Below are 72,089 nucleotides of genomic sequence, written 5' to 3' on the forward strand. Positions count from 1 at the left end.
AATTTAGGAGCAGAGAAATATATTCCTTATTCAATTCAATTCAATTTTATTTATATATGAAACATGTCATCTCAAGGCACTTTACAAAGTCCATATCAATCATATTATACAGATTTGTCAAAAATGTATATAAGGGAACCAGTTGATTGCTTCAAAGTCTCGACAAGTAGCATTCACTCCTGAAGAAGCGTAGAGCTACAGGGAGAGTCGTCTGCATTGTCCATGGCTTTGCAGCAATCCCTCATACTGAGCAAGCATGAAGCGACAGTGGAAAGAAAAAACACCCATTAGCGGGAAGGAAAAACCTCCAGCAGAACCAGGCTCAGTATGATTGGGGTTACAGAAGACAGAACAGAGACACAACAAGACAGACAAAAAAAGCACAGAAGCACACATTGATCCAGTAATCTGTTCTACATTAGATGGTAGTAGCGGGTGATCTGTCTTCCCTGGATGATGTCATAGTTAACAGAACGCCAGACCAGGTGTACCTACTATGAAGAAAAAGAGAGAGAGCAAAAAGTTAAAAGCTAAAATGACAACAGTCATTTCAATGTAATGCAATACAAAACTGGAGAACAGTAGAAATCAATAGAGTGAGAAAAATTGGCCCTGATGTCTTCCAGCAGCCTAAGCCTATAGCAGCATAACTATAGAGATAGCTCAGGGTAACATGAGCCACTCTAACTATAAGCTTTGTCACAAAGGAAAGTTTTAAGATTAGTCTTAAAAGTAGACAGGGTGTCTGCCTCACGGACCAAAACTGGGAGTTGGTTCCACAGGAGAGGAGTCTGATAGCTAAAGGATCTGCCTCCCATTCTACTTTTAGAGACTCTAGGAACCACCAGCAGACCTGCAGTCTGAGAGTGAAGTGCTCTGTTAGGAACATACGGGGTAATCAGAGCTCTGATATATGATGGAGCTTGATTATTAAGGGCTTTATACGTTAGAAGGAGAATTTTAAATTATATTCTTGATTTAACAGGAAGCCAATGAAGGGAAGCTAAAATTGGAGAAATATGATCCCTCTGGTTGATTTTCATCAGAACTCTTGCTGCAGCATTTTGGATCAGCTGAAGGCTTTGAACTGCATTTTGTGATGTGCAACTCCTGGTGAATAAACTTCCCAGCATTGCTCCTGGTGGTAGATTGTGGCTGGCTGATTTAGATAATTTGACTAAAGGCACAAAACTGGCTCTGGGTGATCTCAGAGCCATTTTAGGACATTGTGAGCCCTCTCCTGCTGCAGATGATATTGGAAATGATGCTCAAAGGTTCCACATGCCAGATGAAACTAAATCTTGATATGCCTGATTGTGAATATGCTTGCTGGAAAAATCAGCTGGTATATAATTTTTAATGTGGCTCAAAATGGGGAGAGGGAGAGAAAACAAGGAAAAGAGGAATTACAGGAAGCAAAACAGAAAGTAAGTAAAATAAAAAGTAAACGTGATTGTATCAGCAGTTGGATTTTCAACACTGAAGGTGTCACCTAAGTTTTAATGCACTTTAAGGAGGAGGCTTGCCTCCTTCTCTCTGTTCTCTAAATAATTACAGGTCTGTTGGTTGTGAACGTGGAAGCAGATGGCAGTGTGGTGGTCAGCGTGGGCATGAGGAAGGGGCAGAGGGCCAAGAGGACAAGGCAGATATGGCGGACCTGTTAGAACACCCATCGACATCTCCTACAACTGTGGTTACCCTGAGCATTGGGCATGGGACTGTGTAGCTCATTTCACCCCACCAGCAGGTCAGACTGGCATGGTCCCACCAAATCCTAATGTGATCTCACCTCCACAAGGTCAGTACCCCCAGCACCGGATAACGCTCCCTATGAAAAATATTGACACACCCCTGAGGAGGATGACTGAGCAGCATGAGTACTGCAGACCCCGTGCTGTCAGGAGAATATATTGCATGAACATTCAGCACACACTGGAGCAACATATTCCATCAGCTTCTGAGTTGTGGACTAAGACTTTGTCACTGAGATGCTCCTCAGAGAAATAACAGCGTCTGCCATTGCAACACGTGGGGGAAGGATTGCTGACATCTATTGGGGACTGTGAACAGAGTCCGCAGCACCTGGTGTTCTCTCAGTGTTCCAGCCACAGAAGCCTTGAATGCAAAGGTCTAAGTTCCTGCTCCCTTCGCCTGATCTGTCACATGCCAATCTGTTCTATGACAGGAACCACACAGACTGGTAACAAGAATCTTTAAGGTAAAACACAGACACTTCAAGGAATATGAATGTGGCACCCGAGCGTATGGAGGTTGCTACTGCTGAACAACTATAATGGTATGTGATGTTAGATTAAATGTTTCCTCATATTTCTCTTTCTCTCCATGTTTTGAGCACCAGGCAAAATTAATCAGGGGCATGGTTAAGCGTTCCCCTCAGGCAACTGATTGGGCTCCTACCAGCGTGCAGGTTTGCTGTTTTGAAAATATACTAATACCTATTAAATTGTCTGTGATGTAACTGCTAAGTTTCTTTTTAAACATGAGTTTTGATTCGTATTATGGTCAGGAATGTACTGATCATCATTAAGCAGCAGAAGGTGTACTTTGCCATCACAATAATGAGCAGAAAGTCCACTGGGGTGGGATTATTTTAAAGTGCTCCAGTTACATTTAAGGTCAATCGTCTCTCTGGGTTAACTAGTGGTGTCATAAATCTTGGCAGTGGGGCTGATATCAGTGCAGCTTCCTTGTAGGGGCAGGTTTCTGACCCACTGCCCTAGTCTGGAATCTACTTATTCTTCCAGTGAATAAGAAAAGTGTTGTAGAGATTGCATTACAAATGATCTTAGAGCTAAAAATTCAGTTTTAAATAACAAAATATCTACAATTTCTGTGCTTAATCCATAAGTGGCCATTTCCAGTCTTGAGCCTTCACATCAGTGGTATTCATGTATTGATTTGACAAATCTGTTATGCCTTCTCCACTTAGCTGAAGAATGTCGAGATATTTTTTTTATTTTCACTTATAAAACTTGCCAGCTACAATGCACCAGACCACCAGGTATTTTTAATCAAGTTATACAAGATGTTTTACAGACATGTCCCCTGCCCAGAAACACCACCCTCATTCAGTATGTTAATGACCTGTGGTGGGCTTCTCCTACTGCTGAAATCTGCCTTCAGGCCACGGAGTTAGTTTTGAGACATCTTCATCAACATGGTTTTAAGGTCAGTATGGCTAAATTGTAAGTTGCCAGGAAACGTGTCTTTCCTGGGCTGTGTTATTTCCGCAGGAACACCCAGTATTTACTCTAGTCACAAACAGAGCATCCTAACAAAGCCAAACTGCAGCATGTGAAGAGACTTGACTGGCTGCAGTCGCACCTACATTCCGGGTATATTGATCGCACAGAACCTTTGAGGGACCTGGTGAAGATACGAGGTATTGAATAATGTTTTGATTTGGATTCAGGAAACGGAGGAAGTGTTTTTCCTACTTAAACAAAGTTTAGCATTTGCATCTGAATTGACTCTCCCTGACGACTTTTTACTGTTTTCTGTTGATGTTTCTGTAACAAAACTACCAGTAAATGGAGTTTTGTTTCAGGAAAAAGGGGGAAGAGAAGGGGGTTATTGTAAATATCAGTAATGTTAAATAACATAAAATGTCTGATTAACTATTACATATATCGGTGCATAGGTTTTCTGACAAGATGAAGATGGACAATGGAACCCACTTTAAGAATCGGGACCTGCATTGAGTGGTGTCCAGTTTAAGACTCAAATATAGGTTTGGTATGATGTTTCATCCCCAGTTACAGGGGAAGGTGAAAATGATTAATTAGAATCTGAAAAAACAATTGGCTAAGATCTGTGAACAGACTAAATTAACATGGGGTAAAGTTCTGATGTTTTGTTTCTTGCTGGGATGTCAAATTGGAGTGTTCAGTTAATTTCACTACAGGATACATTCTCTATGACTGGAAGGAGTTTTTCGAGGAGTTTTTTATTACATTTTGTTATGCCTTCACACCATGGTTAAATCCAAAGTGAACTTTGAACAATATGTGACATGGGGAAAGAATCAAAAAGGTATTTCACATTCACAGCCACCAAGGATCCGCCTTCACGGCAGGGTGCCTGCTGTGAACCCAGACCACTCCGACGCACAAAAGGTCAGAGCACTTCTGGCGGGTTTGCGAGCCACCCCTGCAAGCTACAGAGATCCAGTGTCTTCACATCTTTTGCTTGAGACAGCTGGAGGAGAGTGGGCCCGAAAAGACCCACAAGCCAGCACAGTGGAGAGATCCCTGATCGTGACTGCAACCGGGTCAGAGGACGCGGCAGAGCCTCGGGCTAGGTCTCCGATCTCGACCACGTTTCGGCTAGCTCATAGCCGCATGGCCGCATGTCTGCTGCTGCTACCCTTTTTGGCAGCGGGCTAAGAACCAACGTTTTGCTTTTTTCATTTTTTCTTCCTTGGATGGCCAATTTGGACCGAACTCAGACAAGGCACCAACAGTTTGGGCAGAGAGACCAAAGGGAAAGGTTACATGGTCATTTGGAAATGTTTGTGTAATGCGTCCACATGGTTGTTTTAAACACAAAGAGCTATGATAGAATTGTGATACCCTGTCATTGCCGATGTGATTTGAGTGTGTTTTTATGGTTATAACAAACATTATCTCCACAAGGGTTTCCTACATTGATGGGATATTAATGTTTATGTTATCCGGCCCACTCATTATGACTAAAATAAAGGCAGAAGTTTTTAAAGTTAGCGCCGAAAATCCACTAGCCAAAATGTTATTAGCTTCCGATTTCCAGTTAGTCAAGTACGGTTGTTACAAGCATTAAGCTTATTCGTTTAACTCCGCTATCGTTCAATAGTGCTATGAGCCTTTTTACCACATTAATATAGAATATTAATGTCGATTTAAAGGCGTTTTGTTTAACTTTAGGAGTAACCGATTTAAGCAACGGATTGCTGCAGCAACCCCGAGAGCCCGGAGGTATAATCACATTGATAAATCAAGCGCTCCTAAAGCAAACGATTTTACTGAGCAAATCATTCTTTAAAATGTCGTTTCCTCAAATAATGTTTTGTGTAACTCGGTATTTGCATTGTGAATGGGTTGAAACACCAAATGTTGTTCTGAATTAGTGAACTTAGACTTTATTGTCATTTTGTATGCAAAGAGTGCATACAGAACGAAATTTCATTTACATACAGTTTAAGAATTTCAGTGAATTGCAGTGGATTCCAAAATAAAGTAACTTTGCAGGATAATAAAGTAACTTAGCAGGAAAATAAAGTAACTTTTCGGGATAATAAAATAACTTTGCAGGATAAATGAAGTAACTTTGCAGGATATAGAGTAACTTTGCAGGATAGTAAAGTAACTTTGCATGATAAAATAGTGAAGCTAATTTAACCTCAATTCACATTCTTTAAGATGAACTTTGGTTCTTTAACTCAAACTAAATGTTATTTCATCAAATAATGTTTTGTTTACTCAGGATTTGCATTGTGAATGGGTTGAAATATATGCAAAATGTTGTTCTAAATTAGCTAAGCTAATTTAGCTCTATTCCATGTTCTTTAAATCAGATCTGCAGTGAACCAGGATTCACTGTATAATTGTGATAATGATCAACCACTTTTGTTTTGTCTTTTGTGTTCTTTTGCATGTAAATAGTTCCTTAGCTTAGCTTTCTTTTTATCTTCATTTTACTTAGTAGTTTAGTTAAGTTTCACTAGCCTGGTAGAGAGGATTTATTGATTGAAATACAGTGTTAATTCAGAAAAACAGCATTATATAGTGATGTTCTCTGGATGTTCATTTTATTTCTGTTATTTAATTTTTGAACTTGAAGAGAAGTTGTCACTCCTTTATTCTATGTGTGCAGAGTTTGCTGTTAAAAGATTGCTAGTGCTCAAATTCATCCCTTTCAACCATTGTCTTGATATCAGCTTAAGAGCTGATGTTCACCAGACAATACTTAACAGAAAGAGTTATTTATGAAACATTAAATAACTTTAAACAGTGTGTAATTGCACAACAATTTTTAATTCTATTTATTATTATTATTTGTACCTCAGTTTGATCTGTTTACTTTTGTTAAAAATGTGCTTTATAAATAAAATAGAAACTTTACAAGCGTTGAACTTTTCATTTATGGTGTTTCCGTGACAAGTCCGTGTTTTTTCCCCTCTGATCAGGGTAGGTGTGAAGCAGTTTGTGTGTTTTTGCACAACCTTAATGTGGTACTGAACAGCTTAAAAGCAGCAGAGCAGAATGAGGCGTCGCAGTTCGAGGCTGCTGCAGGATTTTATTCGTGTTGTATAACCAGACATTGATTATGAGCTCAAGGTTGCAACCTTCACTGGAATGGAACAGGGTTTGAAAATGTTTTTTTGCTTTTATGGCACAATCTGGTCTTATGGTTCCTAACTGTGTTTTACCAGAAGCCCTCGTTTTTTAAGATTTGATTGCATTAATAGAAATGAACATTTCTCAGGTGTCACATTTCACCCTAAGTGCCTACATTGATATCGGCCTGTTTAAGTACATTGTTTTCCTTTTCCTCATGTGTGTTTATATCGTTATCATATCTTGTAACGTGCTGCTGATCGTGGTGATCTGTGTGAACAGGAGCTTACATGAACCTATGTACATGTTTCTGTGCAGCCTGTTTGTGAATGAACTGTATGGCAGCACAGGTCTGTTGCCCTTCCTGCTGGTCCAGATCCTCTCTGATGTTCACACAGTTTCTGTTCCTCTCTGCTTCCTGCAGATCTTCTGCCTCTTCATGTATGGAAACGTGGAGTTTTACAACTTGGCTGCCATGTCTTATGACAGATATCTGGCCATCTGTCATCCTCTGCATTATAACACACAGATGCAGATGAACACAGTTATCAGGCTGGTTGTGTTATCATGGTTTCTTCCTCTGCTGAACATAATTGTGATGATTTCCCTGAATGCCTCCTCCAGGTTGTGTGGGAACATTATTGACAAAGTTTACTGCATCAATTACAATGTCACGAAGTTGGTGTGCAGCGGTGCAGCAGCCAGCAACATCTATGGACTGGTCTACACTTTCACTGTTGTCATCGGTCTTGCTGCATTGATCGTCTACACATACATAAGGATCCTTAAGGTGTGTTTTTCAGGATCCGAACAAACCCGGCATAAAGCCGTCAGCACCTGCACACCTCACCTGGCCTCCCTGCTGAACTTCTCCTTTGGCTGCTTTTTTGAAATACTGCAGAGCAGGTTTGACATGAGCAGTGTTCCCGGGGTTCTGCGTATCATTTTATCATTATACTTTGTCACCTGTCAGCCACTTTTTAACCCAGTTGTGTATGGACTGAAACTTAAAAAGATATATTTGATGTGTAAAATTCTCTGCTTTGGTCAGAAATAACCGCATATTTTAACGCTTTTATGAAAAATTCATCAGTAATGCTCATCTTACCGTGCATTTTACTTGCTTCTAAATAAACGTTTCAGCAACTTGTTCTTGAATTTTACAGATCACTGGGAGAAAGTCTTTACAAAATGCTGACATTCTACACATTATTGCGTTTTGTTTATTTGTTAAACTCTAGATCATAACATTTGAACGCATGACTAATTAAAACAGAATAAATGTAGTGTTTCTTTACTATGGTCTTCGGGGCCCAGTCATTCATGTTCAGGCTGCTTTTCTGCTCCAGCACACTAGATTAAAATAATTGAATTACCAAAGCAAACAAAGAAAAATGGATAAAAACCTCTTTGGACTTAAAGCAATATTAAAGTGTTGAAGTGCTTCTGATAGAGAATCCAAGGATGGAGATAAAGTTGAGGGTGATGGGAGGGAGGCCTTCCAACCTCAAATATTTGGAGCTCATTACCAAAGACAAATCATCCAAATACCAGAGGAAAAAGACAAAAAGCTGCTGGACAATACTAAGGGTTTAATGTAAAAAATACCAATAAAGATTTTACCATTACTTACTAACAAAACTATGTATCATTTTGCATCTTTTGAATAAAATGTAAAGCCAAATTGCTAAATAATAAAGTATTTATTTATTACAACAGGTCCTCCTTTGCTGAAAACGAGGAACTAAAAAGTAAGTCAAATTTTATTGAAATTAGTGTATTTGTCCTTAGTTAGACTAGGCAAATAGAATTATCTGCCAATGGAATGAGTAGTTTTACCCTTAAAATGAGATAATCAGAAATACTGCACTTGATATAAGATGATGGAGATGAGTTGTTCCTATTTTAAGTGCAACATCTAATCTCTAGACTGGATATTAATCACTGATATCTGCAACATAATTTTACTTATGTTGCAGATATCTTATCTTAAGTCAAACTTCTTAATAGTCACAGACTCACAGTGGCAATATGACTAGTTAAAACAATGTTATGGTTACAGATCTCTATAATGGTAATCCCGGATAATTAAACTTCTAGATTAAATATTAATATGGCATGCCATATGCTCAGCGGTACGACTACTGACGTCAGTTTCTCCAAATTATGTTACAAACACTTGTCAACCAATAGCGAAACGGATTCAGAATTCAATGCAAGACCATCTTTTAACCCTAGGCGGCACCAGACTGACGATATTAGACAAAAGCAGGATTTCAACAAATATGGTCTAATTTGTCAAAAAATAACAACCAGGGTATGCAGACAGTACTATAAGACAATCATCTTAACAGTTTATTTTCAAAAACAATTTGATTTGGGGGTGAACCCTTTAAACTTGCCTGCTCAAATCAAGGATGAAACACTTATTTCAAGAGAATTTTACTTACTTTTAGCTCTTTTGAGAGACACCTATCTCATCTCAGGAACAAACATTTTGGTTCAATTAAAACCTTTACAATCTAAATGCATAGCAGTACATAAAAATGTCATATGATTTATACAAAAGCCAGATTTAAAGAGGCCTGCTTTAAATCTTTTAAATAATTTCAACCTGATTTATCTCGTGAAAAAAGTGGTTATTTACAAAAACCTGACCCCAAACACCAATGCTGTGAAACCATGCTCCCTCCCTGCATAAATGGCTTTGCTCTATTAAAAGCAACAGTTGACACACAAGAAGTGACAAACAACAGGGACTAATGGCTTTCATCGGCACCACGATGAAACCCACCACATGATGCCAATATTTCAAATTGCGCTTTGAATTGCTTGTTTCCCAGAAATTTTTGTGGACATTGGAGGGCTTTGATATTTTCAAAGCAGTCAATCACAAGTAAGGATGAAGAGTTACAAGAATTTGCTGGAATTGACAAAACATTTTGCTTTTATGTCTACTCTACAAAAGAAAAAGAAAAAAAAACGGGTTAATCCTATATCACAAACAAGGAAACAGCCTGGAGAATATCAATTGATGCTGGATCCCATGGCTGATCCAGATGAATGGCTGTAGTGCCATGTGACTGTATGTAAACATTTTGAACTTTCTTGAATTGCATCGCAAGCCTGTGTGTGCACATCTACATGTACTAGCCAATGCCATCTTGTTTCTCCTCAATTTCTTTTCTTTGCATTTATTCAGGCTCCAGAGTGAGTACATTTTATAATCAGTCAAAAAACTTAACTTATATTACCATGGATCAATCCATCAATAGTTACATTTACATGGACACAGTACTTGGAATAATGGGCCAATAGGAATAAAATCAGAATCAGAATCAAGTTTAATCGCCAAGTAGGTTTGCACTTACAAGGAATTTGACTTAGTGTTGATGGTGTAGACAAAATAAAATAGATATATACAGTATATAGAGAAAGCTATACACGGTTGACTGTGCCTTAATATAACGCAGAAGGTCTGGAGATCAGATCAAAAATGCGGCATGTAAACAAGCAAATCGAAATATTGTTATCGGATTAAGCTTAGTCGGAATTAAATTGCATTTTGAATGAGAGGGTTAGTTTATGCTGATTCATAATCTGGTCAGTATGCTTCTAAACGCTTGTCAGGATCAAATTATTCCAAATGTGGAAAAGTGACATGAGTGCGCATGTGCAAACAACGTCACGTATAAACGTAACGGAAGCAAAGCTGTCGAAGCTCCCGATACAACCTTTCTATTTGAAACATTAAAAGAGCTCAGAATGATTATTTATTCAGTAATGATCTATACGCACAGCCTCAGAGGACTTTCAAGATGGCATACAGCTGTTATCAAATGTTTAAAATAGCAAACAAGTTCACTTTTTAACAATACACATACACCTTTAGAATGGATTCTACACAGTTTCTAAACAAGACCACTGAGCAGCGCCCGGATTACTGCAGATGCAGTCACAGTCTGTCTGCCCATCTCTTGCTCCATCCTACCATCACTCGTGAACAAGACACCAAGATACTTAAAATCCTTTGCTTCAGGTAGATACTGACCCCCACCCCAGAGGGGGCCATTCCACCTATTTCTGGTTGAGGACCATGGCCTCAGACTCAGTACCTGATCTTCACTGATTAAAACATGTGCAAACTAATTAGCATGTACAAAGCTGATATTCATACCAGGACCAAAACAAGTTGGGTGGTAGGGTTAGCTTTTAGCGTTAGAAAATCGCTTTGTGGGTTGTAAGTATTTACATTTGCATATCCCCCCCCCCCCCAGCAAGCGGAGGAGTGCCGAAACAGGCGGCCAGCGCGTTGCGCGGACCTGACGGCTCGCCCTCCCCAACACCGGGCGGAGGTCGCTTCAGGGACGCCCGCTTCCCTCCCTCCGCTGGCGGGGACGGAGAGGAGGGGAGGGCGCCCCCTCGTAGCTCTGCTTGAACAGCAGGATGCGCTCACGAAAACCTCACGACAGCCGACTGAATTTCAAACATGTTTGATTTTCACGATCGTCCGATTCCTGATCGGGAGGTAGTCGTGAGAAGCCAGTCCCCCCTCCTCCCCCCCTCTACGATCAAGCTGAAATTCGGCCCGATTCAAAAAATGCTCGCACGACTGAAGAATCGGCCCAAAAAGGGGAAAAACTCGTACAGTGTACGCCCGGCTTAACAGCTCCATCTTGGTTCCTGACCCAGCTCTCCTCTCTCACTCTAAATTACCATCATCCCCACACTTTGACACACACACAGATAATAAAGTTCCATTAATGCTTTACGACCATGTAAGCACACACTGAGACACTGAACTCTGATTAACCTTACATCGCTGCAAACACAGGCTGTAGACTGTACATGCCTTTCTTGAATAATAATTTTCTGATTAATAAAAACAGTCAAATTTATTGTTTTAAATAGTCCCTGTTTACAAACATCTTTATCTACAGGCCATGTTTGTCACAAATAAATCGCAATTATGGTTGACTTAGTGCGCATGACTTAGTGCGCATGACTTAGTGCGCATGACTTAGTGCACATGACTTAGTGCGCATGACTTAGTGCGCATGCGCAAAAGGCTGCATGCCGCAGTTACAATGCTCCATTTGCTTTTAACTTTTCTTACTTTTATCTTTTTTTGATTGCTCTTGTTTTCTCACGGTAACTCTGTGAAGCACTGCCCTATCCATCGGGGTCATTCTCATTGAGTTTCCACGGAGTTTTCATGCTTTTTTTTGGTGTGCTGTTTCTATCATGACGCGCTCACCAGGACATGCTTGCTTTGTTTAGACTGGAGCTGAGATCAGAGCGCTAATGCCGACCGGACCTGGAGATAAACCGACTGGAATTCCACCTGAAATCCAGAGGAAAACACGCTGTGGCTGCAAAGGGGGTTAAAGACGGCGAGGGGCTGGGGGGAGGATCAAGACGTGACGGGCTTATTGAAAGGAGAAGATTTAATTCAATTTGCATGTTATCTAAGCCATTACAAGGCCTTTGTTTGCCAATTGTATAAAGCTTGGTACTCCACATTACTCCAGACTTTTTGAATTGAGAAAGCTTCCTGGAGAGGAAGCGAAACGTCTTCAACTACGGAAAACAAGTCCAGTTGCTTTGTTTTTTACCTTTTTTTGGAATGCCCTCATCATCATGTCGGGAGACTTTAACCATGTCACCTTCAAGAAAGTTCTGCCGACCTTCAAACAGTATGTGAGCTGCCCTACCAGAGGTGAGAGGACCCTGGACCTGATGTATGCTAACATTAAAGATGCATACATCTCCACTTCTCTCCCCCCTCTGGGCAGGTCAGATCACAACCTGGTTCACCTCAAACCCTGTTATGTGCCACTAGTGAAGAGGAAGCCTACGACCACAAGGACAGTGAGGAGATGGTTGGATGAGGCTCATGAGGCACTGCAAGCCTGCTTTGAGGTGACTGACTGGTCCGCACTATGTGAGCCACACGGGGGAGACATCGATGAGCTAACAGAGTGCATCAAAGACTGCATCAACTTCTGTGTGGACTGCAATGTTCCAGCTCGGACTGTCACCTGTTACGCCAACAATAAACCATGGATCACCAAAGACATAAAGGCCATTCTGAATGAGAAGAAGAGGGCATTCAGAGATGGCAACCGTGAAGAGATGAGGAAAGTGCAGGGAGTACTCAAGTGTAAAATCAGGGAGCTTAAGATAAATACAGGAGGAAGCTGGAGAAGAAACTGCAGACAAACAACGTGAGGGATGTGTGGAGTGGGATGAGGGCCATCACAGGGTTCCAGAAGTCCACTGGCATGGGGTTGGAAAGCAGCGTGGACCAGCGTGGGCTTCCTATTAAATCAAGAATAGAATTTAAAATTCTCCTTCTAACGTATAAAGCCCTTAATAATCAAGCTCCATCATATATCAGAGCTCTGATTACCCCGTATGTTCCTAACAGAGTACTTCGCTCTCAGGCTGCAGGTCTGCTGGTGGTTCCTAGAGTCTCTAAAAGTAGAATGGGAGGCAGATCCTTTAGCTATCAGGCTCCTCTCCTGTGGAACCATCTCCCAGTTTTGGTCCGTGAGGCAGACACCCCGTCTACTTTTAAGACTAATCTTAAAACTTTCCTTTGTGACAAAGCTTCTAGTCAGAGTGGCTCATGTTACCCTGAGCCAGTGTTGTAGTACTCGAAAACGGTCTTGGTCTCGAGACCGGTCTTAAGACCATTTTTTGATAGTCTCGGTCTTGTCTCGGACTCGACCACATTTGGTCTCGGTCTTGTCTCGGTCTCGGACATTGAGGACTCGGTATTTTATTTCAAGACCGGTCAAGACCACAACTGTGAAAATAACGCTAAATCATCAGTATCAATTTCTTTAAGATCCTTCTTTTTATTGGATGCACTCCTGATTCAAATCCAAGCAATAACCCGTCTCATTGGTAAATGCATGTTGTTGTTTTTTTAACTGCTGTCGCCCCACCCCCTTTCACCTTGAGCGCGGACTGCAGCACTTCGATTGAAAGTTACAAGTGGTTGTCTGAGAAGGGGATAAGATGTCGGCCAAATCATCGGTTATAAAATTTGGCTATTTAAATCACAAACAATACATTTGTAAAGCAACATTGAGAAAAAAGCATACAGCGCAATGTAAGTTCTGCAGTGCTTCACTATCAGAGACGGTGGGGACTACGTCCAACTTTTATCGACACCTTGAAAGAAAGCACAAAGAAAGGTAAGCTGTGTGTAAAAGTGATATTAGGAAAGCTAGCAAGTTAACGTAAGCAATTTCCTCGGTATCAAAATTATTCTACCCGGCCATCACACAGTTCTTATTTCAATATTAGCTACACATATTAAGTTAGCTAAAGTTATATATGTATGCTTTATCTTTTAGGGTGAATGTTCTCCTTTCTTATCCGCTATTTGCCACCTAGCTTGATGCACAAGTTGTCACCTAGTAGTGTTTGTGAAAACATGTCGGACATTACTGATTTAATTTAAAGAAGTGTTGATTCGTGTTGTGCATGGACAACGCTGTTTCAATTACAGCTTTCCTGAACATGTCTCCGTATTTCTGTCGGCTTCATGAGTGGATTGCAGCACATAGGTGGAAGCAGAGCAAAAATAAAAGTCTGAATAGATAATCGTAATATATTTTGGTTCTTGTTCAATACTTCTCATGAAGGAGAAGACTGATGTGGAAGTCTCTACCTATGTTTAATAACCATAATAAGGTGACGTACGTAACCATGACAGAACAATGGTTCGTAATGGTTCTGTCAATAAGTCACCATGACAGAACGTAATGGTTCGTAATGGTTCTGTCAATAAGTAACCATGACAGAACATAATGGTTCGTAATGGTTCTGTCAATAAGTAACCATGACAGAACGTAATGGTTCGTAATGGTTACGTTCTGTAACGTAACCATGACAGAACATAATGGTTCTGTCAGCATGTGCTGGCTTGTGCTGGTGGGTAACCCCAATGTCTCCAAAGCCATCATATATAATTTATTAATGTGCCAAACCTGATATGCTTAACCTTAAATAAGTTGTATTTTCTTGCATTGGTCCTACAATTAACATTATTAAGGGAAGTAAGCAAATGCAGTTAACCTTGAGAGACTGAGTCGACTGGACATATAATAACATCCTGTTCCTAAGTTAGATTTTTTCTTTCTCATGAAAAACAATTATGAGACAGTGAATGAATTCATTCACTGTCTCATAATTATGAACTAAGGTCAATGTAAGTTACATTGACCTTAGGAGCTGGATATAGCTCCTGACATTGAAGATAAGACGTGGAGGTGATGCTCTGTTGTTTGGCTGTGGGAACTAGTCTATAGATATAAGCAGAGAGTGAAGAGACTAATATGCCTCACCTTATGAAAAATTATAAATTAGTTGCTTTGTATGGATATAGGCAAATTACTTTTAGAAACCACATTGTTATGTTGCCATTTACAATTTCAGGTCAATAAGTAACTTTTTACCAGTTCACTCTCTATGGTTCATACCATATCAGTCATTTAACTTACTTGTTTATCCATTTCAAAAATGTGATGGCCAAAATACCATTGATTTGCATTTTGTTTATCTACATGCGTTTCTAGTAACATTACATTACACATATTTGACATGTATTTGTAAAGTTCCTACTTATTTTTAAGGTTGTTTTCTTATGTAATTGATGTTCATATGATCAGATAAACTGATTTCTATGTCCTATTTATTAGGTTCCTGGAATACAAGGCAGGGCAACAGAGTGATGTCACACAGCCAACAATATCGTTATTTACACAGAAAGTGCAGCTCTACAGCCCACAATCGCCAAGGCAGCAAGCCATCAGTGAAGCCATTGTTCAAGATTTGATCATTGGATGTTGTCTGCCCCTCTCCCTCGTGGAAAATGGACACTTTAAACACTTTCTTGAAGTCCTGGACAGTAAATACACACCAATCTCTAGAAAAACAGTTTCTGAGAGACGAATTCCAGAATTGGTCAAAAAGTCAAGGAAACTGTCTTGGAGAAACTGAAGACCCAGTCGTCTGTGTCATTAACAACTGACCTTTGGTCTGATCGCAGGCTACGCTCCTTTCTTGGGGTGACTGCCCATGTGTGCTACAAATCTAAAGATTGCTATGCACTTGAATCCTACCTGCTGGACTGTAGGCGTTTTACAGGGAGGCATACTGGAGAGCACATTGCGTCTGCCTTTGAGGAGATCACTGAGGAATATGGTATTCGTGACAAAATTAGCTATATCATAACAGACAATGCACCCAATATGAAATGTGCTTTCAAAGTACACATGCCCCAGCAGCAATCTGATGACAGTGAGAGTGAAGAGGATAATTTAGATGACGAGCACTTGTGGGAGGACATTAATTCAGAGGAAGACATTGACTTACCATGGTCATCTGGTGAACGTCTTTCCTGCTTTGCACACTCTCTCCAGTTAGTTGTGCATGATGGTATGAAGGAGGTCAAGACCATTTCTCGCACCATAGCAAAAACGTCAAAGTTCGCAACCCTTTTACATAGCAGCTCACAATTTAAAGATAAGTTTGAGGCTGCATTTGGCACCAATAAAAGTGTTCCAGCTGCAAATACAACTCGTTGGAACAGTACATTTAAACAAGTACAGGCCCTTACAACTCTAGAACACAAATCACTCAGTGAAATGTGCAACAAAGACTATGAGGATGTCGTGTTCAGTGCGCGGGAGTGGAACCAGCTAAAGGAGCTATGTATAGTTCTTTCTCCATTTGCTGAAGCAACAGAGCTGACCCAAGGGGAAAGATCAGTGACTATTAGTATGGTGGTTCCAACTGTACTGGACTTGAACACACACCTCCTCAAGATGGAGGAGACCCGAATGCAGTGCCGGCCGTTGGTCAGAGCCCTCCAGCAGTCTCTGGTGAAAAGATTTTCTGGAATCTTTACAAAAACAAACATGGCCAAAGACAGTGGAAGAGAGGAACCTTTTAACCATGATGTGTACTTCTTTGCTGCCATGCTGGATCCACAGTTTGGCTTAAGCTGGGTGGATTTAGATGTTACCAACGGAGGTAATGCAGCATCGGTGAAGAAGTTCAGAGATGAACTTAAGAAGACACTGACAGGTTGGTATGCATTTTTCTTTGCTGAAAAAAAAGTCTTATTTGCAAAATTATAAATCTTAAAATGTCTTAAATTCGTAGCACATAAAGCCTTAAATCATAAAGTGGAATTTATAGTCTTCTTTTCATCAGTTTACTTTTGTCATAAACATTATTTTGTACACTCAAAGTTCTTGAAAACTAACACAGTCATTGTGTTTGTATTTTTCAGACACATTGATCTTTGGGGTGGAGAACATGGAGAGTACAGATGACAAGTGCTCAGAAGCCATGAATGTGGATCCAACCAGTCATTCGCCACCAGCCAAATGCCCTCGACTTCTGTCACGCTACAAGGCACATAAGAAGCACAGCTCCTCTGTCCAGAATTCAAGTATTGCAACACAATTAAACAGATACTTTAATGATATAAGAGACTGTGACAGTGACAATGCTCTTGCCTTCTGGGGAGAAAACCAGTCCAAATATCCTCAACTGCACAATTTGGCTTTGAAAGTGCTATCCGTCCCTGCCTCCTCTGCACCAGTGGAAAGGGTTTTTAGTCGAGGAGGCATTGTAATGAGACCCCATCGTGCACGTTTAGGTGCAAAAATGCTGCAGTCTCTAATCTTTCTGAAGTGCAATGAAACCTTACTTTAAACTAATTTTATGTATCACCTACTTTATTTCAACCACTGTTCAACTACATGGTTATCCTTGTTCTCGAGTTTTGCCATTGACGTTTTCTAAAGCTTTGGCGTATTATGAAACTGCTTCCAGTTGTATAATTTTATTTTTGAAACGCATGCAGTTGGGCCTCTAAATGTCAGATTTCTTTATTATGTATGTTATGTATAAGTTGCTACATCCATTCAACAGCAGAGTTAAAGATGCAGTATGTAACTTTGTTAAAACAAAAAAATATCTTTGTAAAAGTTATATAGTTTTTTTTATATATTTATGTCACTATGTTGTGTCAGTATGTTATGAGACCGACAAGCTGTGAAAATATTGAGCTCCTCTGCCTTTTCTCCATGTTCCCAGTGCTAACTGGAGAAATACACTGCTTGGTCAAAAACAAACCATCTGATCCAGCAAAAGGGTCTTAGAACTGATAAAAGTCAGTCATGTTTTTGTGCACGTATTTCAATGGGGTTTGTATTTCTGCAGATGGCAGTAGTCGCTCAGGGAGGAAGTGAAGGAGATCAATCTTTTTTTCAACAAATTATCTGTCTCATAACATATTGTCACAACTTAGTGATAGATATAGATTTATTTAAGAAAAGTTATATAATGTTTCTATAATCTGTATACGAGAGAGAAACGAGAGAAATGATTGGCATTTTTTCAGTTTTACATATTTGCACATGGTTTTGAAATAGCACATTTAAAAACAACATAAATGTATGTACTGTTCATGAAAGGCAGAGAAAATACTATTTTGATCGACTTTGATTGTTTGAAATTCTGTGATTACAACATAGAAGTACTAAATAAAGATGTTTATGTTTATTCCAGTTCTCTGTGTAAAATATCTAGGTGTTTTTACGTGAATGTGGGTCTTTTAGATCAATTTTAGTGATTTTGATCATGTTTCACATTTTATTGTCACATACTGGCGCTGGTCTTGGTCTTGACTCGGTCTCGACTTCCCTCGGTCTTGGTCTTGACTTGGTATCGGACCCTAAAAGTCTTGGTCTTGTCTCGGTCTCGATACACTCTGGTCTTGGTCTTGTCTTGGTCTCGGGTTAGGTGGTCTTGAACACAACACGGCCTGAGCTACCTCTATAGTTATGCTGCTATAGGCTTAGGCTGCTGGAGGACATCAGGGTCTATTCCTCTCTCTCTGCTGAGTTCTCCTACTGCTCTCCAATCTGCATTGTTTGTTGCAGCAAAGCCATCAACAATGCAGACGACTCTCCCTGTGGCTCTACGCTTCTCCAGGAGTGAATGCTGCTTGTCAAGACTTTGATACAATCAACTGGTTCCCTTATACAGGAATTGTTTTTGACCAATCTGAATAATCTGCTTGAATTTGATTTTGTAAAGTGCCTTGTGATGACATGTTTCATGAATTGGCGCTATATAAATAAAATTGAATTGAATTGAATCTTTTGGAAGTTTTGATCATACCTCCCGAACTAGTGATAGTAGCACAGGAGCTAGGATTTAACCCTGTAATCGATGGGTTGCCGGTTTGATCCCCTGCTTCAACCATCTCAGTTGTAGTGTCTTTAGCCAAGACATCGATGGCCCAGTAAAAAAAATGTCCAATTTTTATTTTTTTAAACTTTGCTTCTGTGGTAGATAAACAGTCATTGTTTCACAGTTACCAGACCATCTCATCCCATCAGGCCACACTAGATAGTTTTTTCATTCATTGCACCTTGCTGTTGACCTGACATCTTACATTGGCTCTGTATTACAGTGTGGTGGGTTGCTTGATGGGCTTAACAAGTTGTTACCATGATCTCAGCATCTAACCTTCATTCCCATGGGAGATTGTAATTCTTTTCAACATTGGTCCGTATCATGATGTTAAATATCTAAATGACCACTGCTGCTCAGGTTTACCAGTCAATTGGTATCTAGGATAATCCTAGAAGGTATCACGTAAGGTTCTGCATTCCCATGTTCTCACAGATTTTCAAACGGGCATCCATGACCCCAACAGTGTAGACCAGGTGTCAGCATATCAATCAACTTTGCAGAGGCCTAGGAACTAGCCATTAATTTGATGAAAGTATGTTGAAGCAGGGATGTGTCTGAAACCAGCTTCATACTGATTTCCATGTCTGTTCCATCATTCATCAAAAATGCCTTTTGCTCCATCATCCATCATAATTAAACCTGATCTTGACACCAGGGCTCTATCTGCTGGGACATCCAGTCCTGGGAAGACTGGCAGCTGTCTGAGCTGTTTTCCTACTAGGAATAATCTTCCTCTATGCCGAATGAGGGACTTTGGTCGGTTTGGACCTTATAATCATTTCCTGGTTGATAGGCAGCAAAAGTTGTTGCTCTAAAGGCTGGTTCACGCAGCAGAATAATTTGCCCAATTTTTGCCCTTATCTTCCCCTTCTGACATGCCCTGACCATCGGAATGGTTCTTAAGACAATCTTATTAATGCCATATGTGGTGTGTTAAGTTTGATCTGGTCTGCTCAGAAGGATGCCAGGACCACTCCGACCTTAAATCGGGGATATTGAACATGTTGGATTGTCTTTGCCTGATATCTTAGCATGTGAGGTGTTGGAGCACGCAGCCTGCTGAATGTGACGTGTAGCGAAGGGAAGGAACCATTCATGCTGACTCCTTTAACCATCACCTTTTCTTTGTCTAATATTTTTTCTCTGTTAAAATCCACAAACTATTAAAATTTTTTCTTCCTTGTTGTCCATGTTTATTTACTCCGAACACACATTTATGCAAGAAACCCCGTCTAACACCCGAATGATCTTGAGTGAAATGTGATCGACACCACACACTATACGAGCAAACCTGCTTTATCTACAATTTTTATCAGGCTTTGAAAATTGGCCGAAAATTTTAAAGTCTTGCCGTGGGAATCAGGCTTAAGGCGTTTTCATTAAGGTGCTCTGACTGATGATAAGTAAATTAGTCTAATCCGCAGCTACTTTTATCCTTTTTCTTTTTGCAACACAGCTGACAGTTTAGTTTTCAAAACCAGATTGTTGGTTTTTTGCAAGATAAATAATGGCAAAGGTTTGACCTCAAAATCACTTTCAGAATATTAAATTTGGACAATAACAAAGTGACAAAGTGTTTTCAATTTTATTTAAGTAAAATAAACTTTCATTTTTTTCTAATGTTGCTCACAAACTCAACACTTTCATAATAAAGTTAAATTTACCATGCTCAATTTGACAGATTACTTTTGACCAAAGAAAAGAGTTTTACATGTGATTTGGATTTTACTAAGTTTTAGTCCATACAGCAGCGGGTTCAGAAGTGGCTGACATGTAACAAAGTATAACGACAAAATAATACGAAGGACATTGGGAACTCTGCTCATGTCGAACCTGCTCTGTAAAACAGCAAAGAAAGAGCCAAAAGAGAAGTTCAGCAGGGAGACCAGGTGGGGTGTGCAGGTGCTGATGGCTTTCTGCCGGGTCTCCTTGGATCCAGAAAAACACACCTGTAGTATCTTCACATACGTGTAGAGGATGAGCGCAGCGAGGATGAAGAGCACAGAGAAAGTGTAGACCAGTCCATAGAGGTTACTGGCTGTTGCACTGCTGCAGGACAACACTGCAACATAGTAATTGTTGCAGAAAACTCTGTCAATGATGTTTCCACACAGCTTAGAGGAGACATTTAGTGAAATCATGACCATTACAACAGCTAGAGGAAGACACCATGATAATACAATCAACTTGACAACCATGTTAAAGGACATCTGTGTGTTGTAATGCAGAGGGTGACAGATGGCCAGATATCTGTCATAAGACATGACGGCCAAGTTGTAAAACTCCACATTTACATACATATAGATGCAGAAGATCTGCAGGAAGCAGAGAGGAACAGAAACCGTGTGAACATCAGAGAGGATCTGGACCAGCAGGAAGGGGAACAGCGATGTGCTGCCGTACAGTTCATTCACGAACAGGCTGCACAGAAACATGTACATAGGTTCATGTAAGCTCCTGTTCACACAGATCACCACGATCAGCAGGACATTAGAAGATATGATGACGATATAAACACACATGATGATCAGGAAAACTAAGTATTTCAAAACCCCGATATCAAAGTAGGCACTCAGAGTGAAATGTGTCACCTGAGAAACATTCATCACCTTCACCAGTTTCATTAAGATGAAGGACGTAGAGAACGGCTGCAAAACCTCTTGAAGGATCTCTATGAAAAACTATTTGGAACCATAAGAATTAAGTCTTCAAAAATGAGATCCGTTTTCATTTAATCATGTTTTAAAAGCAAATTTTTGTATTCATTACTGATGAGATGAGGTTTGTTCCAGCGCTCAGTGGACAAGATGTTCTGATTATCTGAACAGGCTCTTACAGAGAACCTGGTTCAGAGTAACCAGTTCACCCAACAAGCATGTATACCCCCTGGGAAAACTCCCACAGGCATGAGGAGGACATGCAAACTAAACATGGAAAGATTCAAACCTTGCTGGCCAGATGCATACTCAGCATAAACAAATTTTTCTTTCCAAAAGTATTCAAATATAAAACATCAAAACAACATCAAAACAGTGACTGAGATGAAAATATTAGATTAAATATTCCTCATTAGCAGTAAATTCATACTTTTTGTTGAAGTAGAACCAAAAGACAGCAAAATTATTTTTCATAAAAAAGTCAGTTGGACCATAAAAAAGAGGTGTGCTTTGATAAAATATTTGTTTTTGCAGTAATATCTACCTTCGGTGTTTAATCAGACCACAGAAAGACCCTCGGCTGTCCGCAGCAGCCATGAAACTGCGATGGCTGAAACTGCTCTACTCTCTTTGAACACTTTACTCCCACCAGACCACAAAGGTCTGTTGTAACTAAAATACACAAATTAGTAGACTAATTAGTAGACATCTCCTTGGACTACTAATGAAGAAACAGAATGGTAAACACAAACAGCATTCAACTCTGAAACTAGTTTTGAAACAAGAAGCCTGATTAAGGTACGATTGTTTATGCTCATGCAGTCATGAGCATAAACATCATAGGAATTCAGGTCAAAATGATACATACAGGATCATATCATCATGTTCAATGGGTGTTTGGGTTTTAAAAAGTTCCTGAATTGTTTGTGATTGTTTAGGGCTTTTAGTGGTTTTCATTATTGTTGTTTAAGTCCTGACATTTTAGTTAATTCTTTTGTGTTGTGGTCCAGCAGCCCCTGTGATTACTCTCCTTCCCTCAGCTCGCCTGCTCATTATGTTTCTTTCACAGCTGTTCAACAAACCCATGATTAGACTCACCTGGTCCCCGTTTCATGTGAGCTCTCCGGCTTCCATCATTCATTGCTGGTTTCTTCCGTTTCGCTCGCACCAGTTTCATGTCACGTTATCTTGAAGTGTATTTTATGTCATCAATTCCATTATTACAACTTTTCACTTCACCCCCCCCCCCCCTTGTATATTGTCTCAGAGTCCACAAATTAAAAAAAGGTTGAGGTCAGAATTTTGGAAAGCCAATCTGGTATCTTCATATTATCTTCTTTCTCACTTCAAGAACAATTTTTATTGAGTTGGATCATTACCACCCAACTGTGACCAAGGTTCAGACAGGTTCGTTTAAGGCAAAGATGAAAAGGGATTGCCTCTTTTCTCAGTACTTGATTTCTGTTGTGCGGTCCACCAGTACCACCAACAGTAAAACACATTCCAGCACTGTGGCCATACAAAAACCTCATGTTTCAGAACCAGTGCCTTGCACAGACGTCCAACAACAAAAGACTGTAATGAATTGCTGTGGTGAATCCAAAGTTAAGCCAAACACGGAGCTGATGCTAAAAAAAGGGTTTTTATTAAAAAAGATGACGGATCCTCCAGGGTGACAAAAAGGCTGGGACAGACTCAAAAAACAGGACAGATCATTCAGGGTAACAGACATATAACATAAACAGAGGCTGCAAAGCTCTTACCACGAGGTAACGGACAGGGACGAGACGAGATAATCCAGCAACTAAGCAAAAACGAAGGCGGGCTTAAATAGGCAACAGAACAGGAGAGCAGGGCGGGTCTAATTAACAAAAACAGGTGGAGATGATAAAGGGAGCATAAGATAAATAAACAAAAACCTAAGGTAAGGAACGAGACTAAACGGACACAGGGTGAAATAAAAACTAACAACAAAGGCCAGACAACAAAAATAGGCTAAGCATAAATCCAAAACAAGAAACAGAAATAATCCTAAACTGAAAAAATAACCAGAACCACAACAGAACATTACAAAGACCACTTGTGTTCAGACCATTCCTATCAATCACATCCCTTCAGGTAACACCATCATTGCCTGAAGTCCCCGGGAGCACCAGTGAATCCCCAGATGTCATCCATTCCTGGACATTATCCATACTCCAGGAGGGATGGGCAACCAGAACTGCTGAAGTCTCAAAGAGATGACCCTCTTGCTCTGTGGGAAAATTCCTAAATCAAGGTGTTCAGCTGAGGGCTTGTGAGTGTCCCCACCCTGGTCTAACACCTCTCACCCTGAGCAACTCTGGAGTAGGACAGTCCACCCCCTCTCCAGGAGCTGGGTTCCATACCCCAAGCTGTGTGTAAGGTGAGCCCAACTATTTCTGGGTGGTACCATTCAACCTCACACCACAGCTGACAGAGGGTGCCCCGGGCTACATAAGTCAGTTAAGGTTCGCCTTCTGTTGTAGTCTGTCCTATCATAAGGATCTGCAAATCACTCTTAAGTGTGACCTCTCACCCAAGGCCAATTTGCCATGGGAGATGCTACCAGGAGCGGATGTTCCAGACATTATAGCCTTCAGGATCACTGGGGTACTCAAACCCTCCACCACGTTAAGGTAGTGATTCAAAGGAGGAGACTGATACTGACTGTTTTAATTGTTAAACCTTTACTAGATTTACTAGATTTAGACTTTATTTTCCCATATGGTGAAATTTAGTGCACAGCAGTGGTCGGACACATTCAATGCATAATCCACACATCAACACAAATACCACACTCAACAACAAGGAATGAAACCATTAAATATTTTCAAATATTCAAAAAACTGCCATGGTTGGTCAAATTTGATTAAGATCTTTGATAACCCTTGGAACAAAAAAAATATTTGTATCGATTGCACCTTATGGATGGCAACCTGTTAGAGGAATTTGTTCTACGTCCTGAGTGAAGTAGAACAAATTCCTCTAAAAGAGGATGGCCTCTGCTGGCTATGATGGTTTTGGCCTTTTTTTTTTACAATCTGATCTAAATGTAATACAGGAGTCCTGTTGAATACCAATTATTTTGCTGGCATTTTAACAAGATTAAACACACTTCTTGTCTTTCAAGGACAGGTTGCCATACCAAGCAATAAAACCAAATGTTTAAATGCAATTAAAGATCTATAAAATAAAATCATTAACATTTTATTGACACCAGAAAGGTTCAACCTTCTTAGAAAATATAGTTATTACTGTTATTGCCTGTTTGGCACATTCCCCTCTCAGGAATATCTAAATGCACATATCTGTAAATGAAGCCTCAAATCATTGCACAAAAGTACCTTATTACCTCTATATATTTGTGACAACTAATCCATTGGACATGGTGTTATTGGAATATTATCCTAAAGTCACTTTGACCTGACGCCTCTCGGTCCTGCTGATTGCAAGGCCAAATGTTTGTGTAGCTACTGGGCATGATGATGATTGTCTAGGATAGACGGTCTTTGTTTTGTCTCACGGCAAGGCCACTGTCAAGTTTTAGGTAGAACCGGAAAGTGAGGAGGGAGAGACAGGGTAGACAGACAGGTTGCAGCTGGACCGTTGGGTGCGATTACTTTCATATATGTGATCTCTGCTCTGTTTCTCAATAAAGTGCTGGAACTTGACCACTTCACCGTGTCCTTATTCAAGGCTTGGAGGTCAGCTGGGCACTTCAGACCATCTCTCTGTTATGCTAATTCCTGCATACAGGCCCCTGCTGATCAGAGCTAAACCTGTAGCGAGGCAGGTGAGGGTGTGGACTGAGGGAGCCATACTTTTAGAGACTCTAGGAACCACCAGCAGACCTGCAGTCTGAGAGCGAAGTGCTCTGTTAGGAACATACGGGGTAATCAGAGCTCTGATATATGATGGAGCTTGATTATTAAGGGCTTTATACGTTAGAAAAAGAATTTTAAATTCTATTCTTGATTTAACAGGAAGCCAATTAAGGGAAGATAAAATTGGAGAAATATGATCCCGCTTGTTGATTTTCATCAGAACTGTTGCTGCAGCATTTTGGATCAGCTGAAGGCTTTGAACTGCATTTTGTGGACTTCCTGATAGTAAAGAATTACAATAGTCCAGCCTTGAAGTAACAAATGCATGGACTAGTTTTTCAGCATCACTCCTGGACAGAATGTTTTTAATTTTGGCGATATTCCAGAGGTGAAAAAAGGAAACTCTGGAAACCTGTTTACTATGGGATTTAAATGACATGTTATGGTCAAAAATAACACCAAGATTTTTTACTTTATTACTAGAGGCCAAGTTAATGCCACCCAGATTAAGTGATTGGTTAAGAAGTTTATTTTTTGAGGACTCTGGCCCAAAGATTACAACTTCGGTCTTGTCAGAATTTAGATGCAGGAAATTTAAAGTCATCCAGCTTTTGATGTCATCAAGACATGACTGCAGTCGAAGTAATTGATTGGATTCATCAGGATTTATGGATAAATATAGCTGAGTGTCATCAGCATAACAGTGGAAATTAATCCCATGCTGTCTGATAATTCTGCCAATCGGAAGCATATATATAGTAAATAGAATTGGTCCAAGGACTGAACCCTGTGGTACTCCACAGGTGACCCTAGAGTTTGAGGAAGATTTATTATTAACATGAACAAACTGAAATCTGTCAGACAGATAAGATTTAAACCAGCCTAATGTTTTTCCCTTAATCCCTACAGTATGCTCAACTCTTTGTAGGAGAATATTGTGATCAACTGTATCAAATGCAGCACTGAGATCTAACAGGACAAGTACATACACGATTCCATTATCTGAGGCCATGAGAATATCATTAGTGACCTTCACCAGAGCTGTTTCAGTGCTATGATGAGCTCTGAAGCCTGACTGAAACTTCTCAAGTAGGTCATTGCTTTGTAAATGTTCACAAAGTTTATTAGCAACTAATTTCTCAAGAATTTTAGATAAGAAAAGAACATTAGATATAGGTCTGTAGTTTACTAACTCATCTTGATCAAGAGATGGTTTCTTAAGTAAAGGTTTAATAACAGCTACTTTAAAAACCTGTGATACATATCCATTTACAAAGGATAGATTAATCATGTCCAAAATAGGGCCACTGATCAAAGGGAATACCTCCTTAAACAACTTGGTTGGGATTGGGTCTAACATGCAGGTTGAAGGTTTAGATGAAGCTAAAATTTTAGATAGCTCAGAAAGCTCTACTGCTTCTAAACAGTTCAAAGACTGTGCAGGTTCTAAACATTCCTCCAATGCTGCCTCACTTACTGAGGATGAGGTAATCATGTTTGGGAGGATGCCAATTATTTTATTTTTAATGGCATCAATTTTATTTATGAAGAATCCCATAAAATCATTACTGCTAAGAGCTAAGGGTATGGATGGATCAACAGAGCTGTGGCTCTGGGTAAGTTTGGCAACTGTACTAAAGAGAAATCTAGGATTATTTTTATTCTCTTCAATTAATGATGAAAAATATGCTGCTCTAACTCTGCGAAGGGTCTTGATATACAACAATAGACTGTCCCTCCAGATTAAGTAGGATTCATCTTGGTGTGTAGAGCGCCATTTTCTCTCCAATTTCCTAACATTGTGCTTCAAGGAACGCAGCTCTGAATTAAACCAGAGAGCCAGCTTCCTGTGAATAATCACCTTCTTTTTCAAGGGAGCTACATTGTCTAATGCAGAACGCAATGAGGAAGTCACATTGTTAGCAAAGGTATCGATTTGTGAATGGGAAGAAACAGCATTGCTGCCATCTATAGGGCATTTCTGCAATACTGAGGATATTAAAAAGGGGACAGACTCTTTAGGTTTTGATACCGCATTATCCGATAAAGATCTACTATAATGGAACCCTCTTTTGGTGGTGGAGAACTAAGTTAGATAAAACTCAAATGTTATTGAAAAATGATCAGACAGGACAGGGTTGTGAGAGAATACTGTTATTTCTTCACAATCAATGCCATATGTCAGAACAAGGTCTAAAGTATGGAGCCGAGAGTGCGTCGGTTTATGCACATTTTCCCTACCTCTGTGCCACGGGGTGACGTGGCACAGAGGTAGGGAGTTCGTCTTGCAATTGGCGGGTTGCCGGTTTGATCCCCCCCACTGTCTCTGTCGTTGTGTCCTTGGGCAAGACACTTCACCCGCATTGCCTGCTGGCGGTGGTCAGAGGGCCCGGTGGCGCCGGTGCATGGCAGCGCTTTGGAGGTCGTCAAGACTAGTTAAAGCGCTATACAAGTACACACCATTTACATTTTGAGCAAAACCAATTGAATCTAGGATAGTTTTAAAGGCAACACTAAGGTTATTACATTCAGTGTCAACATGGATGTTAAAATCACCCACTATAATAACCTTGTCAGTATTTAACACCAAATCAGATAAGAAATCTGACAACTCATCCAAAAAGTGTAAGGGCCTGGTGGACGATACAAAACAACAAACAGAAGAGGTTTTATTGCTTTGCAGTTTGGATGAGGGAAACTGAGGGTTAAATGTTCAAAAGAACTGTAATTATTAATTGGCCTGGGACTAATTAATAAATCAGACTGAAAGATGATTGCCACTCCTCCTCCTCTTCCCACAGATCTGGGAATGTGGAAATTTGAATAACTGGAGGGGGTTGACTCATTTATACTAATGTAGTCCTCTTGTAGCCAGGTTTCTGTGAGACAAAACAAATCAATCTGATTATCAGAAATCAGTTCATTAACTAACAAAGTCTTTGGAGGAAGAGACCTTTTATTTAATAGACCACATTTTATTGTTTTATTTTTAGGTTCAAGGTGAACCGTATTGATTTTTATTAGGTTTTTATGATTTGTTCCTTTTAGATCAGTTTTTGATCTGTTAAGTTTTGGCCGTGGGAAAGACACCGTCTCAATAGGATAATGGATGGGTAACAGTACAGAAGCTGCAGAGAGGTGTGTTAAACTACGGCTCTGCTTCCTGGTCTGGACCCTGGGTTGTCAGCATTTAGGAGAACTAATAAATCCGGCCAGATTCCTAGAAAGAAGAGCTGCACCATCCAAAGTGGGATGAATGCCGTCTCTCCTGATCAGACCAGGTTTTCCCCAGAAAGTTCGCCAGTTATCAATGTAGCCCACGTCGTTTTCTGGACACCACCTAGACAACCAGCGGTTGAATGACGACATGCGGCTAAACATGTCATCACTGGTCAGATCAGGCACTAAACAGCACTCCAGCAGTGAAAGCTGTTCCCCATCAGGAAGAGGAGGTCCTCCGCCTTGACACCGCCGACGTGTGGAAGAGTTAACCTGCGGAAGGCCCCAGGTCCTGACAACATACCTGGGCGGGTGCTCAAGGAGTGTGCAGGTCAGCTGGCTGGTGTCCTCACAGACATTTAACACCTCGCTGGACCAAGCCACAGTGCCAGCATGCTTTAAGTCTGCCTCCATCATTCCGGTGCCAAAGAAACCTCAAGTCACTTGCTTCAACGACTTCCAGCCTATTGCACTGATTCCCGTCATGATGAAGTGCTTTGAAAAGCTGGTAAAGGAACACATGGTCTCCAGTCTCCCCCCAACATTCGACCCGTTCCAGTTTGCCTACCGACGGAACCGCTCCACTGAGGACGCCATCTCCTCTGCTCTTCACCTGAGCCTGACCCACCTGGAGGAGAAGAACACGCACGTGCGGATGCTGTTCCTGGACTTCAGTTCGACATTTAACATCATCATCCCACAGCACCTGGTGGGAAAACTGGAACATCTGGGCTTCAGCACACCCCTTCGCAACTGGCTGCTAGACTTCCTCACCAACAGGCCTCAGTCGGTCCGGGTCGGACAGAACACCTCTGATGTCATCACCCTCAGCACGGGCTCCCCTCAGGGCTGAGGGTGGTGGGCCTGATCAGAGACGACAACGACCAGGACTACAGAGAGGAGGTGGAGCAGCTGATGAGCTGGTGCAGAGACAACAGCCTGATCCTGAACGTGGAGAAGACGAAAGCGCTTATCGTTGACTTCAGGAAGAACCGACCCCACCACACTCCACTGCTCATCAACAACTCAGCTGTGGAGGTGGTCAGCAGCACCAAGTTCCTGGGGTGCACATCATGGACAACCTCAGCTGGTCTGTGAACACCACGTCACTGGTGAAGAGGGCACAGAACCGCTTGTACTTCCTGCGGAGGATGAGGAGAGCCCGCCTGCCCCCGCCCATCCTCACGACCTTCTACAGAAGCACCATAGAGAGCATTCTGACCAGCTGTCTCTCTGTGTGGTGTGGAGGCTGCAGTGACTCCGACTGTAAGAACGTGAGGAGAGTGGTGAGGACAGCAGAAGGGATCATCGGGGCTCCTCTTCCCTCCATTAAAGACATTTCATCGCAGCGCTGTGTGTCTCGAGCACGTAACATCATCAGGGACCCCTCACACCCCCACCATGGACTGTTCTCCCTGCTGCCTTCTGGGAAGTGGTTCCGCAGCTTCCGCTGCAGGTCCACCAGGTTCTGCAAAAGCTTTTTCCCTGTTGCCATCAGACTGTTGAACTGCCAAAACTGCTGAAGCCACAAAAGGGACTCTGAACTGCTGAAGCAGTAAAATGCAAAATGGACTCTGTACCACATGTGCATATTGCACATTTGCACATATGCCATCAGACCGTTGAACAGCTGAAGTGAAAAATGGACACTGCAATTTACCGTGATTTTCTAAGCTGTATGAAATTTCGTTCTCTACGCACTCTGTGCATACAAAATGAAAAATAAACTTGTCTAAGTTATGGTTTGACTCTCCCACCATGGCTCATATCACTCTCGAAGGGTCTGACATCAAAGCCCTCGGACTCTGACGCAAACTTTTTATCTTTTTTTAATGTTTTTGTCTTTTGCACGCTATAATGTGAAAAAAACAACTATATAATTGTTCATTTCCTGTTGTTTGTTATTTACTCTTAGCCGGAGTGTCTTGTAAGAAATTTAATTACGGTAACACGTGGTAACAATAAAGAATCTTTGAATAAGATCGGCAGGACTTCCCTTGAACCCACAACGCAAGCGCACTCCGGCCACCTCGGTAGTCCCGGGTGATGTAGTCAGGATCCATGCAGAGTAATCGTCGGACCAGCCTTCATGAATACCAGGTCATTGATGCCAACTTTTCCACTGCAGAGGTATGCCTTGGTACATTTGCATTGCAGAGCCATCTGCACCAAGTGACAACACAAAATAGTTAAAATGTCCTCGTATGTTGTATGAGGCCACTTTTTCATATCACCAGTCATGAATAGTTTGAGAATGTGGCACTGACCTGCCACTTCAATTGCTCTGCAGCTTTTGGAAATGTTGCCACGGCAGTTTACCAATTCAGTCAAGCTGACATTAGTTGGCCCAGGGAAGCGCTGAAATGGAAGTCCTGCATAAAAACGGAAGTTTGACCCATAAATACTTTTGCGTATGAAGGAAAGAAAAAAAAGAAATAAAAGGAAACTGTGATTCCATCAAGTTCCAGCACTTTATTGATAACCAGAAAAGAGACAAAGTAATCACACCCCTGGTTAGGCCCCCCTACCCTTAATCTGCTCCCCAGCCCTGCTCTCCTTCTCACACTCTGCTTTATCGGCTGACCAGAACAGACGTAATACAAACACCTCAAGCCCAAACATTTAGTCTCACACAGCGAGTTACCGTGGTGAAATTTCTTTTCGGACACTCCGGCTAAGAGTACACATAACAGAAAACAGGCAATGAACAAAGGTTATTTTTTTTTCTGTTTGTGAACATGTTTAATATTATATGGGGTTGGATTGTATTAAAAGCTGAAGTAAAATCCACCAGTAAATAAAAAGGGTAACAGTGGCTTCCTCCACTCCTCTGTGTGTCCTGGGAGCTTTAAGGTAAATAACCTGGAACCGGGTCCAGTTTCCGGTTCCCAGGAAATGGGATACAGTTCCAAAAGCAGATTATTTCTGACTAATGAGAAGATTTCTGCATATGAGTCGGATCTTATTTAGTTTTAGTCCATATAGCAGCGGGTTCAGAAGGGGTTGACAGGTGATGAAGTATATGGATAAAATAATACGAAGGATGTTGGGAACTCTGCTCATGTCGAACCTGCTCTGTAAAACAGCAAAGAAAGAGCCAAAAGAGAAGTTCAGCAGGGAGACCAGGTGGGGTGTGCAGGTGCTGATGGCTTTCTGCCGGGTCTGCTTGGATCCAGAAAAACACACCTGCAGTATCTTCACATATGTGTAGAGGATCAATGCAGCGAGACTAAAGAGCACAGAGAAAGTGTAGACCAGTCCATAGAGGTTACTGGCTGTTGCATTGCTGCAGGACAACTTCACAACATAATAGTTGGCGCAGAAAACTCTGTCGATGATGTTCCCACACAGCTCAGAGTTGGCGTTAAAGGTTATCATTAAAACTATGACAATTACAGAGAGACCCCACAGTAATGCAGTCAGCCTGAAAACCATGTTAAAGGACATCTGTGTGTTGTAATGCAGAGGATGACAGATGGCCAGATATCTGTCATAAGACATGACGCCCAAGTTATAAAACTCCACGTTTACATACATGTAGAGGCAGAAGATCTGCAGGAAGCAGAGAGGAACAGAAACAGTGTGAACATCAGAGAGGATCTGGACCAGCAGGAAGGGGAACAACGATGTGCTGCCGTACAGTTCATTCACAAACAGGCTGCACAGAAACATGTACATAGGTTCATGTAAGCTCCTATTCACACAGATCACCACGATCAGCAGGACATTAGAAGATATGATGACGATATAAACACACATGAGGAAAAGGAAAACCAAGTACTTAAACAGGCCAATATCAAAGTAGGCACTTAGGGTGAAATGTGACACCTGAGAAATGTTCATTACCGTCAACACAAACAGATTTTATTAGATGAAGGATGGAAGCTGTCCCTGTAGGAGCAGATCAGCAGGAACCAGGAGAACTCTGACTGGGCACAATGGGAGAACTCCAGCACACTGCTACTGTGGCAATGCATAAGTTAAGATCCAGTTAAACAGCATAGACGTTAACCTTTAAGATAAACGACAGATACACATTTAGATACGCAGCCTGCTTCCAGAGAGACAGTTAGTTTATGAGCTCAACTCATGTCGGCACAAAGAAGAAAATATTCCAGCTATTAAACATGAATCATCAATGCGAGTCAGTTTTCTCTGGATAAAGGAACTGAGCTGCTGCTGTAAAAGAAGTAGAAAACAATTTCTGAGAAACATGGAGTTATAAAAACAGACAACCACAGAGAGCCTCACGTTATCTGGAGACTGAGCACAAAGTTACAGGAGCTTCACATGTGTCCAACAGCAAGAAAACTCTGGCTCCTGCTCCGCTTCTGCTTCTTTTAAACTCTTCATACGAAGGATGCTGCGCTCAGCTGATAAACACACACACGCCCACACACACATCCTTGTCTAATGTACGTAGTGAGGACCATGCCATGTCTTCCATAGACTTCCATTTATCTTCAAGCCTTTCAATGGCCTAACCCTAACTGACACTATAGTGTTAACCTAACTTTACCAGTAAAATCAGCAAAAAGTGTTTTCGCTCAGCTGCAAGTACAAGAACGCACACACTGAGCAGAGTAAAAAACGAGCACCAACAAGATGAATCAGACTTTAATCAAAAGTAAACTGTAAAAGGGCCTTTTTCCTGCAAGGGAGTTCTGCTCTAATTTTTAACAATATCCTTATTTACTTTGAGTATTTATCTGATACTTTTATCAACTACAGATGAATGAACAGAGAAATCTTTATTAGCAAAGAGTTGAAACAAGATATTCATAGACCCCTTTCTAAAAAACAAATGCCCTTTCTAGATTAGAAAGGGCCCCATTAAGATATTTGTTTAACAAGAATTTAGTGGATTCTTTTCAGTTGCAAGCAGGACTATCGCAGGTAGTGTCCGAGACCCTGTGCGTACTTGAAATGGGAGGCACTGCTCTTTGCGTAAAGATTGCACATTACCTTAATCTATCTCTAGATCAGCGGATCCCAAACTCTTCCCAGCCGGGTTGACGCACCGCCAATATTCAAAAAAAATTATTAATTTCAGTTGCAGTTACAACTCAACCATCAGAAAAAAGGTTATGGAAATAAAATTAGAACATATTTTGTATTAAATTGCAGTAACATTACACACAACATCCACAACAGGATCCTGAGGGTTTTCAGGTGCATAGGTGCCTCAGCGTGGAGCCAGAAACAGAAAGAGATGCTCACCTCCACAACCTGAAACCTTTCTGAAGCAGAGACCATCCAGGTGGATTCACAGACTCTGGTGATCCATGGACCGCGGAACGCATTTCAAATTGTTCGGGCCCATCAGGCAATACTCACAATACCACTACCCATCACATACGCACGCGCCCGCATACACATAAAACACCAGCATCCCCTTAATCACGCAACTGATTTGCGTTCACATGACACAAGACAAGCCAATCTGTTTTTAGACACCAGCATTTATTGCTTTCTCATAGGCTGTGGTCCCTGAGCATGATAAATGTGTCTGCCATGTTATAATTAAAATCGGCACCGAATTTTTATTTAACTTTTTTTCTGACGTTCCAGCACACATGCCCTGGATTTATTTCCACTTACAATCATTATATTAAAGGTAACACAATATTTACAGAATAAAAATACTTTAAAAAGGAAAGTCAATCTCACCCCTGCTCTAAATATTCCCGAAAAAGTGTCTCCGTCTGTCATTATGCTGGATGAAGTCCCTGGCTATCCTCAAAGCATCCACTGTGGTCAAAAGATCCCTGTGTGTGTGGGCGCACATCAAGCTATTTAGTCTTTTCTGGGTCATTGTTGATCTCACATAGGTCTTGATACGATGGAGGGACGACAAAACACCTCTCAGCACTTGCAGTGGACACAGCCTTAAAGCTAACTAAGCTAACGAAGCAAACGAAGTAGCGGTCATAAGCAGCGCAGAGGTGGCTTGCAACTGTGCGGGAAAACCTTTGTTTACATCACATGACACAATCAGCCAATACATTTTTAGATGGGATGATTTATCGCTTTCTCATTGGAGAATGATGCTGCTGCCATAGACTAATAGAATAGACATAGAATAATTTTGTTTTATTTATATATATTATTTTACATGTTTGATCATCAAAAGTAGGTCGTGGCCCTACCGGCCCTACCGGTTCCGCGGCCCGTGTGGTGAGCTACCTGTGCGTTCTTACTTTGTTTATTTCATATACCAGCTTCTAAATCTAAGTCTGACTCACAATTTTACGCAACAAAATAGAAACACAAAGTTTCATTTGATTTATGTCTGATGAAGAGCGACACAGAGAGAGAGACACTTTGGTAGAGCAGCACGGAGTAAGAATAACAGACCGCTCCATAAAGCTGTTATTAAAAAGTTATTTTCTGATTGTTTCACAGTGGTTCACCTTCAGCAGGTAAACACACCTCAGCTCCACCTCCGGTTTCCCTGTTCCTGTCTGAATACGCGCTAAAACTGCATCTTTAAAATTAACTGCACCTGTCAGAATCACAATGAAAATATTACAGATATGTGCGTAAACATAGTCAAGAAACCACGTCTAGCACAAATCCCCCCCCACCCCCAGCAGCAACTGAGGCTGCAGCGGTGTGGGCGTGTCATACGCATCAGTGCTTGTCACCGGTTCAATGACGGCATCATGAGCAGCGCTGTTTGTAGGCGCTGCGCGATCGATAGAGAGACCATCACTCGGTTTAATCTTGTAAATAAAACTTTCGCCCTGAATTCTATTTTTCCTCTGCTGATGTAAACGACGTAAAGTCAGGAGAGAGAGAGAGACGTTTTGGGATTTTTGCTCGTTTTCTTCTCCCGGATCCTTTGCAATTATCTCCTCTTTTGCCTCCGATTCCTCTCTCTCTTGGTTTCTCTCCTCCTTCATCACTAACTTTCACCTTGGATGTCTCACCAGCATGACAGATTCCCTGATTTCAGCCAATTGAGCATATTTGCCAGAATTAATGAAGTAGAGGACACAAGCCATGTGTGCATAAACAGCATAATGCAGATATTTCATCTTAAAATGAAGCGTAGAAGAAGATTTCTTCTAAATAAATGATTTTTTGTGTGAATACTGTAACGTTCCATTATGACACCCAAGCACCAGACCGAGGTTTTGCTGCTAACACTTTATTTTAGGATGAATAGAACAGTTTTCACAGAGTACCCGGAAAGTCCCCCGAACCACCACTCCTCCCCCCGGAAGCCACACATTTCTTCCGGTATAACCCCAAAGAAACCTAACTTAACGAAACAAGTGTGCAACAGCACTTAGCAATAAAGTCTAATACGGATCATTACGATACTGTAATGATTTTGGCACTGGAGCTGATCTGTTTCCCCTTTTTACTCACCTGCTCAGTCTCCACCTCTCTGCAATTTACCGTTACTGGCTCCACCTGGCTCCACCTGGCTCCACCTGGCTCCACCTGGCTCCAGCTGCATAAAAGCCCCGTCAGTCTCAGTCTCCAGTGCCAGAACGTCTCTAGCCTTTTGCCGAGCACCTTCCAGCCTGTTAGTTTATTCCTGCCTGTCTGTTGCCGACCTGACCAGTCTTCTGTTTTCCCGAGACTGCCGAAGCCCTCTCTGGTCCTGTCTGTCCGATACCTGTCTTTCTGGAAACCCTTCCCCCTGGACTGTCTCCCCGTGTGCCAAACCTGGACCGAACCTGAACCCGACCTTGGATATCCCTGCTGTTGGATCTTTGGCCCCAACGTTAACGAACCTGGACTGTCATTGGATTTCTGGATAACCCCATACGGACTCTGCCTGTCGGCCTCAACTGCCTGCGGACGCCTCTCATCTCCAGAACCACCTTCCCCGAACAATCCAGCCCGCAATCAGGTTAGTGATTCAGCTTTGCTGATTTCTCACATCTACCCCGCTGGTCACTAACCTGTTCCCTTGTCTCCAGGAGATTGCCGGCCGGTTAGATGCAAGCAGCGCGTCCCGAGAGCCACACTTCCCCTCTCCTTAAAATAAACAAACCTCTAAACGCCACTGACCTGTTTTCGGGTAGTTTTTGGGTCCGACTCCTGTTCATTACAGATACATTTTTATTTATTGATTAAATTTACAGTTTTTGATTTTAATCTTTACAAAGAAATGTTTATTTGCTGGTCTTGGGGGTGTGGGGAAAAAAACACTGTCAGACTGCCATTACATTTTTCATCTCGCGCAACCCCTAGTGGCCACTCCCTGCTCTAGATAGATTAATAGATAGAACATGGATGGAAGGGATATTAAGCTTTAAAAAAGTATTTCAGAATTGTTCTATCAGAAAAATCGCCACTAACTTTTAAAGATCAACACTTTTTTAAAGCTCATTAGAAACATGTTATTTAACTTTTGCGTAACGTTAAATATTGTTTAAGGGCTTCTAAACCTTGTGTGTCTTGCAGGTATTCTTGGCATTGAGTAAAAACGAGTTCATAGTTTGGCAGAAAAGTTTCAGCTGTGTTTCTTGTGCTTCTACAGTGTTGGTTCATATCACATTCTTCTCCATGTGAAACTGAAAAATAACTTTAGTAAACTTCACAAAAAGCTCTCACAAAATTCCCTTTCTCTGGCCTCATCTTCTTAGAAAACTGCTTTCCTGTCTTTGTAGCAGCAATTTCTTTACTTTAACATGGTTTTGTGTTTGGATCAAAATAATTATTTGTTTCATTTTACGGGTGTCCTGGCGCGCAGCTGCTCATAAGACGCTGCTGTGTTGCAGCCTAAAAATGGGTAACATGAATAAAAGCAGCTCAGGCCCGATGCTTCCATTCAGGCAAACACAGCAGGAATGAGGCAACCGACAGCTCCCCCTTCAGTCTTAAGCAGGCATGACGAATCAATCAAAAGCGTCATCTCTCAGAAACATTTAGTAGGTGGATCACAGATCAAAGAACCTTTTAATTAGGAAACCATATAAAAGGTGTTTTACCCCTTTTAAAGAAAGTATTAAAAAAAAGTTACCTCTCGGGTACCACAAAGAAGTGATCTGAAGTTCCTGAGCACAGGCACGTTTATCATCCTTGATATGTAGAGGAGATAGGTTAGGAGGTCGGTTATCAAGTTGGCTGTCTGGAGAAGATGTCAGCTGTAAGCCAATCTTAAAACCTTCTTTCATATTGTTGGTGAAATCCAGGAAATCCAGGAACGGGACATCTGGACTGAGGGGGGGGGTTTGCTGCAGTCTGAGACCACTAAGGTCTTCTGGCTCCAGCCTGCTCTGCATACCTAGAATACGAACTAAATATGGAGAAGCAGCATTTAGTTCCTCCGCTGATCTGGAGCAAACTTCCAGAAAACTCTAAATGTGCAGAAAGCCTGAGTTCTTTTAAATGAAGATTAAAACACATTTGTTTAGGATTGCCTTTGACTGTTCTAGTTAAACTGTTTTACTGAAACATCATTAGTTTTGACTTTACCACCATCCCAGGAGGATAAACGAGTGATCAAGACGCAGGATCAAGACGCAGGAATGGATGAAAACTGCCCGTCTTCATCCATTCATCTTATGGTCACTTTCCTCTCATAGATCTTTCTTTCACTATTCCCAGTTGTTCTTTCTCAAATTAAACCTGTCAGCCTGCAAATTGAGTTCTAGGTATGGATCTCAACCTAGTTTCATGATGGCTTCCTGCCTGCAGTTAAGCTCTCGAATTCACAAGATATCAGTCTCATTCCATATCAGTATTTCCGTTAGCTGCCCTTCTTGCGCGGTCAGCTCAGTCTCGCAGACGCATCATTGCCAGAGGCAAGGTTTATTTCTAGGCAGCTCGAGTTAACTAATTTTGTTTCTTCCCTTCTTGAACAGGATACTCTGGTTGAGAGCTGCCGTTCTGAACTTCTAGTCTGGTCTGCTTCTCGCCTGGATCGGAAATATATTTCTATAATGTGTTCTGTCGTAAATATGTTTAAAAATTTTACGGATGCTGCCATCCGTAGGTTTTGGGGGAGTTCTTTATAATTGTTGGTTCTCAGATTCCTGATCACTCCAACAAATGGGCCATGGTCATCATCATACCTCGCATATCATTCTGAGGATCCATTCATTTTAGCTGCTCAATGCCCTCTAAATTTTAAGTACAAAGTACAAATACTGATCGTGGTTCAAAACTCATTCATTTTATTTGCAGACCTGTGTTCTTCCTATCATGCATTCTCTTGCGTACCCTTTCATGCATTCTTTTCGTATTTTTAAGACATTCTGTCATGCATTTCTTGTGCGTCTGGTCGCGTCTGGTCTTGCGTCATGTCATTCGTCCTTTCATGCATTCTGTCATGCATCCTGTTATGCATCCCGTCATGTGTCCTGTCATCTGTCTTGCATCTCGTCATGATCACTCGTCTTGCTGCGTCTTGTCATGCGTCCCTTCATGCATTCGTCATGCATCCTGTAATGCATCTTGTCATGTGTCCTTCTCATCATGATCACTCGTTTATCTATGTGCATCATCCGCAAGAAAGCATCCGCAAGAATCATTCGTATCTGCAAGAATCATTCGCATTAGCAAGAAATCATCATAAACATTCCTAAGCACCTCACCATTCACATCATCATCATCATCATCATCATCATCATCATCATCATCATCCCACAGAACTTTGGTAAGTCTTCATGGCAACGGCCCTGTTTTGTTATCAATTCAAGCTCTCTGATTTCTGGGCATACATGGGTCCTTTCATGCTCAATGCCCTATCAGCTTTAAGGTAATTCAACTACAAATACTGGTGGTGGTTCAAAACTCATTCATATTATTTGCAGACCTGTGTTCGTCCTATCATGCATCCTGTCATGTGTCCTATCACCTGTCTTGCATCTCTTCATGATCACTCATTTATCTATGTGCATCATCCGCAAGAAAGCATCTGCAAGAAAGCATCCGCAGGAAAGCATCCGCAAAGTCATCTTCCGCAAGAAAGCATCTGCAAGACATATTCTGCATGAAATCATTCATTAAAGCATTCCTGATCACTTCACCTTTTACCCTATCATTCACCTAATCATTGTCTCCCATTCATCTCGCTGTACTCTGGGTAAGCCTTCACTGCAACGGCCTGCTCGCAGGCCTTCATAACCACGGCCTGACTCGGTAAGCTGTTTGCAAACCTTGTAGGCAGTTCAATTACTCATCCTGTTATCCTTCACTATTAGTCACCCTACCTTATGAGCATACAGATGCTCAGACCTCGGCAATTTTTGGGAGATCATTCCTATTCTCATACACCTGCTTATGCATATTGAAGTATAATTCAGCGTGAATGTTTCCTGCCGAGGTCTGAGCGCCAAAGTTTTAAAATATTTTATCAATCCTTTTCTCTAATTGTCTCTTCTTTCCGTGTGAGTTTTTCAGATTGAAATGGAGCTAAAGCGGAAATTCAGACTGAAGAAACTCATTGCTTACCTCCATCAATCAGGGACTCATTCGCCTCCGACGCAAGCCAATCAGCTTTGAACTGCTCCTCCTCGAAGCCAATCAGCGTCCTGGATCCGTCTTAAAAGAACTTTAATTCCAGCTCAGCTTCTACCCAGCAAGCAAGCAGTCCCTGTGCGATGTCTGATCTGGACTCTGATGACTGGATTCAACTCACCTCCATCCCCTTCTCCACCATCATAGCAGCTCCATCTGGCTTTCCTATGTGCTCCTACACCCTTGTTCGTATTAGAGTGTAATTCCTCCTGGACAGAATTTGCTGTCATATCTCAATCGGTCTGGCAGAAGACCGCCATGTTGAGCCTGGTTCTGCCAGAGGTTTCTTCCCAAAGGGGAGTTTTTTCTCTCCACAGTCGCTTCAAGCTTTCTCATCATGGACAGTCATGCAAACCTGTGTTTATCAAATTGGACATCTAGCTTAAACAAATCATCATATGGACTGAAGAAAACTTCTTCTATCTCCACTCCACCACCAGTTTCAGGCCTGGGGGATCATTTCTATTTTAATACACCTGCTTATGCATATTGAAGTATAATTCAGCGTGAATGTTTCCTGCCGAGTCCTGAGCGCCAAAGTCTTAAAATATTGTATCAATAAATTCTTCTAATTGTCTCTTCTTTCCGTGTGAGTTTTTCAGATTGAAACACGGTTATACATAGACTTAAAATGGTAAACAGTAAATTGTTGCATTGTAGTACTGAATTAGCAAAAATCACACATAGAAACTATAAGAAAAATGGAATAATGTAAATATTGAATAATAGAATAATGTAAATAAATTCAAAATACTTGTACTGATTACTAAACCAAAGTTAATAACTGTCTGTCAATAAATGCAGAATAAAATGAATAATAAACACATAAACATACTAACCATTTATTTATTTCCCCTGGCGGCCTTCCAATTTATATAAAGTCGAAAAACCCCTTGCTGCCGTTATTTATGTATTTGTTGTGCAATTATACACGATTCAAAATTATTTAATGTTTCATAAATAACTCTCTGTTAAGTATTGTCTGGTGATAATCAGCTCTTAAGCTGATATCAAGACAATGGTTGAAAGGGATGAATTCGAGCACTAGTGATCTTTTAACAGCAAACCCTGCACACACATAGAATAAAGGAGTGACAACTTCTCTTCAAGTTCAAGAATTTAATAACAGAAATAAAATGAACATCCAGAGAACATCACTATGTAATGTGGTTTATCTGAATTAACACAATATTTCGATTAACAAATCCTCTCTATTAGGCTAGTCAAACTTAACTAAACTACTAAGCAAAATTAAGATAAAAAGAAGCTAAGCTAAGGAACTATTTACATGCAGAACAAACAAAAGACAAAACAAAAGTGGTTGATCATCATCAGAATAATTCAGTGAATCCTTGTTCACTGCAGATCTGATTACAACAAGCATGGAATGGAGTAAAAACATGGCATATGTTTAAACCCATTCACCATGCAAATCCTGAGTTACACAAAACATTATTTGAGGGAATAATATTTTGAGGAATGATTTGCTCAGTAAAATGATTATCTTATGGCCGATCATATTAATGTGATTCTCCCTACAGGCACCTGGGGTTGCTGTACCGATCGGTCGCTAAATCAGTTAAAGTCTAAAGTTATGAAAATTGCCTTTAAACCGACATTAATATTCGATATTAATGCGGGAATAAGGCTCATAGCACCATCGAAGGATGGCAGAGCAGAACAGTTACGCTTTATGCTTTAAAACAAGCTCCTTTTGAATTACCGGAACAGAATGTTAACAGGAGCTAATTACATTTTGGCTAGCGGGCATTCGGCACTAACAAATAAAAGCTTTAGCTTTATTTTGGTCATAACGAGTGGGCTGGATAACGTAAACATTAATGTCCCATCAATGTATGAAACCCTTGTGGAGATAACCTTTGTTATAACCATAAAACACACTCGGCAATGACATGGTACCGAATGCTAGCAATGAGCTACTTCCGTTAGCCCCTTTGTTCAAAGACACCGTGTGCAAACGGTTTACAAACATTTCCCAAATGAACCATTTAACTTTCCCTTTTGGGTCTCTCTGCCAAACCTGTCTTTTGCCTCGTGTGAGTCCAGTCCACTTTGGTCATCCGAGGAAGGCAGTAAAAGGGGAACCGTTGCTCGTTCACCAGCGGCTGATGGCTTAACAGCAGCAACATGTGGAGTGGTCAGAGGCCTGGTCTCTGCCCAATCCCTGTCCTGAATGCAGTCCGATTTAAGCAGGTTTTCCTGAGCATTCAATATGGGTCCTTCTGCTGACTTTTCAACTCCATCTGGGTTTCACTTCCCTGTAAAGGCTAAGAAGAAATAAAACAAAGCTGTTTTTGGCAGGCAGGATTCTTCCTCCTGCTACTGATGATAAGGTTAAAACAGCAGACTTAACTCTGATTTGCCCGGACATGTTCTCTGGGCGACGAGAAGTTTCTCCCAGGTGTTAGTTCGGGTGTCGGTCAGGCCCGGCCAGGGCCCATGGTCCAAAGTAGCTCTTTCCTGTTCTGCTCCAGGGGAGGTGATTTGAGCAGCTTGGAGTCTGAAGTGAAGTCTGAAGAGAGGGAGGCTTTGTCTGTGGGATGAAAGTTTTATAGGAGCAGGGGACCCCTGCTGGGAGAAGGGCTGTCCCCGCTGACTCGCTCTCCTTTGTAGCTGTGTGGTCAGAAGTCAATCTGACCTCAATGATTTTCATGATCATGGTCATAATATAGCACAACATATTCATCCAGGGCAAAAACTACTACATGGACCCCAGTTCCCACAGACTGGAATACATTGGAAACCAGCCACTGGTAATCACAATGAAATCCAACACTTCCCATTCTGGAAAAATGAAAGAAAAGAAACCATGAATGATATAACAAGCAAAATTCAACAAAATTAAAATACATATACATATATGTAAATATACCTGCTCATATACTGGTTCGTAGTGTTAATGCTGATTGTTATGATGGGTTATACTATCCGGCCATCTGTCTTTATCCATCTATTATTAGTTAAAAAATTAACTTAAACTTAAAAAGTGTTAACCTGGTTAATCATGACAGTTCATTCACTTGATTAAATAACTAAATGGACATGTGGCAAATAAATCCTTCCCAGCCACAGGGCTTCTTTCCACCTTCTTTCCCACCATCCATGAACTCTTTGGTATATGCATGAGTCCATGGATATGTCCAGGCCGCCGTGCAGTCAGCCTTTTGGATCGCTGCGGACTGATGTCATCCATCTATAAATCGTCCCCAAAATCCACCTTTTTCAAGATAGGCACAGCACAACACACAAACAAAAAGATCATAATTGCTGTTATCACCAAAATTAATTATTCCTGCTTTAACAGCCAGAGCTCACCACTCACCTAAAATTTCTTCCAGACTTTTCTACGACCAGTTGTGTTTGTTTTGGGGTTTTTTTTGGGGGGGGGGGGGGACATCCCTGTTCTCATACACCTGCTTATGCATATTAAAGTAAAATTTAGCGCTAATGTTTCCTGCCGAGGTCTGAGCGCCAAAGTCTTAAAATAATTGTATCAATAACAATCTTCTAACTTTTTCTTTCCGTGTGAGTTTTACAGATTGAAATGATGAACACTGACTCCGTCAATGCAGTGGACTAGGGTCATGTGGTGATAAAAGATATAAATTTTGTCGTCAGCATACATTTGGTAGGACCTGCAGTAGTACTCTGTAATCTGAACTACAATAATCGCTTGAATGTTAAATAAAAGTGGCCTGAGAACAGTTACTTTACATTGACTTGTTTCAATTATTGAATTAACTCTTAATAAAATGTAATATTTTAAAGTTAAAAAAATGTAAAGACCTGATCTTTAAATATTTCAATTGTTTATTTTCAACATGTAATATAGACAACTTTTTTTGAATAATCCTATACTTAAGTCCTATTAGAATATACAAGAAAATGATACACCTGCAGTATAGTGTTTTCTTTTTACCTTGGAGCTCTCAGGATAAACTGGATACTTCTACGAAAGCAAATCATTTTTTATTAAAGAAAAGACTTCTGCATATGATTTGGATCTTGTTCAGCTTGAGTCCATACAACAGAGGGTTCAAAAGTGGCTGACAGACAACAAAGTATATGGATAAAATAATACGAAGGATGTTGGGAACTCTGCTCATGTCGAACCTGCTCTGTAAAACAGAAAAGAAAGAGCCAAAAGAGAAGTTCAGCAGGGAGACCAGGTGGGGTGTGCAGGTGCTGATGGCTTTCTGCCGGGTCTCCTTGGATCCAGAAAAACACACCTGCAGTATTTTCACATATGTGTAGAGGATGAGTGCAGCGAGGATGACAAGCACAGAGAAAGTGTAGACCAGTCCATAGATGTTGCTGGCTGTTACATTGCTGCAGGACAACTTCACAACATAATAGTTGGCGCAGACAACTCTGTCGATGATGTTCCCACACAACCTAGAGGATGCATTCAGGGAAATCACCACAATCATGTTCAGCAGAGGAAGAAACCATGATAACACAACCAGCCTGATAACTGTGTTCATCTGCATCTGTGTGTTGTAATGCAGAGGATGACAGATGGCCAGATATCTGTCATAAGACATGGCAGCCAAGTTATAAAACTCCACATTTCCATACATATAGAGGCAGAAGATCTGCAGGAAGCAGAGAGGAACAGAAACCGTGTGAACATCAGAGAGGATCTGGACCAGCAGGAAGGGGAACAAGCCTGAGCTGCCGTACAGTTCATTCACAAACAGGCTGCACAGAAACATGTACATAGGTTCATGTAAGCTCCTGTTCACACAGACCACCACGATCAGCAGGACATTAGAAGATATGATGACGATATAAACACACATGAGGAAAAGGAAAACCAAGTACTTAAACAGGCCAATATCAAAGTAGGCACTTAGGGTGAAATGTGACACCTGAGAAATGTTCATTACTGTCAACACAAACAGATTTTATTAGATGAAGGATGGAAGCTGTCCCTGTAGGAGCAGATCAGCAGGAACCAGGAGAACTCTGACTGGGCACAATGGGAGAACTCCAGCACACTGCTACTGTGGCCATGCATAAGTTAAGATCCAGTTAAACAGCATAGACGTTAACCTTAGGATAAACCACAGATACACATTTAGATACGCAGCCTGCTTCCAGAGAGACAGTTAGTTTATGAGCACAACTCATGTCGACACAAAGAGGAAAATATTCCAGCTATTAAACATGAATCATCAATGCGAGTCAGTTTTCTCTGGGTAAAAGAACTGAGCTGCTGCTGTAAAACAAGTAGAAAACGATTTCTGAGAAACATGGAGTTACAAAAACAGACAACCACAGAGAGCCTCACGTTATCTGGAGACTGAGCCCAAAGTTACAGGAGCTTCACATGTGTCCAACAGCAAGAAAACTCTGGCTCCTGCTCCGCTTCTGCTTCTTTTAAACTCTTCATACGAAGGATGCTGCGCTCAGCTGATAAACACACACACGCCCACACACACATCCTGGTCTAAGGTACGTAGTGAGGACCATGCCATGTCTTCCATTCATTTTAAAGCCTTTCAATGGCCTAACCCTAACTGACACCATAGTGTTAACCTAACTTTACCAGTAAAATCAGCAAAAAGTGTTTTCGCTCAGCTGCAAGTACAAGAACGCACACTCTGAGCAGAGTAAAAAACGAGCACCAACAAGATGAATCAGACTTTAGTCAAAAGTAAACTGTAAAAGGGCCTTTTTCCTGCAAGGAAGTTCTGTAATTTTTAACAATATCCTCATTTACTTTGAGTATTTATCTGATACTTTTATCAACTACAGATGAATGAACAGAGAAATCTTTATTAGCAAAGAGTTGAAACAAGATATTCACAGACCCCTTTCTAAAAAAACAAATGCCCTTTCTAGATTAGAAAGGGCCCCATTAAGATATTTGTTTAACAAGAATTTAGTGGATTCTTTTCAGTTGCAAGCAGGACTGTCGCAGGTAGTGTCCGAGACCCTGTGCGTACTTGAAATGGGAGGCACTGCTCTTTGCGTAAAGATTGCACATTACCTTAATCTATCTCTAGATCAGCGGATCCCAAACTCTTCCCAGCCGGGTTGACGCACCGCCAATCTTCAAAAAATTTTTATTAATTTCAGTTGCAGTTACAACTCAACCATCATAAAAAAGGTTATGGAAATAAAATTAGAACATATTTTGTATTAAATTGCAGTAACATTACACACAACATCCACAACAGGATCCTGAGGGTTTTCAGGTGCATAGGTGCCTCAGCGTGGAGCCAGAGACAGAAAGAGATGCTCAGATCGGCTAAACCTCCACAACCTGAAACCTTTCTGAAGCAGAGACCATCCAGGTGGATTCACAGACTCTGGTGATCCATGGACCGCGGAACGCATTTCAAATTGGTCGGGGGCATCAGGCAATACTCACAATACCACTACCCATCACATACGCACGCGCCCGCATACACATAAAACACCAGCATCCCCTTAATCACGCAACTGATTTGTGTCACATGACACAAGACAAGCCAATCCGTTTTTAGACACCAGCATTTATTGCTTTCTCATAGGCTGTGGTCCCTGAGCATGATAAATGTGTCTGCCATGTTATAATTAAAATCGGCACCAAGTTTTTATTTAACTTTTTTTCTGACGTTCCAGCACACACGCCCCGGATTTATTTCCACTTACAATCATTTTATTAAAGCTAACACAATATTTACAGAATAAAAATACTTTAAAAAGAAAAGTTAAACTCACCCCTGCTCTAAATATTCCCGAAAAAGTGTCTCCGTCTGCCATTATGCTGGATGAAGTCCTATCCTCAAAGCATCCACTGTGGTCAAAAGATCCCTGTGTGTGTGTGTGTGGGCGCACATCAAGCTATTTAGTCTTTTCTGGGTCATTGTTGATCTCACATAGGTCTTGATACGACGGAAGGACGACAAAACACCTCTCAGCACTTGCAGTGGACACAGCCTTAAAGCTAACTAAGCTAACGAAGCAAACGAAGTAGCGGTCATAAGCAGCGCAGATGTGGCTTGCAATTGTGTGGGAAAACCTTTGTTTACATCACATGACACAATCAGCCAATACATTTTTAGATGGGATGATTTATCGCTTTCTCATTGGAGAATGATGCTGCTGCCATAGACTACTGTGCATTTAAAATAATAGCTATTGAATAATTTTATTTTATTTATATATATTATTTTACATGTTTGATCATCAAAAGTAGGTAGGGCCGCGGCCCTACCGGCCCTACCCGTTCCGCGGTCCGTGTGGCACGGTTCCAGCAGCAAGCAAAGAACACTCAGGTAGACAGGCAAGGAGAAGGTGTTGCATGATGACGAACCGGCAGAGGAGTGACAACAGAGGGAGGCTTAAGTAGGGAGGCTAGCAGGTGAAATGAGTCTGGCTGATTAATGATTAACAGATGTGACTGACTGCAGAGGGAACTAAACTAACCAGGGTTGGCTGAGGGAGGCTAGGATTTTTTTAGTTTTTTGTTTGATGAAAAAAGAAGAAAAAAGAGGAAAAACGAAAGCAAACAAAAAGAGAAGAACAGGCATATGACAACGCCAGAGTGAAGAACAGGCGTACGACAACGCCAAAGAGAAAGACTGAGGTACGGAAACGCAAGGGCTCAACAGACGTACAGCAATGCCGGCGCACACTAGCTTACCGGAACACCAGGGGAACAACAGGCATACCAAAACGCTAAGGCTTCAACAAGCGTACGGAAACACTGGAGCACAACTAGCGTACCGAAATGGCAAGGAAATCGCTGGGGGGTGAGGGAAACGCCGGGGCGTAAGTAACATCTAAAACACCAGGGAACAGAGAATTACTAAAACACCAGGAACCAGAGGGCGTCCTAACATGCCAGGGGACAGAGGGCGTCCCAACACGCCAAGGGACAGAGGATGAGCATAACTAAAGATAACTAAAAAGAAAAACACTACAACAACATCTACACTAAAGAACACTACAATAACAGAGAAACTAGGGAAGCCAAAACAAAAACTAAGGAGAGCCAGCAGAACCAGACAAAACTCAGGATAAGTATAACAACAGAGGAATAGGGAAGCCAAAAACAGAAACTAAGGCGAGCTAGAACCATACAGATACTAAGGAGCGTAAAACAGCTCATAACTAGGGAGTGCAGGAACCTAAACGAGCGCTGGGGCCTAATGAGTGCCGGGACCTAACAAGCACAGGAACCCATAGAGTGCAGGAACCCACAGACCGCAGGAAGCCATAGAATACTGAGACTAGAGGACAAGACATAAATAGCAGAACCAAGCCAGGAACTAGGAAACAAAGACCGGAACTAGAAAACAAAGGCAGGAACTAAACAACTAAAGCAAAACTAGAAAACTAAAGCAAAACTAGAAAACTAAAGCAAAACTAGAAAACTAAAGCAAAACTAAAAAAACTAAAGCAAAACTAAAAAACTAAAGCAGGAGCGAAACTAAAGAACTATAAGAAATATAAGAACCATTAAATAATTCTGAAACTACGGGATGTTAAATAACTCAAAACTGCCAAAAGGGTGAAAAATGACTCAAAATAAAGACAGGAACTAGAGAACTAAGGCAGGGCTCCCCCCTGCTCACGTCCTTAACGATCTGATGTCCTCACCCCTCACCCTTCTGTTGCCACTACAGTGTCCTTCACTCCTGACATGCTGAGAAGACAGCTAACCAGACTCCACTCCGGCAAAGCGGCAGGCCCCGATGGTGTTTTACCCAGGGTGCTCAAAGCTTGTGCCGACGGGGCGTGCATGTGGCGCAGCGGGTAGCGCGACCCATATACAGAGGCCTTAGTCCTCGACGCGGTCGACCCGGGTTTGAATCCGACTCGTGGTCCTTTGCCGAATGTCTCTCCCCCTCTTCTACCCCCCTTCCTGTCAGCCTACTTTGGGAAAAAGCGAGCCACTAGAGCCGCAAAAAAATCCCCAAAAAAAAAAAAAAAAAAAAAAAAAAAGCTTGTGCCGACCAGCTGTGTGGAGTACTTAGCCTAGTCTTCAGTCTGAGCATGCACCTCCAGAGAGTCCCCGTGCTGTGGAAGTCATCCTGCATCGTTCCTGTGCCTAGCGGCCCTCAGGACTACAGACCGGTGGCACTGACGTCCCACATCATGAAGACCTTTGAGAGGCTAGTCCTGGAGCAGCTAAGGCCCATGGTCAGGCCCTTCACTGATCCACTATAGTTCGCCTACCAGCCCCGCCTGGGAGATGAGGACAGCATCATCTTCCTGCTGAACAGAGTCTACACTCATCTGGAAAAGCTGGCGAGCACTGTGACAATCATGTTCTTTGATTTCTCCAGTGCCGTCAACACCATCCGTCCGGCTCTACTGAGTGAGAAGATGCAGGTGGAAGCACCCATCGTGTCCTGGTTTGTTGATTACCTGACGGGTAGACCACAGTATGTACTCCTACAGAACTGTGTGTCTGACAGGGTGGTCAGCAACACTGGGGTCCCTCAGGGGACTGTCCTCTCCCCCTTCCTCTTCACCCTTTTCACCTCAGACTTAAACTATTGCACTGAGTCCTGCCACCTTCAGAAGTTTTCTGATGACTCAGCAATAGTTGGCTGCATTGAAAAGGGCGATGAGAGTGAATATAGGTCATTGGTGGGCAACTTTGTCACTTGGAGTGACCTGAACCATCTGCAGCTCAACATGACAAAGACTAAGGAGCTAATAGTGGATCTGAGGAGGACAAAAACACCTCTGACCCCTCTTTCCATCCAGGGGGTCCCTGTAGACACTGTGGAGGAGTATAAGTACCTGAGAGTGTACTTTAACAATAAGCTTGACTGGACCAGGAACACCGAGGCGGTCTACAAAAAGGGCCAAGCCGACTCTTCTTCCTGAGGAGGCTGAGGTCCTTTAACATCTGTGGGACGATGCTGAGGATGTTTTATGAGTCTGTTGTTGCCGGCACGCTCTTCTTCGCTGTCACATGCTGGGGCAGTGGGCTGAGGGTTGCCGACAACAACAGACTGAACAAAGTGATCAGGAGGGCCGGTGATGTTGTGGGGGAGGAGCTGGACACCCTGACGACCGTGGCAGAGAGGAGGATGCTGTCCAGACTTCAGTCCATCTTAGACAATCTCTCACACCCTCTCCATGACACACTGACCCAGCAGAGGAGCTCCTTCAGCAGAAGGCTCCTCTTACCCAGATGCACCACCGAGCGCCACAGGAAATCATTCCTGCCGGTGGCTATCAGTCTCTACAACGCCTCCCTCAGTTATTCAGACCCCCCCCCCCTCTGTAACTGAGATTTATTCATTCTTGCACAAGTCACTATCACTTTACTTGGATTTATATATATATATATATATATATATATATATATATATATATATATATATATATATATATATATATATATATATATATTAGGGCTGGGCAAGTTAACGCGTTAATTTCGCGTTAACTCATTACACTATTAACGGCGATATTTTCTTTAATGCGCATTAACGCATGTTGCTCACATGCTTTTATTTTGTGAAGGTCTGTTGCTGCGGTGTAGGGGTTTGAATCAGAACAGTAGGTGGCGATAATGTGCCAATAACCTCGCTGTCAGCCAAACCTCGGATTCAAAGAGGAAGAAAGGAAACAACACTTTTGTTCATATGGCAGCAGAACATTAAAATAAAAGTGCTCTTTACACTACTTTTGAATTCATTCTTGGAGTTTGTAAATACAATGCGATTAATCACGATTAATCAGGCAAATTGTGCAATTAATCGCGATTAAATATTTGAATCGTTGCCAAGCCCTAATATATATATATATATATATATATATATATATATATATATATGACTTATGTCATGGTATTTTTCTGGGATGTACACAGCACGCACACACAGAGCTAGTTCTTAAAAGTGAGTTTATTGAACAGTGTGGATGATGGATGATGATGGAACCCAGAGTCTTTCATCAGACGGAGATGTAGGGTGCAGAAGCTGGCCGGCAGGAGTAGTGCGGAGAGTCAGACCAGGAGGGAATACTGGAGCCGATGACTTGAGACCAGGACGAAGACAGGAGCTGAGAACTTGAGACCAGAGCGGTTTACCAGGAGTGGAGAACTTGAAACCAGGGCAGCTCACCAGGAGTGAAGGACTTGAAACCAGGACGGAACCAGGGGTTGAGAACTTGAGACCGAGACGGAAACCAGCAGCCGAGAACTTGAAACCACGACTGAGCACGGCAGCCAAAGAGAGAGACCACAGCGGAACTCCGGAAACAGCGAAACCAAACTGCGGGCTGAGTTGGAATGGAGTCTCTGGCAGTGACTTAGCTGGAACAGTGCTTCAGGCTGAGGCTGGGCTGGAATGAGGTTTCTGGCCGAGGGTGAGCTGAAACAGAGCTGAGGCAGAGTCTCTGGCAGTGACTGAACAAAAAATAAAGCTGAAGAAAAAGTCTTGTGGCTGACTGAACAAAAAACTGAACTGATACAGGATAGTGACTGAAACGGAGCAGGAGTTGAACACTACGGACCGGCAACGAGAACAGAATGAGGTGAGTACATATAGAGGTGACCACAGGTGGAAACGAATCAGTGATAATTGCAGCCTGGCAGGTGGAACCAATCAGGCAGCGCAGGGAAGAGAGAGAGGAAGGGAGGTTCAGCTTGCAGCCTACAAGCTGCATCCTGACAACTTATATATGTATATATCATATTACCTTGTGTGGAATGTTGTAAATATATATATAACAATGTGTGTATTCTGGAGCATGTAACAAAAGTAATTTCCCCCTGGGATCATTAAAGTAAGGCTGAGTCTGATTCTGTATTCTCCAGCTTTCTCTTGTATTTGTCCTTAGCCTCCTTGATTTTACGCTTGAGTACCCCCTCTCCTCAACTCTTCACGGTTGCCATCTCTGAATGCCCTCTTCTTCTCATTCAGAATGGCCTTTATGTCTTTGGTGATCCATGGTTTATGGATCACCAACAGGCTAGAGCTGGAACATTGCAGTCCACACAGAAGTTGATGCAGTCTTTGATGCACTCTGTGAGCCCATCGATGTCTCCCCCGTGGGGCTCACGGAGTGCGGGCCAGTCAGTCACCTCAAAGCAGGCCTGCAGTGCCTCATAAGCCTCCTCCGTCCACTTCCTTACAGTCCTTTTGGTCGTAGGCTTCCTCTTCACTAGAGGCACATAACAGGGTTTGAGGTGAACCAGGTTGTGATCTGACCTGCCCAGAGGGGGGAGAGAAGTGGAGATGTATGTGTAAATAAACTCCTTTATTTAGTCTGTAATCGCCTAAACTCCGACAAGACTTTGTTGTTCCATTTTCAATTCCAGCCATTTCTTTTACACCCCTTATACCAGGGGTGTCTAACTCCAGTCCTCGAGAGCCGGTGTCCTGAAACTTTTAGAGGTTTCCCTGGCCCCACACACCTGAATCAAATAGCACAATTAGCTCCTAAGTATGCAGTCAGGTTCTTCAGAGTCCTGCTAGTTAACTGATTATTTGACTCAGGCGTGTCCAGTGATTGGAATAACGGCGTTGAAATAAACAGTGTTACTAACGCTGTTACTTTTTTCAGTAACGAATAATCTAACTAATTACTTTGACTGTCAATATAACACCGTTATCAGTGCCGACACCCCGTTACTGCACGTTACTCAAGTCGCACAATTAACTTTTTTTTCCCACTTTATGATAGGACTCGTGCGCATGTTGCAGTGTTGTAGTCAAGTCACTATGCCTCGAGTCCGAGTCCAAGTTCGAGTCTCCAGTGTTCAAGCCCAAGTCATTAAAAAAAAATCCCAGTCGAGTCGAGTCACTATTGATCCAAGTTCGTTGTAGGAACATGCCGTGACGTGTGATGTATGACATGAAGCAGTAACATTCCATTGCACTAATAACTCTTTCGCTGTAGTTACCCTGGTTTTACTCGGTAAAACGACTGCTTTTTCCAAGTCTAAGACGTCTCCTAACCATGGTTTTAAAACATTGTTGTTATGGAACGTGCAACAGCGACTCGAGGTACGCTGATAGGCCGCATATGAAGGATGTTAAAGCCGCAAGCGGCGTCGATCGGCCCTCGCAGCCAAGCGCTCTCCGGCCTATTGGCCACCGCCGCGGCTCCGGGCCGCCCCGCGGGGTTCGCGCAAAGCTGGCCGCCCCCCACCGCAGTTGCTGTCACGCATTTTCCTCGCCCGTCCACCGGGCAATTCACACAAACGTGTTCGGCAGCGTTCCCCCATGACTCACAAAAAATCTGGTGCAGACCGGTCGATGTAGCGAGGAGATATAGCCGTTGGATAATGATAATGCATTTGGCCACCGGGCCGGACTAAATTGTTCGGCGGGCCGGAAAATTTATACCGATTCCTGGACGGTGACTACAAACAGAAAAAAAACGGCAGATGACACCATGAACGCCGAGCAGGAGAAAAACATCGACTTACCTTTCTATCAACTCGGCCCGTTTTCCAGTCTTTCTAAGCCCTCGACACTCAAGCCATCGTTTGAGCTGAACGCTGGTATGTTGTTCCACAGCTCTACCAGTAAACTGGGCGCCTGGACATCCTCTTGTGAAAGTTTAACAGCTGTAAAGTCGGTCATATCGTTGTATCTGTTGCATGTGTAACGGCTGGCTGCTACGTGCGCTCTCACACTGTTTGCCCAACCTTAGCGGCAAGGGGCGTTGCTCATGAGATGGTGACGTCACGTGCGCGGTACGACATTTAGATATTAAAATCATACACCAAATAATATTCTAATGACATATTAAATTTATAGCCTAATGATATAAAAAAAGTCGAGTCTTTTTCTCAATTTCCGAGTCAGAATTATCTAAATGTGGGAGTCCGAGTCCAAGTTCGAGTCATCAGTGCTCAAGTCCAAGTCAAGTCACGAGTCTCTAAATTTAGCTAATGACTAGGACTCGAGTTCGAGTCTTGTACTCGAGTACTACAACACTGGCATGTTGTCATGAGAGAAGGGAGGATGAGATAACCTCTCAGTAGTGATGGGTCCGGCAACACCGATGTGTCGATGCATGCGTCGAGCTCGTAGAGCAAAACCTGTGTTGATGCGCGTATCGCTATGGGAAAGTCATGTGACTGATACAGGAACTGTTTCCAACTGACTGATGCGCCAAACTGTTTCTGTTCCCTCTAACCTGCGCGCTTTTGCATTCGCGCACAGCATCTGGATTCAGTGCGCACAGCAAAGCTATGCTGCACAGTAAATAAAATCCAAGCTGAACTGTAAACAAAATAATAATAAACCAAGTTTTTTTAACCATTTTGCAACTCTGGTGTGATGGTGTACCACGGCTGGCTCAGTGAGCGCCAGGTGCTGTAGGTCTTTGTTCTGAGCGTCGTTTCAGAAAAAACGGCTGATCTACACTGAATAGAAAGCTGCTACTCTGAGTAGTTCTTCCTCCCTTTGTCATACTCAGCATGTCCGATTTCAGAACAGATGATATCAGTCAGGTAACTAAACACAGCACCCGATCAACCATTGAACGTGAGCATGAAAAAAGCCCAATCACTGGAACGCAAATAACGTGATGGCAACCATAGCAATGACAGGAAATAATGATACATCTAAAGGTTGCAGGACACCAGCTCTCGAGGACTGGAGTTGGACACCCCTGCCTCATACACTAAGCTTATTGACACTTTCATTCTCACTAATGCACAGAGCCCTATCCACTTAAGTGGTAAGGTATTCATTAACATATCATCACCACACATCCAATAACTATCTGCTACTGGATATGTTTGGTCTCCTAAAAATAAAAAAGTGTGGGAATGGTCATAGTTATGTTTTGACAATCCTCTTCCAGAAGCTGTGGGTTTTCAAACCATACACTGGTGTCACATTGGCATGTTTAAACCAGGGCAACACCCATGTCACATTATATTTTACAGTTACCCACATTAATTCCTTCATTTTCTTCAAAACCTCCATTTACAAAACATTCATACTCTGCATCATAATCTATTTCATAATTTGTTGGTGGAACATTATCAGTAGTGTTGATATTAAATTCTGCACACAATGATTCTAATTTGTGCCCTTTCTATTTTTCTAAATTTGTGGCAATGGGCCCTTTTTGGTAAACCTTCGCGGCACATCTCCTCTGTTACTCATCCTGCTGTTCTATGTTTCTCAGATTTCAATTCAAGTCTCTCTGCCTTCTGAGCATGCTGACACACTGGCCTTAACCTCAGCATTTTTGGGGGGTGGAAACATCCCTGTTCTCATACACCTGCTTATGCATATTAAAGTAAAATTTAGCGCTAATGTTTCCTGCCGAGGTCTAAGCGCCAAAGTCTTAAACTAATTGTATCAATAAAAATCTAACTTTTTCTTTCTGTGTGAGTTTTTCATATTGAAATTATGAACACACTGACTCAGTGAATGCAGTGGACTAGGGTCATGCGGTGATATAAATTTTGTCATCAGCATACATTTGGTAGGACCTGCAGTAGTACTCTGTAATCTGAACTAAAAGAATCACTTGAATGTTAAATAAAAGTGGCCTGAGAACAGTTACTTTACATTGACTTGTTTCAATTATTGATTTAACTCTTAATAAAATGTAATATTTTAAAGTTAAAAAATTTTTTAACACCTGATATTTAAATATTTTAATTGTTTATTTTCAACATGTAACATAGACAGCTTTTTTTGAATAATCCTATACTTAAGTCTTATTAGAATATACAAGAAAAATGATACACCTACAGTATAGTGTTGTTTTTTACCTTACAGCTCTCAGGATAAACTGGATACTTCTACAAAAGCAAATCATTTTTTATTAAAGAAAAGACTTCTGCATATGATTTGGATCTTGTTCAGCTTGAGTCCATACAACAGAGGGTTCAAAAGTGGCTGACATGTAACAAAGTATAACGATAAAATAATACGAAGGATGTTGGGAACTCTGCTCATGTCGAACCTGCTCTGTAAAACAGCAAAGAAAGAGCCAAAAGAGAAGTTCAGCAGGGAGACCAGGTGGGGTGTGCAGGTGCTGATGGCTTTCTGCCGGGTCTCCTTGGATCCAGAAAAACACACCTGCAGTATCTTCACATACGTGTAGAGGATGAGCGCAGCGAGGATGACAGGTACAGAGAAAGTGTAGACCAGTCCATAGATGTTGCTGGCTGTTGCACTGCTGCAGGACAACACTGCAACATAATAGCTGGCGCAGACAACTCTGTCGATGATGTTCCCGCACAACCTAGAGGATGCATTCAGGGAAATCACCACAATTATGCTCAGCAGAGCGAGAAACCATGATAACACAACCAGCCTGATAACTGTGTTCATCTGCATCCGTGTGTTGTAATGCAGAGGATGACAGATGGCCAGATATCTGTCATAAGACATGGCAGCCAAGTTGTAAAACTCCACATTTCCATACGTGAAGAGGCAGAAGATCTGCAGGAAGCAGAGAGGAACAGAAACAGTGTGAACATCAGAGAGGATCTGGACCAGCAGGAAGGGGAACAGCGATGTGCTGCCGTACAGTTCATTCACAAACAGGCTGCACAGAAACATGTACATAGGTTCATGTAAGCTCTTATTCACACAGATCACCACGATCAGCAGCACGTTAGAAGATATGATGACGATATAAACACACATGAGGAAAAGGAAAACCAAGTACTTAAACAGGCCAATATCAATGTAGGCACTTAGTAGGAAATATGACACCTGAGAAATGTTCATTACTGTCAACACAAACAGATTTTATTAGATGAAGGATGGAAGCTGTCCCTGTAGGAGCAGATCAGCAGGAACCAGGAGAACTCTTACTGGGCACAATGGGAGAACTCCAGCACACTGCTACTGTGGCAATGCATAAGTTAAGATCCAGTTAAACAGCATAGACGTTAACCTTAGGATAAACGACAGATACACATTTAGATACGCAGCCTGCTTCCAGAGAGACAGCTAGTTTATGAGCTCAACTTATGAGTCATCAATGCGAGTCAGTTTTCTCTGGATAAAGGAACTGAGCTGCTGCTGTAAAAGAAGTAGAAAACGATTTCTGAGAAACATGGAGTTATAAAAACAGACAACCACAGAGAGCCTCACGTTATCTGGAGACTGAGCACAAAGTTACAGGAGCTTCACATGTGTCCAACAGCAAGAAAACTCTGGCTCCTGCTCCGCTTCTGCTTCTTTTAAACTCTTCATACGAAGGATGCTGCGCTCAGCTGATAAACACACACACGCCCACACACACATCCTTGTCTAATGTACGTAGTGAGGACCATGCCATGTCTTCCATTCATTTTAAAGCCTTTTCATGGCCTAACCCTAACCGTCACCAGTGTTAACCTAACTTTACCAGTAAAATCAGCAAAAAGTGTTTTCGCTTAGCCGCAAGTACAAGAACGCACACACTGAGCAGAGTAAAAAACGAGCACCAACAAGATGAATCAGACTTTAGTCAAAAGTAAACTGTAAAAGGGCCTTTTTCCTGCAAGGGAGTTCTGCTGTATTTTTTAACAATATCCTCATTTACCTTGAGTATTTATCTGATACTTTTATCAACTACAAATGAATGAACAGAGAAATCTTTATTAGCAAAGAGTTGAAACAAGATATTCACAGTACCCTTTCTAAAACAACAAATGCCCTTTCTAGATTAGAAAGTGTCAGGATTTGTTCTGATGAACCCGAACACCACCACACACAGAGCTGCGTTTTAAGGAGCTTTATTGAAGGCTTTGAGTAATGGAGATGGAGATGGAGACCAGAGACTGTACCAGACAGGAGCAGACGAGTGATGGAGGAGATGGCTGAGGGTAGAGACACGGTGAAGCTGGAGCAGGCAGTTGGCTGAGCAAGGCGTCAGAGGTAGGGATCTCAAGCTAGAAGGCGTGAGACTCAGGCAGGCAACAAGGAGTGAATGCAGATGACCCAGCGACGAGGAGCAGACTGAAGAGGGCTTATATAGGAGAGCTGGCAGGTGTATTGAGTCCGGACTTGATTATTGCAGCAGGTGAAACTGATCCAGCATGGAGTGAAGCAGGGCAGAGTGGATGGTGGAAGGATCTGGAACTGTCCATGGTGCAGAAGGGAGACCTGCACCCTGACATTACCCCCCCCCCCCCAAGGCCAAATTCCAGGCGGCCTAAACAAAACACTAGTTCAAAAACAAGAACACCCATCCCGGGTGGGCGGAGGGAGGACAGGACGGGGGGTCAGACTCCAACAAAAGGTGCCGGGAGAACAGAAACCTCTTGAAGCGCGCTGGAACTCAGGAAACCTGACAGCGCTGGAACTCAGGAAACTTGACAGCGCTGGGAGCGTAGAAATTGGGAGCGTAGAACTCGGGGACTTGAGAGCGTGGAACTCGGGGACTTGAGAGCACCAGAGGACACAGGCGGTGGCACCGGCGGGCTCAGGCGATGACTTGAGAGCGGCGGCTTGGGAGCGACGCCTCTTGAGCGGCGGCTTGGGAGCGACGCCTCTTGAGTGGCAGCTTGGGAGCGACGCCTCTTGAGCGGCAGCTTGGGAGCGGTGGCTTGGGAGCGACGGAGGGCGTCCTGGGCGCGGCAGGCGGTGGAGCAGCAGAGTCCTCGGCAGGCGGCGGAGCAGCAGAGTCCTCGGCAGGCTCCGTGGAGGACGGCTTGGGCGCGGCAGGCGGCGGAGCAGGGTCAGCCGGCGGCAGGGCAGTAGAGTCTTAGGCGGCGGGCGTCGCGGTGGGCGACCCCGGCGAGGCTGACGGCGGAGCAGCAGGGTCACCGGTGGCGGTTGTCGCGGAGGGCGACCCCGTCGTGGCTGGAGCAGCCGGCAGCGAGGCAGCAGGATCTCAGGCGGCCGGCAGTGGAGTCTCGCCTTGGTTCTCCTGGCGTCGAGCTCCACTGAAGGAGCTTTTACTGGAGGCGGGTCCCCCTGGACTGCCTCTCTGGACTGGAGAGCAGAGACTGGAGGCGGGTCCGCCCGGACCGCCTCTTTGGACTAGAGAGCAGAGACTGGAGGTGGGTCCCCCTGGACCGCCTCTCTGGACTGGAGAGCAGAGACTGGAGGTGGGTCCCCCTGGACCGCCTCTCTGGACTGGAGAGCAGAGACTGGAGGTGGGTCCCCCTGGACCGCCTCTCTGGACTGGAGAGCTGGCACTGGAGGCGGGTCCCCCTGGACCGCCTCGCTGGACACTGGAGCTGACACTGGAGGCGGGTCCCCCTGGACCGCCTCGCTGGACACTGGAGGCGGGTCCCCTTGGACCCCCTCGCAGGACTCGGGAACATAGACTGGAGGCGGGTCCCCCTGGACCGCCTCGGTGGACTCGGGAACGTAGACTGGAGGCGGGTCCCCCTGGACCGCCTCGGAGGACTCTGGAGGTTTGACCGGAGGAGGGTCTCCCTGGACCGCCTCGCTGGACTCGGGAACGTAGACTGGAGGCGGGTCCCCCTGGACCGCCTCGCTGGACTCGGGAACGTAGACTGGAGGCGGGTCCCCCTGGACCCCCTTGCTGGACTCGGGAACGTAGGCTGGAGGCGGGTCCCCCTGGACCCCCTCGCTGGACTGCAGGGCTTCGGCTGGAGGCGGGTCCCCCTGGACCCCCTCGCTGGACTGCAGGGGTTTGGCTGGAGTCGGCTCAGCAGGACCTTCAGAGGCTGGCGGCGGCTCAGCAGGACCCTCAGTCGCAGGCGGAGCAGAGACCATTGTGACGGCCGGCAGTATAGGTACACACCCACGCAGGCTTTGGCCGTAGTGTGGGCCGCAGGAACCCTTGAGACAGCCAGCTGCACAGGTTGAGGGCTTCTTTAGGCCGGCGGGTCTTTTCTCTTGTCGGCCGGCGGGTCTTTTCTCTCGTCGGCCGGCGGGTCTTTTCTCTTGTCTGAAGGAGCTTTTACTGGAGGCGGGTCCCCCTGGACCGCCTCTCTGGACTGGAGAGCAGAGACTGGAGGCGGGTCCCCCTGGACCGCCTCTCTGGACTGGAGAGCTGGCACTGGAGGCGGGTCCCCCTGGACCGCCTCGCTGGACACTGGAGGCGGGTCCCCTTGGACCCCCTCGCAGGACTCGGGAACATAGACAGGAGGCGGGTCCCCCTGGACCGCATCGGTGGACTCGGGAACGTAGACTGGAGGCGGGTCCCCCTGGACCGCCTCGGATGACTCTGGAGGTTTGACCGGAGGAGGGTCTCCCTGGACCGCCTCGCTGGACTCGGGAACGTAGACTGGAGGCGGGTCCCCCTGGACCGCCTCGCTGGACTCGGGAACGTAGACTGGAGGCGGGTCCCCCTGGACCCCCTTGCACGTCGGCCGGCGGGTCCTTTCTCTCGTTCGCCGGCGGGACGTCCCGCCGACTTCTGTTTTCCATCATCTTTGACTCCTGGCGCAATGAACTTGCAAATCCCCCGCTTCCTCGCCAAGCGACGCAGACGCCGTCTCAACTCTGCCTAAGCTCTGGTCCCGCTCCGCTTCGTAGCGCGCTTGGGTCTTTCTCCAGCTGATTCATGGTGCTGGCTCTCAGTCGAGGGCTCCGCGTCACCGTGGGACCTTCTCTGGTTTCGATCGGCTTTGCGAGGCCCACCTTCCCGTATTGTCCCTGCCGCAACTTTCAGCCGGATCTCCTCTCTTCCCCACTCCGAGCAGCTCAGGGTAACATGTATCCACTCATGTTTTCATTCATATTGCACGTGTTTCGCTCATCACGCTTCTGAATGTCCGTCTATTTAGGCAGAACGTATCCCATCCATTCTAATGTTTGTTTTCATTTTTCTTCTTCTTCTGGTTTTGGCAGTTGGCAACAGGCTTGTAGTAGCATTACTGCCACCTACTGGTTGGAGTATGGTTCGTGATGGACTCCATCTTCTCTTATTTCATAATTATATCATTCTAATTTAACTCATTGTTCATATTTTCTACAGTAATTACTTGCTCATAGTATGCTTTGATTTTAAGTGTAAATTAAGTTTTGTAGGCTTAAATCTTAACCTTGTTATCACTCTCCTCTTTTCTATTTAATTTTCTCATTCTGTGTTCTCTTACTACCTTTGATATGGTAACGTTCTTCACGTCTCCCCTTTATTATCAACCTGCAGGCTCTATTAGCAAATGTCTCAGCATTTTCAAACCTCTGATTTGTCATTCAAAGACTAACTATTGGCAATCCTTCCGCAAGCACCTTCAATGTCACTTATGTTCTGTTTAACCGGACAGTGGGGTTGAGTTGATACTTACCCCCTTTTTTTTTCTGAAGTGCATTTTAAATCCAGCAATTAATACCAATTGTTATTAAAACTGCTGCAACTCTGGTGCAATTCGGCGTCCGTTTGGACCTGTCTGTACTGGATTCAGACTTTTGTCACTCTTGTCATTTCAGTGGTCATTTTTAATGTTTTGCCAATCAATTACTTCAGGTGTTGTGAAATTATACATGTTAAAGTTATTTAATGTTCTTGTTTGTAGGTATTGTCTGAACGTCAGCTGGGAGCTGACGTCGGGTTGGCTGTTGGGGAATGATTTGAGTATTGGTGATCTTTTAACAGCCATTTGCTCATGTTTTAGGGATTGACAATTTTCTTTTTCAGGTTCAAGAATTTATTTTAAGATGAACATCTGGAGAGCATCATGGTGGGTGCTGTTGTCTGGTGATAGTATTTCAATTACGGAGCTTGTCTGCAGGCTGGTGAGGATAATTAAGCTAATAAGCATTGAAGATCATCAGTTTTGTCAGAATTTAGTGCAGAATCTGAGTTAAAGTATTAAATTAATTTCAAACACCATGGAATGAGCTAAATAACCTTAATCGATTCATGACAGCATTTAGTATGCGTTCGGCATTCTACGCATTCATGAGTTAAGCAAATATTATTTGATAAATTATGTCTTAAGAAGTGTTGCCTGTCATCATCCATTCATCTTATGGTCACTTTCCTCTCATAGATCTTTCTTTCACTATTCCCAGTTGTCCTTTCTCAAATTAAACCTGTCAGCCTGCAAATTAAGTTCTAGGTATGGATCTCAACCTAGTTTCATGATGGCTTCCTGCCTGCAGTTAAGCTCTCGAATTCACAAGATATCAGTCTCATTCCATATCAGTATTTCCGTTAGCTGCCCTCCTTGCTCGGTCAGCTCAGTCTCAAAGATGCATCATTGCCAGAGACACACTTTATTTCCAGGCAGCTCGAGTTAACAAATTTTGTTTCTTTCCTTCTTGAACAGGATACTCTGGTTGAGAGCTGCTGCTCTGAACTTCTAGTCTGGTCTGCTTCTTGCCTGGATCGGAAATATATTTCTATAATGTGTTCTGTCGTAGATATGTTTAAAAGTTTTACGGATGCTGCCATCCGTAGGTTTTGGGGGAGTTCTTTATAATTGTTGGTTCTCAGATTCCTGATCACTCCAACGAATGGGCCATGGTCATCATCATACCTCACATATCGGTCTGAGAATCCATTCATTTTAGCTGCTCAATGCCCTCTAAATTTTAAGTAATTCAACTACAAATACTGGTGGTAGTTCAAAACTCATTCATATTATTTGCAGACCTGTGTTCTTCCTATCATGAATCTGTTGCATACCATTTCATGCATTCTTTTCGTATTTGTAATACATTCTGTCATGCATTTCTTGTGCGTCTGGTCGTGTCTGGTCTTGCGTCATGTCATTCGTCTTTTCATGCATTCTGTCATGCATCCTGTTATGCATCCCGTTGCATCTTATCATGTGTCCCGTAACCTGTCTTGCATCTCGTCATGATCACTCATTGTCACGTCTGGTCCTGCGTCTTGTCACGTGTTCTCTCATGCATGCCGTCATGCATTCTGTTATGCATACCGTTGCTTCCTGTCATGTGTTCTCTCACCTGTCTTGCATCTTGTCATGATTACTCGTCTTGTTGCATCTGGTCCTGCGCCTTGTCACGCGTCCCTTCATGCATTCGTCATGCATTCTCTCATGCATCTTGTCATGTGTCCTGTCACCTGTCTTGCATCTCGTCATGATCACTCGGTGTCGCGTCTGGTCCTGCGTCTTGTCATGCGTCCCTTCATGCATTCGTCATGCATTCTCTCATGCATTCTGTCATGCATCTTGTCATGTGTCCTGTCACCTGTCTTGCATCTCGTCATGATCACTCGTCTTGTCGCGTCTGGTCCTGCGTCTTGTCATGCGTCCCTTCATGCATTCGTCATGCATTCTCTCATGCATTCTGTCATGCATCTTGTCATGTGTCCTGTCACCTGTCTTGCATCTCATCATGATCATTCGTTTATCTATGTGCATCATCATCATCATCTTCCTATTCATCTCACAGAACTTTGGTAAGTCTTCGTGGCAACGGCCCTGTTTTGTTATCAATTCAAGTTCTCTGCTTTCTGGGCATACATGGGTCTTTTCATACTCAATGCCCTATCAGCTTTAAGGTAATTCAACTACAAATACTGGTGGTGGTTCAAAAGTCATTCATATTATTTGCAGACCTGTGTTCTTCCTATCATGCACCCTGTCACGTACCTTTCATGCATACCAACAGGCATCCTGTTATGCATTCCGTTGCATCCTGTCATGTGTCCTATCACCTGTCTTGCATCTCTTCGTGATCAATTCAATTAAATTTTATTTATATAGCGCCAAATCATAAAACATGTCATCTCAAGGCACTTTACAAGTCAAGTTCAATCATATTATACAGATTGGGTCAGATTATACAGATTGGTCAAAAATGTCCTATATAAGGAAGAAATCTATTTATCTATGTGCATCATCCGCAAGAAAGCATCCGCAAAGTCATCTTCCACAAGAAATCATTCATTAAAGCATCCCTGATGACTTCACCTTTTACCCTATCATTCACCTAATCATCATCTCTCATTCATCTCGCTGTACTCTGGGTAAGCCTTCACTGCAACGGCCTGCTCGCAGGCTTTCATAACCACGGCCTGACTTGGTAAGCTGTTTGCAAACCTTCTAGGCAGTTCAATTACTCATCCTCTTATCCTTCGCTATTAGTGACCTTGCCTTATGAGCATACAGATGCTCAGACCTCGGCCATTTTTGGGGGATCATTCCTATTCTCATACACCTGCTTATGCATATTGAAGTATAATTCAGCGTGAATGTTTCCTGCCGAGGTCTGAGCACCAAAGTCTTAAAATATTGTATCAATAAATTCTTCTAATTGTCTCTTCTTTCCGTGTGAGTTTTTCAGATTGGAATACTGGTATACATAGACATAAAATGGTAAACAGTAAATTGTTGCATTGTAGTACTGAATTAGCAAAAATCACACATAGAAACTATAAGAAAAATGGAATAATGTAAATATGGAATAATAGAATAATGTAAATAAATTCAAAATACTTGTACTGATTAACAAACTAAAGTTAATAACTGTCTGTCAATAAATGCAGAATAAAATGAATAATAAAAACATAAACATACTAAACATTTATTTATTTCCCCTGGCGGCCTTCCAATTTATATAAAGTGGAAAAACCCCTTGCTGGCGTTATTTATGTATTTGTTGTGCAATTATACACGATTCAAAATTATTTAATGTTTCATAAATAACTCTCTGTTAAGTATTGTCTGGTGATAATCAGCTCTTAAGCTGATATCAAGACAATGGTTGAAAGGGATGAATTCGAGCACTAGTGATCTTTTAACAGCAAACCCTGCACACACATAGAATAAAGGAGTGACAACTTTTTTCAAGTTCAAGAATTTAATAACAGAAATAAAATGAACATCCAGAGAACATAGCTATGTAATGTGGTTTATCTGAATTAACACAATATTTCGATTAACAAATCCTCTCTACTAGGCTAGTCAAACTTAACTAAACTACTAAGCAAAATTAAGATAAAAAGAAGCTAAGCTAAGGAACTATTTACATGCAGAACAAACCAAAGACAAAACAAAAGTGGTTGATCATCGTCAGAATAATTCAGTGAATCCTTGTTCACTGCAGATCTGATTACAACAAGCATGGAATGGAGTAAAAAACATGGCATATGTTTAAACCCATTCACCATGCAAATCCTGAGTTACACAAAACATTATTTGAGGGAATAATATTTTGAGGAATGATTTGCTCAGTAAAATGATTATCTTATGGCCGATCGTGTTAATGTGATTCTCCCTACAGGCGCCTTGGGTTGCTGTACCGATCGGTCGCTAAATCAGTTGAAGTCTAAAGTTATTAAAATTGCCTTTAAACCGACATTAATATTCAATATTAATGCGGGAATAAGGCTCATAGCACCATCAAAGGTTGGTCGAGCAGAACAGTTAAGCTTTATGCTTTAAAACAAGCTCCTTTTGAATTACCGGAACAGAATGTTAACAAGAGCTAATTACATTTTGGCAAGCGGGCATTCGGCACTAACAAATAAAAGCTTTAGCCTTATTTTGGTCATAACGAGTGGGCTGGATAACGTAAACATTAATGTCCCATCAATGTATGAAACCCTTGTGGAGATAACCTTTGTTATAACCATAAAAACACACTTGACAATGACATGGTACCAAATGCTAGCAATGAGCTACTTCCGTTAGCTCCTTTGTTCAAAGACACTGTGTGCAAACGGTTTACAAACATTTCCCAAATTAACCATTTAACTTTCCCTTTTGGGTCTCTCTGCCAAACCTGTCTTTTGCCTCGTGTGAGTCCAGTCCACTTTGGTCATCCGAGGAAGGCAGTAAAAGGGGAACCGTTGCTCGTTCACCAGCGGCTGATGGCTTAACAGCAGCAACATGTGGAGGGGTCAGAGGCCTGGTCTCTGCCCAATCCCTGTCCTGAATGCAGTCCGATTTAAGCAGGTTTTCCTGAGCATTCAATATGGGTCCTTCTGCCGACTTTTCAACTCCGTCTGGGTTTCACTTCCCTGTAAAGGCTAAGAAGAAATAAAACAAAGCTGTTTTTGGCGGGCAGGATTCTTCCTCCTGCTACTGATGATGAGGTTAAAACAGCAGACTTAACTCTGATTTGCCCGGACATGTTCTCTGGGCGAAGAGAAGTTTCTCCCAGGTGTTAGTCCGGGTGTCGGTCAGGCCCGGCCAGGGCCCATGGTCCAAAGTAGCTCTTTCCTGGTCTGCTCCAGGGGAGGTGGTCTGAGCAGCTTGGAGTTTGAAGTGAAGTCTGAAGAGAGGGAGGCTTTGTCTGTGGGAGGAAAGTTTTATAGCAGCAGGGGACCCCTGCTGGGAGAAGGGCCGTCCCCGCTGACTCGCTCTCCTTTGTGGCTGTGTGGTCAGAAGACAATCTGACCTCAATTATTTTCATGATCATGGCCATAATATAGCACAACATATTCATCCAGGGCAAAAAATCCAGTTCCCACAGACTGGAATACATTGGAAACCAGCCTCTGGTAATCACAATGAAATCCAACACTTCCCATTCTGGAAAAATGAAAGAAAAGAAACCATGAATGATATAACAAGCAAAATTCAACAAAATTAAAATACATATACATATATGTAAATATACCTGCTCATAATACTGGTTCGTAGTGTTAATGCTGAATGTTATGATGGGTTATACTATCCGGCCATCTGTCTTTATCCATCTATTATTAGTTAAAAAATTAACTTAAACTTAAAAAGTGTTAATCTGGTTAATCATGACAGTTCATTCACTTGATTAAATAACCAAATGGACATGTGGCAAATAAATCCTTCCCAGCCACAGGGCTTCTTTCCACCTTCTTTCCCACCATCCATGAACTCTTTGGTATATGCATGAGTCCATGGATGTGTCCAGGCCGCCGGGCAGTCAGCCTTTCGGATTGCTGCGGACTGATGTCATCCATCTATAAATCGTCCCCAAAATCCACCTTTTTCAAGATAGGCACAGCACAACACACAAACAAAAAGATCATAATTGCTGTCATCACCAAAATTAGTCCTGCTTTAACAGCCAGAGCTCACCACTCACCTAAAATTTCTTCCAGACTTTTCTACGACCAGTTGTGTGTGTTACTTCATCTTTAATGAGTTTACCCATTACTGCCCTGAATGTACCTTTTGGAGCTGTATTCATAGGAATGTATGTCCAGCACTGATCACCAAACACATGACAAACTCTCCCCTTGCTTGCTAAAATCCAATCTAAAGCTTGTCTGTTTTGCATTACTGTTCTACTTGTTTCATGAACCCTGGAAAATTTTACAACTGTAAAATGAATCACCCTGTGTTGGTTATAGTAAACATCATTTATCAAAGTTTTTGTTAACTGTAATCAAGGGTTAAATAGACTCAAAACCTGCTTTAATTTCATGTTGTGCCTTAAATTCATCAGGAATTTCTCTTGGCTGACCTATAAGATTTAAATAAACTCCTTCATTTAGTAGCCTCGTGAGACCATCCTGATCTCGCGAGCTTTCAAGGTTTCACTCGCAGATCAGTCTGGCTACTCTCCGTTAAAGAAAATTTGGAGCCGTTCACCAAACGAACGTCCAATCAGCGTTGGCTTTGAGGTGGGTTGAGGTGTGACGCAACGAGAAGATCGACAGTTCAGTCTAAAGAACATGGCGGCTTCAGCCGATGAAACTAGCGTTAGCGTGGCTATCGAGCAAGTTTTATCGGAATTACAGAGTATTTCTTTGCTGCGCTAACGAGCCTTTACCTGCAGCAGCAAGAGTAGCTTGGCTTGTGGTTGTGTTTTCATCGTCGCTCTGTTACGAGCGACGACGAATCATGTTGACGAGTACGTCATATGCTTCGTTGATCTGATTGGTTTATTTGGCTTGTCTATCACCAACATAGGCCAATCAGCTAACCAGTATTTTCGCCCCTTCCCAAAATTACTTCAACGGAAGGTTTCCAGATGGATATGCGAAGCAAATCTATCTGGCGGCGTCAGGTTATTCATTTAGTGCGTAATCGCCTAAACTCCGACGGGCCTTGGTGTTCCAGTTTCAATTCCAGCCAATTCTTTTACACTCTCATACACTAAGGTTATTGGCACTTTCATTCTCACTAATGCACTAATAACGATCTGCTGCTGGATATGTTTAGTCTCCTAAAAAGAAAAGTGTGGGAATGGTCATAGTTATGTTTTGACAATCCTCTTCCAGAAGCTGTGGGTTTTCAAACCATACAGGCTTTGTACCAAACACTGGTGTCACATTGGCATGTTTAAACCAGGGCAACACCCATGTTACATTACATTTTACAGTTACCCACATTAATTCCTTCATTTTCTTCAAAACCTCCATTTACAAAACATTCATACTCTGCATCATAATCTATTTCATAATTTGTTGGTGGAACATTATCAGTAGTGGTGATATTAAATTCTGCACACAATGATTCTAATTTGTGCCCTTTCTATTTTTCTAAATTCGCGGCAATGGTCCCTTTTTGGTAAGACTTCGTGGCACATCTCCTCTGTTACTCATCCTGCTGTTCTATGTTTCTCAGATTTCAATTCAAGTCTCTCTGTCTTCTGAGCATGCTGACACATTGGCCTCAACCTCGGCAATTTTTTTTTTGGGGGGGGACATCCCTGTTCTCATACACCTGCTTATGCATATTAAAGTAAAATTTAGTGCTAATGTTACCTGCTGAGGTCTGAGCGCCAAAGTCTTAAAATAGTTGTATCAATAAATATCTTCTAACTTTTTCTTTCCGTGTGAGTTTTACAGATTGAAATTATGAACACTGACTCAGTCAATGCAGTGGACTAGGGTCATGCGGTGATAAAAGATATACATTTTTTTGTCAGCATACATTTGGTAGGACCTGCAGTAGAACTCTGTAATCTGAACTACAATAATCACTTGAATGTTAAATAAAAGTGGCCTGAGAACAGTGACTTTACATTGACTTGTTTCAATTATTGATTTAAAGGCATACTATGCAACATTTTTCAGTTAATTAATGTGTTCCATACCGTTTTGGATGATTAAATGAGTCATTTCAGGTCGAACAAAGGTTTTCTCGGCCGCCCTGGTGGTCTGTGGGGGAAATACCGTACTTGCAATTGCAAGAGCCCTCGGCCCGCACCCACAGGCTCAGAAGTCTCATGCAAGACCGCGAGAGTCGGTCTTGCTTTACGGTGAGAACTCCATGTGTTTTTGCCCTGCCATTCACTATATGCACGCGTGAAAGCAACAACAAAGGACCGCGTGTTAACGTCAAATAAACATGCAAGAATATCGAGTTTTTTTTAATTATTATTATTTACTTATTTCTATTTATTTTTTTTATGTTGGCGAGGCGGTAGCGTGAGTTTGCTGAGGCGGCGGCCTCGCCAAGATAGCGCTGCGGGAAACAAAACAACCGCGCCTGGCTTGATGGAGAGACCAGAACAGCTGAGCATCTTTATGACAGTGCACTTTTACTTTCCCCCTCTGGGAGGAGCCTTGCTGGAAAATCAACCCCGGTTGCATTGTATACCTTTAACTCTTAATAAAATGTAATATTTTAAAGTAAAAAAAATGTAAAGACCTGATCTTTAAATATTTTAATTGTTTATTTTCAACATGTAATATAGACTTTTTTTGAATAATCCTACACTTAAGTCTTATTAGAATATACAAGAAAAATGATACACCTACAGTATAGTATTGTCTTTTTACCTTACAGCTCTCAGGATAAACTGGATACTTCTACAAAAGCAAATCATTTTTATTAAAGAAAAGACTTCTGCATATGATTTGGATCTTGTTCAGCTTGAGTCCATACAACAGAGGGTTCAAAAGTGGCTGACAGACAACAAAGTATATGGATAAAATAATACGAAGGATGTTGGGAACTCTGCTCATGTCGAACCTGCTCTGTAAAACACCAAAGAAAGAGCCAAAAGAGAAGTTCAGCAGGGAGACCAGGTGGGGTGTGCAGGTGCTGATGGCTTTCTGCCGGGTCTCCTTGGATCCAGAAAAACACACCTGCAGTATTTTCACATACGTGTAGAGGATGAGCGCAGCGAGGATGACGAGCACAGAGAAAGTGTAGACCAGTCCATAGATGTTGCTGGCTGTTACATTGCTGCAGGACAACTTCACAACATAATAGTTGGCGCAGACAACTCTGTCGATGATGTTCCCACACAACCTAGAGGAGGCATTCAGGGAAATCACCACAATCATGTTCAGCAGAGCAATAAACCATGATAACACAACCAGCCTGATAACTGTGTTCATCTGCATCTGTGTGTTGTAATGCAGAGGATGACAGATGGCCAGATATCTGTCATAAGACATGGCAGCCAAGTTGTAAAACTCCACGTTTATATACATGTAGAGGCAGAAGATCTGCAGGAAGCAGAGAGGAACAGAAACCGTGTGAACATCAGAGAGGATCTGGACCAGCAGGAAGGGGAACAAGCCTGAGCTGCCATACAGTTCATTCACAAACAGGCTGCACAGAAACATGTACATAGGTTCATGTAAGCTCTTATTCACACAGATCACCACGATCAGCAGCACGTTAGAAGATATGATGACGATATAAACACACATGAGGAAAAGGAAAACCAAGTACTTAAACAGGCCAATATCAAAGTAGGCACTTAGTAGGAAATATGACACCTGAGAAATGTTCATTACCGTCAACACAAACAGATTTTATTAGATGAAGGATGGAAGCTGTCCCTGTAGGAGCAGATCAGCAGGAACCAGGAGAACTCTGACTGGGCACAATGGGAGAACTCCAGCACACTGCTACTGTGGCAATGCATAAGTTAAGATCCAGTTAAACAGCATAGACGTTAACCTTTAAGATAAACGACAGATACACATTTAGATACGCAGCCTGCTTCCAGAGAGACAGCTAGTTTATGAGCACAACTCATGTCGACACAAAGAGGAAAATATTCCAGCTATTAAACATGAATAATCAATGCGAGTCCGTTTTCTCTGGATAAAGGAACTGAGCTGCTGCTGTAAAACAAGTAAAAAACGATTTCTGAGAAACATGGAGTTATAAAAACAGACAACCACAGAGAGCCTCACGTTATCTGGAGACTGAGCCAAAAGTTACAGGAGCTTCACATGTGTCCAACAGCAAGAAAACTCTGGCTCCTGCTCCGCTTCTGCTTCTTTTAAACTCTTCATACGAAGGATGCTGCGCTCAGCTGATAAACACACACACACGCCCACACACACATCCTGGTCTAATGTACATAATGAGGACCATGCCATGTCTTCCATAGACTTCCATTCATTTTAAAGCCTTTTCATGGCCTAACCCTAACTGACACCATAGTGTTAACCTAACTTTACCAGTAAAATCAGCAAAAAGTGTAACCCTAACCCTAACCCTAGCCGCAAGTACAAGAACGCACACACTGAGCAGAGTAAAAAACAAGCACCAACAGACTTTGCTTTTTTTAAAGTGTTGTTTTCCTGCATTTTTCAATTTTTCAATTCAATTTTATTTATATAGCGCCAATTCATGATACACCGTATTCAAGTCAAATTCTATCAAATTATACAGGTTGGTCAGAAAGTTTCCTCTCTAAGGAAACCCAGCAGGTTGCATCAAGTCTCTCCAAGCAGCATTCACTCCTCCTGAAAGAGCATAGAGCCACAGTGGACAGTCGTCTGCATTGTTGATGGCTTTGCAGCAATCCCTCATACTGAGCATCCATGAAGAGACAGTGGAGAGGAAAACTCCCCTTTAACAGGGAGGAGAACCTCCAGCAGAACCAGAACCAGGCTCAGTGTGAACGCTCATCTGCCTCGACCCACTGGGGCTTAGAGAAGACAGAGCAGAGACACAGAAAGCACAGAAGCTCACATTGACCCAGGAGTACTTTCTATGTTAGAGAAGACAGAGCAGAGACACAGAAAGCACAGAAGCTTACATTGATCCAGGAGTACTTTCTATGGTAGATGGTAATAGAGGATGATCTGCCTCCCCTGATGATGTCACAGCTAACAGAACGCCAGACCAGGTGTACCTTCTATGAAGAGAAAAATGACAGAGAACAAAAAGTTATAAAAATTAAATAACAACGTAATTTAAATCCCATATTAAACCTGTTTAATATGGGATTTAAATTACATGTCTTGGTCGAAAATAACACCAAGATTTTTTACTTTATTACCAGAGGCCAAGTTCATGCCATCCAGATTAAGTGATTGATTAAGAAGTTTATTTTTTGAGGACTCTGGTCCAAAGATCACAACTTCTGTCTTTTCAGAATTTAAATGCAAGACATTTAAAGTCATCCAGCTTTTGATGTCATCAATACATGACTGCAGTTGAAGTAATTGATTGGATTCATCAGGACTTTAAGTATAACTGAGTGTCATCAGCATATCAGTGGAAATTAATCCCATGCTGTCTGATAATTTTGCCTATCGGAAGCACATATATAGTAAAG

The 72,089-nt window shown here is 42.5% G+C and overlaps 6 protein-coding genes and 1 long non-coding RNA gene across 7 annotated transcripts; 2 read left to right on the top strand and 5 right to left on the bottom strand.

Annotated features, from left to right (window-relative positions):
* Window positions 1-6,290: 6,290 nt before the first annotated feature.
* LOC105921646 (olfactory receptor 49-like) lies at window positions 6,291-7,495 on the top strand. The gene has a single exon (XM_012857502.3). It carries the CDS (start codon window positions 6,469-6,471, stop codon window positions 7,390-7,392), a length of 924 nt encoding a protein of 307 aa, XP_012712956.2. The 5' UTR covers window positions 6,291-6,468; the 3' UTR covers window positions 7,393-7,495.
* An 8,350-nt stretch (window positions 7,496-15,845) lies between these two features.
* On the top strand, window positions 15,846-17,927 carry LOC118560519. Its single transcript, XR_004929416.1, has 2 exons — window positions 15,846-16,439; window positions 16,648-17,927. It is a non-coding gene; the product is annotated as an uncharacterized LOC118560519 (long non-coding RNA).
* Window positions 17,928-20,308: 2,381 nt separating this feature from the next.
* On the bottom strand, window positions 20,309-21,235 carry LOC105921645 (olfactory receptor 10A3-like). The gene has a single exon (XM_012857501.2). It carries the CDS (start codon window positions 21,230-21,232, stop codon window positions 20,309-20,311), a length of 924 nt encoding a protein of 307 aa, XP_012712955.2. The 5' UTR covers window positions 21,233-21,235.
* A 9,674-nt stretch (window positions 21,236-30,909) lies between these two features.
* Window positions 30,910-32,654, bottom strand: LOC105923201 (olfactory receptor 10J5-like). Its single transcript, XM_012859096.3, has one exon. It carries the CDS (start codon window positions 32,188-32,190, stop codon window positions 31,267-31,269), a length of 924 nt encoding a protein of 307 aa, XP_012714550.2. The 5' UTR covers window positions 32,191-32,654; the 3' UTR covers window positions 30,910-31,266.
* Window positions 32,655-43,342: 10,688 nt separating this feature from the next.
* On the bottom strand, window positions 43,343-45,270 carry LOC118560515 (olfactory receptor 486-like). The gene has a single exon (XM_036131551.1). It carries the CDS (start codon window positions 44,736-44,738, stop codon window positions 43,815-43,817), a length of 924 nt encoding a protein of 307 aa, XP_035987444.1. The 5' UTR covers window positions 44,739-45,270; the 3' UTR covers window positions 43,343-43,814.
* Window positions 45,271-55,601: 10,331 nt separating this feature from the next.
* On the bottom strand, window positions 55,602-56,724 carry LOC105923200 (olfactory receptor 488-like). The gene has a single exon (XM_021314599.2). The coding sequence runs from the start codon at window positions 56,523-56,525 to the stop codon at window positions 55,602-55,604; it is 924 nt and encodes a 307-aa protein (XP_021170274.2). The 5' UTR covers window positions 56,526-56,724.
* Window positions 56,725-69,282: 12,558 nt separating this feature from the next.
* LOC118560511 (olfactory receptor 486-like) lies at window positions 69,283-70,838 on the bottom strand. Its single transcript, XM_036131537.1, has one exon. The coding sequence runs from the start codon at window positions 70,303-70,305 to the stop codon at window positions 69,370-69,372; it is 936 nt and encodes a 311-aa protein (XP_035987430.1). The 5' UTR covers window positions 70,306-70,838; the 3' UTR covers window positions 69,283-69,369.
* Window positions 70,839-72,089: the final 1,251 nt, after the last annotated feature.

This window comes from Fundulus heteroclitus, unplaced genomic scaffold (assembly GCF_011125445.2).
Source record: "Fundulus heteroclitus isolate FHET01 unplaced genomic scaffold, MU-UCD_Fhet_4.1 scaffold_44, whole genome shotgun sequence".
Lineage (NCBI taxonomy): Eukaryota > Metazoa > Chordata > Actinopteri > Cyprinodontiformes > Fundulidae > Fundulus > Fundulus heteroclitus.

Bases quoted from the DNA above. Each gene is read 5' to 3' on its own strand.
- LOC105921646 (XM_012857502.3), top strand. From the start codon at position 6,469: ATGAACATTTCTCAGGTGTCACATTTCACCCTAAGTGCCTACATTGAT.
- LOC105923201 (XM_012859096.3), bottom strand. From the start codon at position 32,190: ATGAACATTTCTCAGGTGTCACATTTCACCCTAAGTGCCTACTTTGAT.
- LOC118560515 (XM_036131551.1), bottom strand. From the start codon at position 44,738: ATGAACATTTCTCAGGTGTCACATTTCACCCTAAGTGCCTACTTTGAT.
- LOC105923200 (XM_021314599.2), bottom strand. From the start codon at position 56,525: ATGAACATTTCTCAGGTGTCATATTTCCTACTAAGTGCCTACATTGAT.
- LOC105921645 (XM_012857501.2), bottom strand. From the start codon at position 21,232: ATGAATGTTTCTCAGGTGACACATTTCACTCTGAGTGCCTACTTTGAT.
- LOC118560511 (XM_036131537.1), bottom strand. From the start codon at position 70,305: ATGAACATTTCTCAGGTGTCATATTTCCTACTAAGTGCCTACTTTGAT.